Consider the following 72089-nt stretch of genomic DNA (forward strand, 5'->3'; position numbering starts at 1 on the left):
AACGTGTTCAACTACTTTGTGAACGGCAGGGCATCGGTGACGGGCACCTACCTTCCCTATAGGCGCCGAACTTACGCTCCGAGCTTCTCCGCAACTAACTTCCGAAAGATTTTAATACGCTTTCTTCAGCACGACGCGAGTCTCTGTAATGCCAAATTTTCTAATGTTTTGACTTGCTTGCTGTGTTACTCAAGGTTTTTTGTTTGTTTGGTTTTTCGAGCACCGTGTCAGCTAACATTTATACGTGCCATAATGGCCCGGTTGGCAGCCATCGTTGTACGAAGATTTTCGGTCCAGGCACCGCTCACACCGTATCCGCCGCGATCCGGCGTATCCTCGCCTAGAGAGCCTAGATTGTAGAGCGGGTCCAACTGAAAGCCTGGGAGCGTTTGCAATTTAATTACGGTCGCGGACGCCTTCGACGCTTTGTCATAAGTGCGCATGTGCTGTATTTTTGCGTCTCGAGGAGGAATCAGGCGGAAAGGCAGAAACACTCGAAGATTATCAACGAATACGTCACCTCCTTGAGGCTCGCATTGAAAACGCGGCCTATTAACCACTAGAACCAGGTGGAGCAGTTAAAAACTCTCTGTAATGTAAGCTCCCTATCCTCGCGTTTGTCCCATTGCTCCATCTGTCGGCAGCACAACGAAGTAGGCGAACACCGTCTGCTTATACTCCTTGTCACTAGTTGCGTGCAGTACAGGTGAAGGCAACACCAGGCGAAGGGAGAAAGAACAAGCATCAGGAAGGCTGGGGAGGAAGAGAGAAATCTCCTCTCCTCTCTAACGTTCCTAGTGGTCTCACTTTCTCCCCTCGCCTTCCACTGCCTTCCTCTCCCGTCCTGCCTTTCTAGTGCTTGCCCTTTCCCTCTTTGTCTGGCGTTGCCTTCGCCTTCACTGCACACAACTAGTGACATAGAGTATAGCTGCTGTCACCGAAGCTCGGCGGCGTCAGTGGCGTCCCTCGTCTCGAGATAATACACAGAACTTCATTTGTGACATTTTGTTCGTGCCGGTGCGCACCGGAAATTTAAAAGCACGAGACTGGGGCATTTCTAGAGCATGGCTCCAGCGCAATTGCTCGCTAGTGAACCAAGAGTGGTCGCGCAGCCACCCGAACACAAGGTTAACATAGAAGAACCCGAAGCATCTCTCTCCCCCTTTCATAACGGCCCGAAATGTCGCGGACACCCTGTATACAATGAATCACCAACTGGCCCCCAAGGACATTCCCTTCCACTAAGAATTAACCAATGAAGAGAATTCTGAATTTAAGCACCATTACAACAAATTAGTGCAAGGAATTCGGCTATAGTTTAACGAAAGTGACTGTAAAAACTTAAGTAACAAATTCTAGGTAGATCTTTGTCCTGTGATAAATTAAAATGCAGTACAGGAACTGAGACTTACCGGATGGAACTCAATGTGCTTGTGACGAACGACTTCTATGGGTTTAAACCGAATGGCGTTTTCTCCCCTGCGATATAGTGGAATGCTGTATACAAGTTGCCAGAGTGGTATTTGCATTTTGTTTTGTGAAGCAAGTGTTAATTACGGTGTGTGAGTTCCACATACAATTTGTATGTCTCATGCTGGAATTTTAGAGTTAGCGGTGATGTCTCAAGTAATAGTTTGTGTACGACAACTAGATACAATTGTTTTAGACCTCTGTTTCACCAAATCACAGATCAATGACATGTGGTTTATATGTCCACCACGAATGGTTTGAAAAGTCTAAAAAGTTGATGTTTAGCAAAACAAATACGATCCGATAACGGCTGAAGCAAGGCCCCCTCTCTACCCCATTTTTTAAAAAAGAAAATACGTCAAAACGAATCTTGATCAGAAAAGCAGAACCCAAAACGACTGTCCTCGAGGCAGTTTAAATCAATAAAAAATACAATAATAAGCTTGAGAGTACAGAAAGTTTTCCAATCAATTACCGCGCTACTCAAACACATCGTTAGGACCTAACGCTAAATGACTGGCTCAAGATAGCTCGCTGACTTAATCCCTCGCTAGGCGTTCTAGTTTATTTGTTTATTCTAAAAGACACATATGCTGCAAGGAGACAACTTTTTAGCGCCACGCCGTCCAGCCTAGTATAAATTCTGTCGTGTCTAGCGAAGATTCTGCGGTGGTGCACTGCCAAAGCCACTCGCATCAAAGTGTGGCTTTATTTGGCCTCTCCCTCACGTGACAGCGTGTGCGAACAGGGCGCAAGGCAAAGCCACTGGGTTCTCTCGCCGTAGTGTAAATGTGTAACTTCTTGGCAACGTAGATGAAACAATTACCGTAGAGTATAACAGCAATTTCGTATTAAAATATTAAAAGTTCACCTATGCTGGGCCGTAGGACACGGAGAAACTCCTCTACGCTCCATCTTCTGCATGGCAAATAATCGGATTGACTCATTGCGTATAAAATGAGCGAATAAACGTGAACGCAAACAAGCTACCAGCTCTTAAATACCGAACACAAAAATCGTTACTTTCCCAGCACTGATTGTACTTCAAACGCTCATTGCTAGCTTCAATGTACATGATGAAAAAGAGCTCTCATTATCATTTTCTTGTCAAATCTATCCACAAGCTCCTTCGAACAAAGGTATACTTACAAATCTTCACCAGAGCGTGAAGGTTTCTGGTGGACGACACGAATTACAGGATAGTTTTCTCGTGACGCAGACGTCTGCAGAAGTAAAATTATTTCCAAATGTGTAAACTACATTGTACTATACAGGATGTGTCTCCAGTGATTCAGAACACTTTCTTTTTGTGGTACTGGAAGTAATAAATATTTTCTTCAGGATAATGTTATCGGGCACGGCGGACGTCATCAGCTAAGGTAAAATTCAGCAAATGAATTGTCTAAAGATCACAAATTCGCTTTTAAAATGTTCGCCTTAGCTAGCACATTTCAATTAAAAATGTGTTGCTTATCGTCAAAATATCCCACAGCTGTTGTTAGAATTCCGACAGCTAAATTTTGCTCCGCACTATTCTCCGGTGAAGTCACGCTGTCCAAACTTCGCCATACCGAAACTTGGGGGAAAAAAAGAGCCAAAAGCTGCGTGCCGGAGGAGACTGCAGAAGGTGGTCCACCTTTTCTACGACCACGTGAGCATTAGGTAAGGGTTCGACTCCCGATGTACCGTTACCCGTGATAATCGCGAAGGCTGACGTGATTTCTTGATGCGACCTCAGTCGCTCTTTTCCGCGTTTGTTTCGGAACCTGCTGTCTCCTCGCGTCAAAAATTTGCCAGATCATGTCGCGGAGCAGAATAGACATATGCTTGTTAGTGAGCGCGTTGGGAATGTGTACCCATAGTCTTTATGTATAAAACTCTTTCTAAAGTTTTTGTTTGAATTCTAACAGCTGTGACATATTTTTCGTGACGGAGAGCACATCTATAACTGCGATGTGACATCTAAGGTGAATACTTCCGAAGTTAATTAGTTCAGTAATTAGTTTGCCACGGAGCACTTTACCGTCGCAACCTTCCGCCCTTGCCTTGGCAATAATGTTACCCCGAAGGCATCTTTTTTATTGTTCTTTCATGTTTTAAAAAGCTCCTAAAAATGTTTTTTTTTTTAACATTCTATTGGGACACGCGTGTCAAAAAATTAATTTTGAGAAAAAAAAAATTTCAGCAGTATGGACGGCGAGAGACGGGATTTAGTCGGCAGTCACCTCCTTTCCACTTGTTTTCTCTCTCGGCGTTTCGGGCGCGTGGAGGAGAGGTGGATCGGCTTCGCCTTCACGTTGTGGTGGAAAGAGCGAATTACCATTCCGTGACGTCACGGACTTTGCGCACAGAATTTAAAATAAATCTCGAGCCGTCAATATTGCACTAAAAAGTTTAAAGACCTTTACGATTCTCTGTAATGCCGAATTAGAGCGCAGCTCTTGAGGAGGAAGAGGGGAGGGTATGCCCCTCCTCCCCATCATCGCCTTCCCCTCCTCCTCTCCTGCTCCCCTCCCATTGAGCGGGAAATGTCCGCTATATTTCCCGCTAAAGTTAGCGGGGAAATTTTTTGGCTAAACTTAGCGGAAACGTTTTTCAGTTAAATTTCACGTGACATCCGGAGGGTAAAATGTGTGCGCTAAATTTAGCGGGAAAAGATTTCCGCCAAATTAGAGGGAACATTTTACTCTCGTGACTTTAACGTCATTATGGGAGACGTCCCATAATGCAACGCGTGGTTACACCGACGGGTAAGGCAATGGCGACGGCGACACCGCTCAACCCGAAAACAAGCACCTCAGAACTGCGCTCTTAAAAAAGAAAATTGGCGTAAAATTGCTTTTTCGACACGCAAGACCCGACCAGACTTTTAAGTTCCTTGTATTTTTCCAGAGAGTTAAACCATCCAATGGTGTAAAAGGTAATGTGCACTGGGAGACACAAGGCATAAAGAACGGTTTTTCACGGGGCTAGCCAGGCTTATTTCGATTTCGCCTTTTCGTCCTCCAGTTGTCAACCTCTCGAGGCCCCGAAGCGTACTTTAATATATTTTTAGATCTAAAGATATTCAATGAAATATTAAATAAATATCTAATCTAAAAAAGAAAGAAAGAAACGCCTTGCCCGAAATTCGAAAGTTGTATTTCTCAAAGAAATGTTGCAATGAACCCCAAAATCAAATTAAAAAAAAAAATATATATATATAAAAAAAAGTTAAGTTGATTTTTTTATTTCTGAATTTATGCTCACAACAAGCATCACGCCAGTTTCGAGAAGCTACGTGGTGACTTACGGGAGGGACCAGTGTTTTCTTACGATGAACCAATTTCAGTGGCCTGGTCCTGTGGCCTCTTCTTTTCTTGAGGTGTTTCCGTCTGCTAGACGAAATTTTCTTGCTTTTCTTTCGACGTCGACGTGTGCTGAAAAGAAGTCACGATCCTTATGCATTCTTAATTTTCTTAGAAACTGTCTTTTAACTAACGATTGAGTATGTACTTTCTGTACATGTTTAGTAGCATGAGATAATGCCATCAGCCAGTCATACATATCCCCCCAAGCACACACAATTAAGGTGATGCGGGTTTTACGCCTCTCTCGGGCAGGAGCACCGTCGGTTTAGGGACCTTCGCGGAAGCGTACCAAACGTCGGCGCGAATAACAAGGATTCCTCTATTGGTCCTCGTCCTTTCCTTACATGATGCACCATATCGTGGATTCTGTTATAAGTGCCAGCAAACCCTCCACGCACTTCGTCCGTGGCGAGGAGGTGCCACTCGGACAACTCTCTTCTTTCTCCGTGGTCGTGACTCTGTGTTTAGGAAACACTGCTATAACTCAGCCTGCATTCACCGAGGACTTAAGAAGCTCAGGGCGTGGCACGTCCCCCATCCCCTGATTACCGTTCCGTAGCCCATGAGATTGCCGCATTCCCCGATAAGAACGCGCAAGAACCAATGGGGACGCGAGAAGCGAGATTGTAAGAAGTCACGCCCTACGTTTCTTTAAAAGCTGTCATGACTGTACGTAAGCTAGTGCAAGAAATGTGTCTGGGACGGCAAAAACAAGTTTCTCTCGAGTGCAGGCCACTGAAAAATGAACGAGTGAAACGAAGGACCGACCGGTGCGTTGTCGCGGTGGCTGTCTGGACGACACAATTTTCAGCTGATCTCGGTGGTCTTCCGTGGACGCATTTGTCGCTCGTCTCTTGGATGCTTGTCTTGAGCCAAGGAACGGTGCTGACAATAGATTCCAGCATCGGGTAGACCGATCCGCAGATGCCCCGAAAGTCGTCCTTGTCGATTGACCAGGCCACAACCCCGCCTACACCTTCATTTACCAGCCATCTCGCCTGAAATTGTCCGGTACAATTCAAACGAGCCTTACGATGCCAAATAAAAACAAAAAAAAAATCTTCAGAAATAATTTTAGCGGATCAGTAATATTTTTTTAAGCGACGATTTTTTCGTGTTAAAATTTTTTTTAACGATTAAAGATATTGACATATTTTTTTAGTCAGTCATATGAAATGGTTTTGTTGACTTTCCAAATGCTGAAAACGCAAGAAACATCGACTCTAGCTTGTGACTGTTTATCTGCAAACTAGAAAACTACTAGAAAAAAAAAAAGACAATGAAGAGTCAAACCCACAACAGGAATATAAACAAAACGGACAGTTCCGTCCTCCGCCGTTCCCTTCGTTAATAATCCCTTATTATTTCTATTATTAGATAGGTACAGCTTTATAAATCAGTGGCTACCTTAAGAACATAAAATGCGAGTTTGCCAGAATTTTTTTCGTGTTCACCATTCGAGCAAATAAAGTCGGTCTGCCTTTGAGGTGCGGCGACACTGGTGCATGCATCGCGCGGTAGCGTGCAGGACCGCACTCCAGTACGATGCTTATCCGGATCAAAACGTGCAGGGGTGAGAATTGAGCCTAGGATCCTGAATTCTGCGACGGGAGCTTTCGCTCCACGTGCTCCGATTTGCGGTGCACCAACGCACTCGGCCAACGATCCTCCAACAAAACGCGCAAAGCGTTATAAACTGCGCAGTGCTGGTGATGTACAGCGGAAGGTGCATTTGAATGACTTGGATCCTGCTCACCCTTGCACTGACGCTCCGCCCATCATCATACGATATCCAGTCCTTGTCGGAGTATACGTAAGTGGAGATGAACGTTTCGTTCCAATCGTGATGCCACGTGTGATAGTCGTAGAGTCTGCAAAACTGAAACAAAAAGGGCAGGCTCTGGTCGCTCTGTCCATCTGAGAACCGAGACGGACGAGTGCTTTCGTCCATAGTCGCCGACACTTTAAGAAACGAACGGCGTGGCTTACTGTCTCTACGCTTCTTGCTTCGTGAGCCCTTAATTCTCCTTCTTGATGGCTAATTCCACAATCTTCTCGGGGAAAAAATTGTTCCACATTCTTAGAATATAACTGCTAAATAGGCTTTAAGATACGAGGTGTTTGTCGGTATGTGGCGCGCAATACTATTATAACGACCTGGGGTTAATAAAACCACCAACATTCGTAAGTAAAAAAAAAAAAAAATTGCATAACGGCGTTTATTGAGGAAGGTAGCTTTTCATAGTTGATCGATCACCTATGATTATCGTTGACATGGCTCACGAAACGCTCCGTCGTTCCTGGGCTACACAGAGACGCTGAAAGATATAGGATGGCGATATACCCTGGTTTCACTCCAAGTCCGGCCGCAACCGACGCTACGATCCAACGGAGTTAGTAGGGAGTTTTAGTGAACCTTTTCTGCATATCCAATACGGTATATATACGATGAGCCCTCCCGTACAAACTGCGCCCGTGCGAGTCTTCTGCGGCAGCGCATGCGCAGTTCATACCGGAGGGCCCATCGTAAATCGTATCGAACGTGCAAACGCGGTTCCCTAAAACTATGGTGCCTGAAACGCGTCTCCGACTGGTGTGTTTACCGCGGCCAAAAAAGTGGTATTTCGAGTTCCGCCTCGTGACGTCATAGAAATGTCATGCTGTCGCCGGTCGCGATCCTGGCGGCGTCCCAACAGTTGTGGTATAAACGGCTGACGCCTGTTCTGCTGCAGGTCACTCCACGGTGGCAGCCCACGGAAGCTAGAGCAGCCGGAAGTTGAAACACCTGGAACGCCGTGACGACAGCGACACTCGCGTTCGCTCGTGCTTTTCGCCAGCATTTCTACGGCCGACCGCCAGGATCGCGACAGTCAATAGAATGACACTCCGGCTTCTGTGACGTCATTTGTTGCCACTTCGGGACCCCTTTCGATATATGGGCGGGATAGGACGCTAAACACACCAGTCGTAGGCGCGATCCAGGCACCATACTGAAACTCTGTAATGACGAGCGCCGTGACGGTGCGCTTTTGTCGCTGCTTGATTGGCTCCATCGAATAGTAGCGTCGGCTGCGATAGGGAGGTGCCGTTGTCGCCCCACAAGCACGACGGAGTGCTCTCTGAACTAAGCTAGGCGGAGAGCGAGTCGCCTTGCTTCTTACGCAGGAGTTGCGTTGACATCAGTACGACGCCAATCTCTGATTGGCTTTGATCGAAAGGCTACTGGGTATAAAGGTACAAAATACGTGGGGAAAATAACCCCCTGCCCCCTACAAACGCCCCCAAAGCAATAAAAGCAACATCCCGAAACGTTAGAACCCTGGTTATAGGATCTTAAAACTTTTATGTAGTCATTTAGTTTGTCACGCAAGCTGTCACCGGAATCAAGAATCATTTTGAAGAACTCACCTCAAAATAGCCGATGGCTTGGGGATTTTTTGTGTACTGGCCCTTGTATACGGCAGACAACCCCGGTTGAGATGGATCGTAAAATCCGGGCTTGTCGCTTGATGCCAACCGAAACGCTGTTCCCTCGAACGCCAAGACAGCAAGCAGTTTATGCTTGGGCACAACTTTGGCGAGTGTCCGAATGTATGTCTCCTGGAAGATTTATTTTAAAATAAAAGCTTAAAATCTTTTAGCTCTTCTTGCATCTCTTCTCGAAACGTTTTAAGCCTTTGCCCGTAATAGGAATTAGAAATAGCTGTACTCATTGAGAGCCAAAATTTCGTGTTTCTTTCCATAAAAAAAAATCGTAAAGCTAAGTTTTTAGAATTTTACGCGGAAAGTATAGTTAATTGCTTATAATAAGCTAACGTTACAGGTCCGTTGTTTGAACTTGAACTATTGCTACGGTCCTTAGCGTTCAATGAATATCAAGACTAAGAATGCTTCCACCTACAATGTTGTGGGCCTTGTACTTCTCAGGATCAGACGGAAGAGGATGCAGTTGCGTATGCATTCCAGTCACACCAAAGTCGTTTTGTCTCATGCGGATTGCCAGAACGTATATGAAATCCACGTATCTGAAAGGGAGATTTAGAACTTGGTCATTATTCACACTGCACGATACCTCATTTTATCATCATTTCATCATTCCCACCACACATCATCTGATTTTCCTTCCCTTGCATATCCGAATTGCCTTAATCTCTAACACAGCCAGAGTAGCCGAGTAATAAACGAGCCTGGTGCCGCAATTAAGGGTCCTTATTTCAAAACATGGAAAACATCGGCCGGGAGCTCAACAAACCTAGCCGCTACATTTGCCAACTTGACTCAATGTAAAACACCCAAACCAAACCCCCCCCCCCCCCCCCCCCCCCCAAAAAAAAAAAATGTAAGCAAGGTTGAATCAACCGCATACAGAAAACAACACTGATAAGATTGGAGCACGTTGGCTTACGGTTCAATATTCTTCGCAAAGTCCTGCATATTTTCTGTTCCCCCGAAATGTGGCGCTGAGAAGCTTGCCCGCTGGCTTGAAGGCTGCGCTTAGTTCCTAGGAATCACCAAGCACAGCATATTGGCAGATCAGTAAACCAAGTGGTGTGCTTGCAAAGCTCCACATTCTGCTGATAAAAACCCGGCGGACGTTTTATTGATAGCCGACGATGTGCCTCAAAACCGGCTCGATAGATTAATAGACACGGTTTAAATAGTAAGCCAACAATTATGGTGTTGTTGTTGTTGTTTTTTTTTTTTTTGCGAATTATTTAGGTTTTTAATTGTGGTTCATTCCACTTTTACGCTTTATTCAACCCGAAAGTATAATTAAAAACACTAAAGAAATGACGCTGTCGGAAGTCACAGGCTACGTGTATCGACAGTAGAGCCTACATAAAAACCTATAGTGTGAAACGCACACTGCAGAAGCCCACTCCAGCGCTCACTTAGTAGTACGAAAAAAAATCGCGACATTTTACGTGTTTAACAACTGCATGCTAAAACTGTACCTGATTCTTTCCCTTTTACAGCGGAGCTGTTAAGGGCTAGTTTCCCCAGGATCGTGTCCGTCAGCAAACAAATGGTGACACAGAACTCTGGACAGCAGCTACTGCCATCTATGAGCGACGGCGGTAACCAGACAATCGGCTTACCGCTTGTCTGGTTGTCGCCGTCGCTCATAGAAGGCGGCAACCTTTCGAGCCTTTCCATTCAGGCTTGCTGACTCGCCGGCCGGCCGTTACTTCATTCCCAACATAGTACAGCTTCACTGGTCTTCCTTCTTCGCCAGAGTGGAAAGGCTAAAAGTTTTTTTTTATTTCATTTTCCTTTCTTTCAATTTTCAAGAAAGCAATTTTACTCGCCGTTCCCGAGGTACCCAAAGACGATTCACTTCCCTCGAATTTACAGCCTATTGATCCTTCTTCTTTGAGAAGAACCGCATTTCTGTGATCGAAGCGAGGACGAATTTCCAGCACGTCGCTCAACCAATCAAATGCATATATTTTTTAAACGCTCTCATGTCATGAAGGAGCTACGTTTTTGAAGACCAGGTCGGTACCAGTAAATGCGCAATTTCAACCAAACTATACCCACTAAAAAAAGCTACGCATAGAGTATAAACAAAACATTTTTCCACTATATTGTGGGCACGGCCATTTCGTTGCATAGTGCAGAGTGATTCTAATTTGTGACAGTTGAAGTAAAAAATGTAAATTTTTGAGCTTTAGATGTAGTTTCAAGAAGCCGAGAAAATATCGTTTTGCTCCGTCACGAATTGTTTTAAGACTTCTGGAGGGCGGAAAAGCACCCCCTGCAATTTCTTATAATGATTTAAATAACTGGCCACAACAAATTTCAGCGCCAAAATGGCTCAAGCCTAGTTGAGTTTAACTTATTCAAAGGCTCCAGTCGAAACCAACAAGAAATATATATATATATATATATATATATATATATATATATATATATATATATATATATATATATATATATATCTCGAAAATATGATGATGATTAAACCATACTTGATCGAATGAATTAATGTCTTACGAAACCCCCGAAAGCCAAAACATATGGCGAAGCTAGGATTTGAACTCTGGGCCCGGTCGGGAGTGTTAACCACGACACCACTCCGCCTTGGCTTTCTGATTGTATATGCATTTCGCTCATTGTGGATTAAAAAGACAGATAGGAAACGCCGGAAAACCAAGGTGGAGTGGTGAAGCGGTTAGCACACCCGACCGGACATTGGGAGGCCCAGAGTTCAAATCCTGGATCCGCCGTATATTATGGCTTCCGTAGGTTTCATAAGACATTAATTCATTCGATCGAGTACGGTTTAATCATCATCATATTTTCGATCACTTCCTCTTCGGAGACCGCCGTACGATGATGAAAAATGCCGGTAACATATATATATATATATATATATATATATATATATATTGTCAGGAAGACGACGACGGGGCAGTGGCAAGCACGACCATCTCGCGCCAGGCCCCATGGGCCGGCTCGGCCTCCATAAATCCTTTGTATGTTCTATCATCGTGTACTGTCCTGTCCTTTCTGCTGCCGACAGCATCACCCTAACAATATATATATATACCTCTAAAATATTCATATGGGCTCTTGGTACTCACCTTGAGTAAGGCTGCCAAATTTTGTTTGGTGCTCTGGCTAAGCACTTCAAAGGGTTCCTCTCCGATGAATACGCTTAGTCCATCCAGTTCAAAATTCAGGAGAAATTTAACCGCGTTCGCGGCGAAAGTGCGTCTTTTGGAAGGATCCGCTGCCATTTTTCTCAAGTGCTCTCTAACATCCCAATGGCCCAGCTCTACAAAGGTCTTGAGGTGTCGGTACCTCCGTTTGAAACACTTAAATTTTTTTAAATTTTCTGAAAAAGGCACGAAAAACGAAATAAATATTCTTTTACAAACGATGCCCATCAGTCATACAGTAATAACTGTCTTACCACGTCAGTCATTCATCTATCTTAAATTACTCTCCAAAAAAGCATATGTTATTATTGCATTTTACTGTCCCGTGAGGCACGCACAATACAATCATCGCTAATACAGAAGAACATCTAGGTACTGATGATGTTAAAATGATTTGGATCCGAAATATCGACCTCGGCAGGAGCGGGCACCCGACGATGCTTCACACCCGTGTTCACGGCGTAGTTCACATTTTCGAGCGAAATTGTTTTGGTTCAGGAAACATCAGTAATCGGTCCGCCTCATTTTCTCCAGGAGAATGAACGAGCAGACACTTTGTTTTGAACCATTTTCCACACTCCGTGTTCTTCGCCATAGTACCGCACTTTGGAGCAAAGTGCGGTACTACGGCGAACAGGGAGTTGATCATAGCAAACATAAGATCCTGTACAGAGCTCAATCTTTTAACATGTATACCGTCATATCGGAAAACAGCAATGTATTTTAGGTTCATAAAATCGACTACAAAGGACGCGTCAGGAAATAGCACATATCTTTGACCCCTTTCAAATCTGCCAAACCATAACTAATTCTCTCTCCTTCTCCCTTTCTCTCTCTAATCATGTGACGATAACGTAAGTTTGACTGCAAACTCATCCTCACCTAAAAAGGAGTCGGGACGATATTGTGGCGCACTTTATTTAGATTGATCGATATCCTAATACAACCTTATCCTCATGCGACAACCGATTAAAATGTTTTACACATCGAGCCTATAAAGACATTTGTTGCGCTGTAGCGAAATACTTCGTGCAAGTAACGGTGTTCGTTTAAGTTGAATGTCGTATTCACTAAAAATAGGCTAAATTATATTACAAACGAAGCACCCGCATATACGTTTACCACAAGGATTTTGGACAGTCGATTACCTACAGTTATGCAAAATAATCAAATAATTTTGTGGTAACACGAACATCAAGAGTGTCATCTGGTCATGTCGACACGCCTCAATGGTCAAGCGCTGGCCGGTTTTTGAACACGAACGTTATTTTCAATTCTGCATACATTACAAAAACACATTCAATGACCAATTTTCGCACAAGAAAACTCAAACAGCCAACAAAATCAACCGCGAAAGTTTAATTATGGTCGAGGACGGTAAAACATTTCCAATTGAAACTATGCAACGCGACTCTAAAACCGACGAAAGCGTGCGAAATCCCGTCCCCAGTTTCACAACGCCAACTTCACTTGCTGGTAAATTTTATTTTAGAAACGCAAGTGGCACACAAATCACGAGCATACACTGCAGTCAACGTGTGCGGGAAAGTAGACACAGAAACATGTCGCAAAAGAATGGGCCGTGAAAGGTGGTGAACGAGGCTGTACTTGTAAGGCTCTTTTCTGAGAAGCAAATTAAAGTTGACCAACTTACCCTTGCAGATGTTGCCCAGATAGCTCCAGTGAAGTTCCCCCGTGCGGAGGTTGTCTACGCTTCCAAATACTAGCTGAGTGCACATGCATGCCGGGACGTCTTCCATCCCAAATATCCACACACCTTGGCGATGAAAGGATTCGTGCACTACCCTGCACACCACCTCGAATCCTGAACAGAAGAAGAAACTTAAGCTTCGAAAACAATCGAAAGCAATTAATGCCGCACACGCTGAAACACAAGGGCCGTCCAAGGTTGACCCGGACTCTTAACCATAAGAACTCACTGAACTGCAGCATTTTGAGACTTTCGAAGGACGTTAACATAACGCTTCTTGTACTTTCCGCGCCCGAAATGAGGTATTTGACGCATGCGCAACAGCTCCCGTTATCATGGCGGCGAGCAATGTGTCTGTAGCTCTGGAGCAGCGGTTCGTAGTCAAATTTTTAGTTCAGTAAAAAAACTAAATTAGCAAAAATTTTGAGAAGATTGCAAGCACAGTAGGAGACATGAACAATGTCACGGACAAGGGTCTACAGATTTTTCCAACAGTTTGGCGAAGGATGATAGGCGGTGGCAAATTAACCGCACGAACGCTTTCGTTCGACGGCTGTCACGCAGCCCACATTTTTCTATGAAATAGGAAGCTGTCTAACCGATGTCACTAGTGTCATGGGATGCACGTGGAATACTTTGTGAAGCTGACATTCTCTGGTAGTTTTCGAATTTCCCATTTCCTCTATAGGAGTAAACGTACCGGTCAACTTTGCACCACTCTTGTATTTGGCAGCCTTAACGGTGTAAATCAGCGTGTCCTATGGCTAACAGCTTAAGACTGTCATAGAAACACCCTTAGAAGGCTGGTGAACAGCCTAAAATAGGATACTGGTGATCTTCACATTATCTTAAAAATATTGTTAAAAGTAACAAGTTTACAAGCAACAAGCACTACCTAAACGTTTTAAATGAGCGGCAACAGCATATAGAGACGCAGTGAATCACGCACGAGAGATGCATCAGGAGCCTGTTGACTGCTCCACCGCCTGATATACTCGACAATTAAAAGACACTCACTCGCTATTGGTGGATTTTGTATTTACAAAGGTTACAAGCATAAAATAGCCAAGTTCGATCAATATGTCTCGAAGTATTGAGTATTGGTACTACTCACAACAATCATTATATATAGTCCCTAAACAACATTTGATAAAGCAGTTTCAAGCGAGTGAAAGTGCGCCGAACATTCTTCAAATAGGGGGGTGTTCGCCTGCCGAACAAAATGTTGGGTCGCGAACTGGCTAGTGATGGTCGAACATACTTTAAGACGAAACTCCGAGACCGGGGAAATACGAAGGACAACAGAGCAACACAAAGTCAACTCAAACGTTGTGTCCTAGTTCTTGGCTGTGTTCTTCGTTTTTCCCCAGTCTCCAAGTTTTGTCTTCAGAAAAAGGTGTTCGCCTCACTTCACACCCATTTTCCTACACCCTCCAAAATTTAAGGGTGTTTTATAGACCCTATTTTACAATTGTGTATTACTCGAAACAAAATTACTGCCAGGACCTACACGGTATATTTTGTTTTACTCTACTGAGTTCAAATGTTTGGTTCATTTAACATTTCTCGACATAGACGTTGTAATGTCCCTAGAAATAGCCCACCTAAAAGCGAGAGAAAATTCGGTGAAACTGAGGAGAGGGCGAGCATTCGGTGTTGCGATCAAGAAACATTTTAAAAATGATATTTTTGTATTTTGTGACCTGCCAAGCATGTTTTTATACTGAGGAGCACAGACAACTGTCCTTCCCGGTCAGCTATGTGTTTCCTTATTTCCCGCAGTAGCTAACTAACGTCATTTTAGCCGAGGTCACCATCGGCCAAGGTTACCGTCGGCTCACCCTAAAACACCAGGTTTCAAAAAACAATCCCAAGGCCAAGAGTTATATCTCAAGTTGTTTACTAACTTTTATTCTTATTAGCAACCTTCTACGTGTCTAGACATGTTGCTTCAAACACAGTCGTGAATGACAAAAAAAAAAAGAAAAAAAGAAGCAGTAGCTGTGTCAATTATTTCATGGCGGCTTCTATTGCTGTCTGTTCTCGTTTATTAATTCCAAGTGCTGTATGACTTCAGAGTAATCCGACCTCACGGAATATATTTTATCACCGACTCGGGTACATATTTCTAAGTATTCTTATTTATTTAAAAATGTAAACTCGTTATTCGGGGAGTCTAAAACGATAATGATGACGTCAAAACTTCAGCCTTAAGATCAAGTTCCGATTCTAACGAATTTTATTTTTGTGCAGCTTTTACATCATGAATATTTTATTTTTATGCCAACTTTAATAACCGGGAGCGAGTAGGGGTGAGTTAAAGTTGAGAGACATAAAATCTTCAGTTTTCTATTGAAGAAGAATATGATTGAATCAAATGAAAAAAAGAAAAGGTTACGTTTTGTTTCGTTGCCGGGTGAACCATCTCCAGCGGAATATGTTATCAGCATCAAGATCAGGGTTCCAGCAAAAACGCTTGATATTTCCTGTAACAAACGAACCAAGTAAGGTTATTTTGAAAAGCACTTAAAATGTCACATAAAACTAGGCTAGTAGCTTCACTTCTCTTTTTCATAAAATGCCTACACCAATGCAGTAACATGATCTATTAACAGCAAAACGTTCTTATCTGTGTAAAAGCATTTTCTAATTAGTTGTGCTGATTATGCAAACATGTGCATGCAACTATGTCTTAAAAGGCGCGTAGCAATATCGGGAAATTCTGTTGTATAATAAAGTGTGCAAAATGCAGTACAAGCAATGAATTACCATCTATGAATGAAATTTTAATGAGAATGCAGGAATCGGAGAAAATGGGGCAGTATGCAAAATTAATTTAAACGAGTCTAGAATATGAAGATTCAAAACTTAAGTGATACTATAAGCTGCGTAGCAACACAGTTTTATTTGAGGTATATTGTAACGTACCTGCATTAGTGCTGCTCGCTTGAAGGTGCTCTGACCGTGAGCGCAGCACGCCAACAAGAACCGATCAGCGGGGGGTTTTGTGACGGCAGCGCCCTTAGAAAGATGCCTCAACCCTGCCACTGTTCCTTGCTGCCACTCTTGTATATTTGTACCTTCTGTATTTGGGCAAACCAGCTCCAAGAAAAGACTTGTCAGAGTCGTGAGTACGCGGCCGTTGTGTCGTTCGTATGTTCCGTTCCCATTGGAGGTATTTTAATCAAATCGTGTCGGAACATGTAACGAGAAGAAACATAAACATCACATGTTTATTTCAAGGCCAGCTAATAAACCAGCTCCAGCTTAACGAAACAAACGTTCCAGGGATTCCTCGCGCCAGCTGCTCAACTCGGACAGTGAAAAATGTTTCTGTAGGAGACAAACATTGATAGAAAACACGTATTTATACTTTTTGTTCACCTGTAAAGGTGCTCTGGTTGCTAAGGCACATAAATAGAGATGCACCTGTGGCCCACTTATTGTGTAATCAAGACTGAATTTGTGCTTCTGTCCAGATAACTTTTCTGACATATGCATAGTTCCCCGCCAGAAACAAAACTATTTTGTCTGAAAGAACGCATTATTTTTGGCCAGATCTTTTCTTGTATAAGTAAGAATTATCTTGTTTGTGTCAAGTCAATACATTGCGAGCTCATGTAGTAGGGAAAGGCACACAAAAAAATCCTCGCTAATTGTAATAAGGTGCGCCCCCTCATTATTTGTCACTTGTTTTCGTTGTAATATTCTGCGGAACATTAGGCTAGCGATTGATAAAAAGATTACCGGAACCGGCATAGGCCCGGTTGACAACAAAATATCAGTCGCTATATATCTCAAGAAATCACGTTATCAGATCACAAGCAGCCCTTTGGTATTGCAATTTTCTACGTGATCATGGCAATACTCTATAGCAGTGTTTCTCAAATGGGGTTTGGCGGAGCCGCTGGGGTCTGCGAAGCCATTTTAGGGGTCACCGAAGCCCTCTCCTCAACCCCCTTTTTTCCTCTCCTCCTTAAAAAAAAAATATATTTCTTAACCGTGGCTAGGTGGCGCAAGCTACCGTCCATTTCAAAGGGTACAGCCGTTACAATCTATCCATCTTAGTTCTTTAGCTTGATGTTTCTTTTTTGTTCTGTCTACAACAAAAAGGATGCTCTTCTCACACTAACCAGGTGTCTTATTTTCTATTCCCCTACCCCCACTAGCATGGGGTCCCCCATCACTTTGGCGGGTCCCCAAAGGGTCCCCGACTCCCCGACACATCCATGCTTGAGAACCACTGCTCTATAGTATAGTATTGTGGTCCACTATGCCATTTACAATAAAGTCAAAGCAGCTAATATTGGATCCGGCACTTTCATCAATCTTAGAGTACAAATTCAATGGCATTTTCAAGTGAAAAAAAAAAACTCTGTACGTTCATCCTGTTATACAGCCCAAAGTAAACAACCCGCTTAGACCCAGTAGGGTGTCATACTGGATCCGTGTTTCCTAACCGGGACCCACCTACTTTTTTTTCGTACCACATATATGTTAGTGCGCACTCAATGAGGCAAGCCGTTCTGTGTACGTAACTCAAAACAGTCGTACGCTACGGCCTTTACGCTGAAGGAAGGCGCGTTTTTGTTTTAAGGCTAAAGCCTTATACGTCCCATTACGCGAGAAGGCGGCGTCGGCGTTGTGCCCGAAAGATGGTCATAAAATTACGTCATCAAGCACGGGCCGCTCAATGTCAAAGCGGACGCGCCTCAGGAATAAAGCATCAAAGAAAGGCATAGCAACGCAGATGCTTCGTCACGGAAGTCGTGAAACCGGCGAAGGTGCCGCGCCTGCGCAATGGGGGTGCGTGCTGTCACCGGCGGAGCGCCGTTAGTAAATGGAAGACGTGGCGCGCCGCTTGTAGAAATGCGCTGCGGGTAGGAATACTTTCGCATTCCTACACGTAAGCAGTCTTAAGTGTCTTTGGCGTGTTTTTTTAATAATAATTTTATGTCAACATACCTCACACTAGTTGCATATAAAAAACATTTTCCGAATTAAATTTAAGTACCACCAAAAATACTTTATAGGCGCGACTTGTAGCACCCGGTTGCCAAGATGACATTTAAACAATTATGCTTCTGTATTCCCGCGACAATAAAAAAAAAGGAGTAACATTGAGGGATGTTTAAGGAATGTCTCGGTGAATTCTTTAAGACTGCGCTGATAAAATTACGCGTGTCAAATATGTATATATGCCGTTTAAGAAAATAAAGTCTCCATAATTCACTTGCTCGTTCTCTATTCGTGTGAAAAAGACAAAGTTTAGATTTAGTTTCGCAGTTTTTGTAATAATATTTCACTTTTGGTACCCATACTACCTTTGAAAGCTTAAAAAAATATAACATTTTAAGGTGGTTCATTATGAATCCAATTAAATGTTTTCATAAAACTGCGGATGTGTCCTTCTGCTTTATATCGTCAAGGGCCCAGTCAGTTCCCTGAAATTGTGCATACCTACAGATCTTTCTTTAAATATTTATTTCAGCTTGCAAACAAATTTTCAGGGGCCACATTAACAGGTCAAAGCATAAAAGGACTCTTTATTTGCATCTATTGTAAGTAAATATTTTTGTGAAGGTACCGGGAACCAAGGGCGGATCCAAAACTCCGTTTTTTTTGTTTTTTTTTTTTTGTTTTTTTTGGGGGGGGGGGGGGGGGTATACTATTTTCTTGTTCTATTCTCCCATTAAGTAAACTATTCTCCCATTCTTTCTTGTGCACCGGGGGGTCCACCCATTTCAAATTGCCCTCCGAGAAGTTGGAGGGGGGGAGGCGTCGACTTTGTGTTGGGGGGGAGGGGGGGCGGCCGCCTTCGTCGCCCCCCCCCCCCCCCTTTTTGGATCCGCCCCTGCCGGAAACAACCTTGCGCGCTTGTTAAACTACGGAACATCCACAAAAATAAACAAAAAGAAAACACAAAAACGCAATCATTGTAAGGAGTATTTGTGTAAAATATATACACAAAACTACTGCAGCAAAACAATCTCAAGTCCAGAAAAGATGGCTCAGTGAGTAGCATTGTATGTTCTGGATAAATAACGGTCCCAGTTAATCTCGATAGTTTTAGTCACAGTAACAACGAGAAGGACAAAAGCATGTGTCTTTGACGAGTCACTGTGTTCATTAACCAGGTGGCCATCCGGCTAAGGTAGTAGACACGTTCATTTTATACATATCGTCATTCGTTTTTAGTGAGCAAACTTAAATTTGCTACTGTATGGCGACGTATTGATTTTTTTTTCTGTTGTTAAACGGTATTGTTAACATAGACGCGAAGTGCATATTTTTACACTAGAAATATCCCCCGGCTGCGAGCCCCCCGTTGCTATGCATTGACCACTGCATGCGCCATAACTACCAGTTTTGTATAATCAATTCATTTCCGCTCAAAAGGGAGGTCTGCTCATATACACCTCCCCAAAAAACGCTCCTAGGCCGTCGCCATGTTGCTGATGCTGATGCGGCTGGTGCAACCCTCGCGCCCCCTATCAGCTAGAAATTTTCTGCCGCTCCCTTGGACTGTGGAAACCCGCTCAGCGCGATTCTCTACCTAAGCTTTGTGGTTTCGCATTCGACGGTTTCTAGCCCCTCTTGAAAGGTTCCACTTAATTTTTCTGATGCATGCTTCGTACCCTTTCTGTGTTATCTTTCACGGTGAGAAATAGGGCTAGTATAAGTTCCTGCCATTCAAGCGTTTCACGGGACACAAAGGAGGGTAGGGAGACCGAACGGCCCTCGACGCGATTTTGCGAACAATGAAAATTGTTTTACCCTTTCCCAGAGATAATCCGCGAAGCCTCCTTTTTAGTCCTTCCCAAAAATAGTTGTTCGGGATCGAGTCAGTCACCCCCGTTCCTTTGCCTTGGTGCTGTTGTGAAAAAAGGAAGCTCTCCCCAAAACTTCCCCAAAAGGAAGTCATCTTGGATTCCGTCCGATCGTCAAGATGTGACTGTCGTCGACTGTGACTGTGTTATTTGAGATCTTTCTCAAATAAATTATTTTTAGATAACGCTACATCATGTAGCACGTACAATATATTGTTCGAATGTTAACACGTGCTAAATTGTATGTCCCTGTCCTGTCCATCGGTAAACCCATTATTTGTGCGCGTCGAAAATGCATGCCTTTCGCATATCTTATGTTGCAAATTATTTTCGACAGCTAAGCGCTTTGTGGTTTGACACGCGGCTAATCGAGCGGTGCCGTCAAAACTTATCGTAAAAAAAAAACGACAACTAACATTTCAATTGTATTCGTTCTGTCGCGCGCGTTCCCACAAAAAAAAAGTTTGCAGTTCTTTTTTTTTTTTTTTTTTTGGAAATGTGGTAAAATGCTTTGTCAATGTCCTCGGGAAAATACATACGCCATGAAGCACAAAATACAGTGGTAAAAGAAGAGATTTTTTCCGCTGTCAGGTGTTTGAATCTGCGCCTACGCAGGCTGAGCCTGTCAAAATCACAGTACACTCGGTTAGGGTTAGCAGGGACGCCGGTGACAGTCTAGCCTCAAACTCGGTGACTGGGCTCGAAAACGGTTTGTTGCCCCTGGCGCCGAGTGTTTCTTGTAAAGGTGTATAGCGTTTTTGGAATGGAGAGCGTGCTGGTAGGGGTAAAATATCAATAAGAGATGAACATAATAGGCGAGGACGGACAAAACAAACGTCTTTTCCGTCCCCGTCTTTTATGTACTTTTCTTATATATATTTTAAGCGTAGCGTGTTCACACATTTTGCACTATTCTGTTTTTTTCTGGACTGAGTACTGCTTCGTCTAAATATTTGCTTCTGAGCACTTTCTCGTGTAAATCAATCGGAACGTGCCACTACTTTGGTTACAAGCGTAAGCCCTTTGCTAAAAATGACATCCCGGCTGCACGAGCTCTTGCTCAGCACGAGCAACTGGCAAAGATAAATATATGAGCTCGGGCAACTAGCTGTCACACAATACCTTTAAATACGAGTGTTTTCTTATAATGCTGCAATGAGAACCGTCAGGAAAAGAAAAACTGCTGTATGAAGAGATATTGATTTATGTCTGTTGAGCCCACATTGTGCGACAGGGTAAGGACGGTATGCTCGCTATCGTTCTATTGAAAACTGCCATTACGTTGGTGTTTTAAATCTTATAACATCAGGTGTGGGCCCGAGTAGTCGTATAGACCTTTTCTTTAACGGCGCCGCCATCTTGAGAATTGCGGCGCCGACGACGCCATCTAGCGGCTTAGAAAAAGAAATACCGGCTAGTTCTGGCAGCACAGCTATCTAGGTAGGCAACGGTGTGGGTATGGGGGGAACTTGGCTAGACTTGGCTATGGTGGGCTGCAATAACTTGGTTCGAGCTTGTCCGGTTGAATCCAGCTGGCTGCTCCCAGGCCATCACCTTGCCTCCTCGAGAGAACGAGGACAAAGACGGTGGGGTGTTCTGATTGAGTTTCCACAGCGAAATATAAATGAGCAGTTGAATGTAGTCTATGCAGGTAAGCTCAAGATATTTGATAGCTCCATCTCGAGTGGTGGCATGTAGACTTTTACATACCTTTCACATACCATGGGGCTTGCAGTGATAACCTAATTGAACCACCTGCACCGGGAATTAAAATCGGTCCTCTTGTCGTAGACGAAGTGGTCGTGAGCTTAAACGTGACGTTGATTCTGATACGAATTTCTCGCGATTCAAGCTCGCAATCGACTGACTTCATAAATAAGGATTCTTGGGGAAAATGCGAAGCTCGATAACATTGCAGCCACACTCGTGCTGCAGCTTATTGTGCTCACGGCACACTTGCTGCTATTGTTCTTATGCTTTTTAAAATTATTTATCCATCCACCACGCAGTGGTAGCCAGACAACCATAGATTTTCGGAAATTGCAGCACGGTAAAAAGGAGCACTCGGAACTAACTCATGCACGACGTCCGTTTTTAAGCCTTTTCGCCTATACCCTTGGCGGTTGCATACCCTGTGTCAGCGGGCAATCCAAAAATGTACCAGGTCGAGGGTACGTCAGTTACTGGCTGGTTTGAGGTTATGCGAAAAAGGTCTATATGCAAATGAGATCTAAAGATGGCAATGCGGTGAGCTTACGGAAAGCACAAGGTTCATTCTCTATGGATCGTATAGGGAGTATTCACTGGACGCCATATTTGTGGGTGCTGTTTAGAGCGCATGCTCAGAACGAGCTCACATCAATAGGCTGCTAAGACCGGCATTCTTGATGGTGCGGAATGCACGTTGCAAAAGAACTGTGGAAACTCGCCGTCAGCACGCGCTCTGCATTCGCGCACACAGATATGGCCCGCCAGTGAATACTCCTTATATAATATATTCGATCTGTACGACGGAGGCGCCTCTATGCATTAAACGGGTGCCCACACCTTCCGTCCTACGGGTCGCCCGGAAGGGAATAAGAAAACATTCATCATTTCCTCGACCTATGCCACCAGTCAGATCATTTCTTCCTGGTTATCTCCACCTTCTCCATGTATGGTTTTCCCTCACTATCCCTAAATTCCAGTGCGTTTGTTAAGTGAGCCGCCTCTTCTGCTACTGCAGGGTGAAACCCCTTACAATAAAGTATCATGTGCTCAGCAATCTCCTCTTCCTCCCCACAAGCTAGGCGCACCATATCTACTTCCTGATATTTAGCTTTATATGTCTTAGTCCGCAACAGTCCCGTCCTCGCTTCGAACAACAAGAAGCTCCCCTCGGAATTGTCGAAGATTGGTTCCTTAGTAATGTCCTTCTTAATTGGCCTGTACATTTCTAAGCCCGATTTAGTCTGCATGCCTGCTTCCCATATTTCTCTCTCAGCTTCTTTAACTCTCTTCTTAACTGTTTTTTCTTTCATCCGCTTATATTTAGACCTAAGTTTTCTAGTCCGCTTTTTTCATTTTGTATAGACGTTTCTCATGTGTAAATAGCCAAGAACTCTTCGTGCCCATCGTTCTGCATCTATTTCTCTTACCCTATTCTCAAATTCTACCAACTACTAGCTTCCATACCCTCAAATGAGGACCACCCCCATATCGCCCTGGTACATCTTGGTTCGGTGTTTTACCATGTGCTCCCAGAACCAATCTACCTACTCCACGTTGTTTCTTTTTTTTTTTTTATATCTAGATTTATGCACAAAACTGCATTTGCAAAAGTCAGGCTCGAAACCATAACTCCTTTTTAGGTCTTTCTCACTATACCTCATACCTGTTATAGTTACACAGTGCGTTATTTTTCATTACAGCTGCATTTCTGTTGCCCTTAACAGATACACATTTTGCATGTTAACTGAGGTATTCTATACCCTCGTTAATCTATACTCCTAGATACTCGTATTTATCGACTCGCTCAACCTCTCATCCTTGAATATTTAGCTTGAATTTTTATCTTTATCACGTCCTGAGTTCCGACAACCATGGATGGATGGATGGATGAATGCGGCTGAGCCCTTTGGATCGGGCGGTAGCTTATGCCACCTATAGTCGGATGCAACCTGAGAACAATCTTTTAGCTCCACCCACAAGCGCATTGCGCCCATCTGAAGTGCCTCCGCCGTCGAGAAAGTAGTTCGCTAGCAACGTTGCTTTTTCTTCCTCCAGGAAACGTGTCTTAAACTACTACAATATTTATTTAATTCATTCAGGACATTTAAATAAGTTAGAATACGTTTTTGTCAACGAAATAGCTGTTTAGTAAAGAAAGAAAGTCATGTCCAATGTACCGTCTTCCCAATTCATTTTCTGTCCAAGATACTGTCTGACATACCGTCTAACATACCTCTCAGCAGTGCTAAGCCTCGCGCCCGCTTCGAAATTTTCGTTGGCGATAGCGTCGCTGGATTCTCACGTTGTCGCGTAAAAACTGCTGCAAACGCAGGCCGATACCATTAAGATTTCGTGGCGTAACCTCGGGCACGTAAAACACTGTGCAAAAAAGCAGAATAATTGTCACGAGAAACTAGCGTCGCGTTGCTAAGGCCAACAGCCATGTTGAGCTTTTTTTTTTTTTTCAAAAGGATCGCGATTGGTCCACGGAATCGTAACGTCATGAAAACGATTGGCTAGCGTTTCTCGGCGTAGGATTACATTTTCCTCTGAGAGGCATTTCCGGTTTTTTCTTAGCTTGCAACCGACTAGCCATTTTGCATGATGATGATGATGATGCTGCGGCTATTTCCCTTTGAATCGGGAGGACTCAAACAAGGTTTGTGCCCAAGCCTGGGAGCGTAGGTGTCTTAATGCTCCCTGAGGTGGATCTTCTGCCACCAGTCCTCCAGTCTCCTTTTTGTGTCTGCAACAAGCCTTTTTGTGTCGTTGGAGGCTACCTTCAGCCCCGTAGCTGGGCAGACTTCTGTGGATTGTCCGATTTCTATGTCAGTGAAGCCCAACGCTTCAGCGAGCGCTAAGGGTCTCGGACGCCTTGGGCCATTGTCCTGCGACCGGGACGGCTTGAGTCTCGCGCAGTCTAGCACAATATGCTCCACCGTTTCGTCATTTACCCCACACACCCTACATATTGTTGACGTGACAGTGGTGTCGAAACGACGCCTATAACACAGCGTCCGCAGTGCCCCGGCACGTGCCTCGAACAAGAAGCGGCTACCCAGGCTGTTGTCATACAGCCGGACTTCCGAGGCGATGGTTATTTTGTTGGCGAGGTACACCTCCAGCGTCGATTTCGTTTGGGCTTCTTGGAGCCATTGTTGGGTCTCGCAGTCTCGAACTCTCTTCCTAACTTCCGACGTCCACTCAGTCTCTGTCGACGCATCAACAGGCTCCGAGAAGAAGCCGTACTTGTGTTGAAGCTGATAGAGGCGCTTCTGCCAGCGGGTCCGCAGCCCAGTCAAGTTGGTGTATATAAACAGTCTCTTCGCCCAACGGCATCTATCCATAAGTCGAAGGCGTCCGTCATACGCAATCTTGCTTGAAGCCTCCCGAGCCTCAAAGGAGGACCAGCCCAGGTCACCCTGCACTGCCTCGTTGGCGACCGCTCCATGGCAGCCCAGTGCCTGGCGTCCTACGTCTCTCTGCCTACGCTCCATATTGGCGCGGACATCTCCTGGGACACATACCACTGCATTTGCAAATGTTAGTCCGGGTACCATTACTGCTTTCCACAATTCCCGCGAAACGATGAACCTGTTGCAACTCCAGAGGCTTCGCTTACGGAGAATGCTGGCTCCTCGTAGGGCTGCTTGGCGGAGATGGGTGTGATGGCCTTGAAGGTAGTCTGTGTCGTTCGACATTGTGATGCCCAAGTACTTGTAAGAATTAAGAATTGGTACATCGGACCCTCCGAGACGAAGGCTATCGAGAGTTGTCTCGAGGGAGCCCGAAAACACTACCGCCGCTGACTTGCTAGGGTGCTATGTTGCGCTTTTTGGACTCCCAGGAGACTAGGGAGAGGGAAGTGACGTCAACGACACAGCAAGCGCAGATTGGGTGTTGATTTCGTTTTCTTCTGTCAACATCCAATCTGCGTTTGTTCTAGTCGTTGACGTCACTTCCCTCTTCCAAGTCTCCTGGGAGTCCAAAAAGCGCAACATAGCACCCCTGGTATTAAAATTTAAACGAAGTCCCATAGCCTCCTTTGAGCATATGTCAAGAAGTTTTTGCATTTCCAACACTGATTCTGCGGTCAGTACCACATCGTCCGCGTACGTCAATCCCGGTAGAACCCAGTCAACTCGATCACCATGCTCCAAATGTGCTAGTGAAAAGCCCAGTCCTGATTGTATAAGTTACTTCTCTAGGGTGGATACATATAACATACACAATAGGGGAGAAAGTGGGCACCCTTGGCGTAAGCCCCTCGTCACCAGCACCTCATCAGAGTGAGCATCATCAAGGTGGGTCATAACCGTGTTGCCATGGTATAAGCGGGAGATGAGTGTTGTCCACTCCGGCGGCATGTCAAGCTGTTTTAGGCTAACAATAAGCTGGGCATGGGAAACACTATCATAGGCGTTTGCGATGTCAAGAAAACAACGTATTAGGCTCCTCTCCTCTTTCCGTGCAACCTCAATACATTGTGTTAAGGTAAAAAGATGGTCCTCTAATCGGCGTCCCCGTCGGAAGCCTGCTTGGATTTCTGTCAGTATACCCTCCTCTTCTGCCCATGCGGTCATGCGCTTTTTCATGATGTGGGCGAATACCCTATACACCGCACTTGTCACGGTCAGGGGTCTGTACTGTCGAAGGTACTGACGGTCACATCCTTTTTTAGGAATCAGGACAGCCCTGCCGCATCTCCAGTCTCGAGGAATCTCTTCTTTCCCAGCTGCAATATCATTAAAAAGTGCTGCGAGTTGGTCCCTGGAATCCTTGCACAGTGCTTTGAGTACCCTTGCCGGAATGTTATCTAATCCCTGGGCGGTGTTGTTCTTAATATGCGCTAGTGCGCGTATAACTGACACCCTACCAATTGTTACATTAGAGAGTTTTAGAATAGGGGCCCCCAAAGCTTGGGGGCCCCAAAGAAATAGGGCTCACCACTGCGCATGCGCAGAACCCAAAATCTGTTTGGGGCTTTGGGTTGGCGCTTGGGGTCGGTTTGCGTCGGCAAACATGGCGGCGCCCTTTCTGCTCGCTTCGGAGCAAATTCGTCATGGTCGCTGCAGTATTAGCCCATTTAAATGCCAGTGAATAGTGCTACCGGCTTTCGCTTTGCTTGATCTGCCTCAAATCACAAAGAATGAGTGGTGGGCTCACCCCATTTTAAAGATCGTCCCCGATTATGGCCGTTTCTAAGCCTAAACATACGCGGTAACCGTTGACATGGCAACGTATTGCTACTCGGCACGATACCTGCATCTTGAAAACAAGTATTTCAAGGCTTCAAAGTCGCTCCAGCTCAGATCTAAATAGTGCAACTGCCCGCAGAGTATGCGCGCTCGCGTTCGTCTCAGTCTCGGCATAGTTGAAGGCCAAAATCTTCGGCTGCATATGGTCAAAGCGCACACCCAAAAATATCGAGAACGAGCCATACCTAAAACAGCGCGCAAGCAAAGAAGGAAGAAAATAGAACACAGGAAAGAGCGCTGACTCCCAACTTATATATTATGAAAGAAAGAGAAAGAGGAAGCTTTAGACATGAAGCCCACGCGGACAAACAAGGTATAAAGAAGAAAGAATAAAAACATATAAACTACTAAGTTGCAGTAGAAAAGGAGAAAACTGACATTATAAGGTCACGAAGAAAAAAAAGATGAGAAAAAAGAAGAAAGAAAAACAACAACGTGGGCTTCATATCTGAAGCTTCCTCTTTCTCTTTCTTTCACAATACATAAGTTGGGAGTCAGCGCCCCTTCCTGTGTTTTGTTATCTTCCTCCTGTACTTGTGCGCTGTTTTAGGAATGTCTTCTATGTTCAAGCAAGCTCAACTCTCTATGTTACTACGAGAACAAGCGCCAACCTAGAGCGCTACGGATTGGATTGTTTCGGCTACACCCGAAATGGGATGGCCGAACGAGTCGAGGCCGATCCAAGACCATAAGAAAATGGAGGAAGAGAAGGCTACAAAGATGAAAGAGCGTGTTGGTGAAAATACGGGAGTCAAAGAAAGAATAAAAACACTTAAGGACAAGGACAGACAGCACAGTTCTTTCAACTAGCAACACACATTTACTGGTGTCTCCTTCAATAGTGCTATCTTCTTCCTAACGTTTGAGACTAAAGAGGAAGATGCGGAATTAATATATTTATATACACCCGGAAAAAAAACACAAATTTACACCCAATACACTAAAGATAAAGAATTCAGAAAGAAAGAAAAAAGAAAAAGAAAAACACTATTGACACATTGAGATAGAGCGCCCTTTGGCTAATCCAGCTCTGGTTTCAGGTAGTTGATCTCATTTGTGGACAAGGCGAGAGAAGGGGCAGCGATGTTGTGATCGTCATGGGCTATCTTGTATGCCTCAATGATCTCTCTCCCGAGCTTGTTCTTATGTCTCCCAATCGTGCAGGTGTCCTGGAACCGGGCTTCACAGTTCGTACAGAGGCGTTGATGAACCACTATTGGGTGAAAAGTGTCGTCCGAAGCACGAGAGACCTCGAGGACGTGCTCTCGTAGGCGCGTGTTAAGGCAACGACCTGTCTGTCCAATGTATCGGTCGCCACAGGAGAGAGGGATGGAGTATACCACCCCCTCTTCACAGGGAATGGTCTGATAAGCGTGTTTGATGGAACATCTTTTGATGGATTCGTTATTGTTCACGCGCCTGCACAGTTGTTTCAGGCGCAACTTGCACGAGAAGACAACCGAAACGTTGAAGCGCGCTGCAATTGCCTTCAGTCTGTGCGCCGAGTTGTGCACATAGGAAATGCAGATAACGCGTGAAGGCTTACTACGTGGAGCACGGGGCCTTTGGGTGGTTAGAATTAACTGAACAAGAATGGTGCTCAGTAGACCTTGCGGATAACCTGCTCTGAGGAGACGTTCTTGTTGTTTTGCAATGCTGAAGCTTGCAAAGTGAGAACATGATTTGGTGCGAGAAAATGAGAGGAGAGACCGGATGATTCCATGTTTTACCAGTTTAGAATGGGAACTGCAGAATGGAAGAATAGGTTTCCGAGACCGTTGTTGGAAGGCCCAACAAATGCCGGTCGGAAGAAGATGCAGACGAAGATCGAGATACTGGAGACCATCGCCTGAGCTGTTTTCCCTTGTGAAATTCAGGCCTGAGGATGAAGAAGTGAAGGCTTGAACTACAGAATCAGAAGAAACTGAGATCGGGTGAATGACTAAATAATCATCCACGTAACGAAAAACATGGAAGACAAGTGACAACTCTTCAAGGCGTGCTTCAATCTCCCTATCCACATACGTTAGAAATATTTCGCTGAGGACTGGGGCAAGGCAGGAGCCTATGCAGACACCTTTCTTTTGCCTGAGAATTTCCTTTCCATGTTCGACGAGTATTGATTGTAGATATAGGGCCAAAAGGTCTAGGAAACCCCGTTCAGATACCCCAGATGAGTTCTGAAAGTCGCATGGGCCATGTTCGTGGATGGCACTTGACACAGAATCCATAAGAAATGCGGGATCTAATCGGTAATATAGTTCCTCAATGTCTAACGAAAACATGGTAAAGGCCTCGGGAGTAGAATGGAGGTCATGAAGTCGAGATACAAGTTCTGTGGAGTTGGCAATTCTGAAAGGGTGGTTGAGACTGATCGATGACAGATGCTTTTGCAGAAAAAGACCAAGAGGCTTCTGCCAACATCCCTTTTCTGAAATGATGCTTCTTGAGGGAACTCCTTCTTTATGGGTTTTTGCCGTGAAAAACACAGTTAGGTATTGCTTGGAAGGAGCCCCAATGGCAGCTTTAAGAGCCGAGAGATTAAGGGAGCAGCAAAGTTGCTTTGCCTTTGAACGGAGAGACCCTGAAGGCCTGGTCTTCAGAGTATCAAAATTCTTTTTCAATGCCTGGCTCACCTTCTGCCCATACGAACCTTCATCTAAGATGACAAAAACACCTGTTTTATCTGATTCCAGTAGTTTCAGGTGACTTCTTTGCAATTCTTCGACTGTAGCCCGGATCGGAACTTTGCCCGTAGGTGGAGGAGCATGGGCGCAGGCGGATCGGACTCCAGCATCAAGAAAAGCTTGCCGGTCTTGTTCTAGAATGTGAGTCGCAACAGAATGGACTGAAGTTAGTTGGTCGACCCTTGTAGTCGGAAGGTTCGGGGAAAACTTGGGACCCTTGGAAAGGAGATCCAAGGTGCCAGAACTTAGTTGATGATCACATAGAACGACCGGAGGCTCCAATTTCGTTTGGGGGGTGTTATGGTGAAAAGTGGTCACACCGGTGACAACCTTCTTCCATGAAGATTCGAGAAGATTGGACGCAGCCTTTTGGAGGAACCGGAAAGATGGGTGGGTTCCATAACCTGGGCCAAAGATGATGGTCATCTGTTGTGGGAGGATCGTTTCCATAAGGCGTAACTGTCGTGACACCTCCTTCCTTGAAATTTGCATGAGTCTGTAGTTTGAAGCCCAGTTGTGGCAACAGAACTATACTTCCATTCTGCAGTTCCCATTCTAAACTGGTAAAACATGGAATCATCCGGTCTCTCCTCTTATCTTCTCGCACCAAATCATGTTCTCACTTTGCAAGCTTCAGCATTGCAAAACAACAAGAACGTCTCCTCAGAGCAGGTTATCCGCAAGGTCTACTGAGCACCATTCTTGTTCAGTTAATTCTAACCACCCAAAGGCCCCGTGCTCCACGTAGTAAGCCTTCACGCGTTATCTGCATTCCCTATGTGCACAACTCGGCGCACAGACTGAAGGCAATTGCAGCGCGCTTCAACGTTTCGGTTGTCTTCTCGTGCAAGTTGCGCCTGAAACAACTGTGCAGGCGCGTGAACAATAACGAATCCATCAAAAGATGTTCCATCAAACACGCTCATCAGACCGTTCCCTGTGAAGAGGGGGTGGTATACTCCATCCCTCTCTCCTGTGGCGACCGATACATTGGACAGACAGGTCGTTGCCTTAACACGCGCCTACGAGAGCACGTCCTCGAGGTCTCTCGTGCTTCGGACGACACTTTTCACCCAATAGTGGTTCATCAACGCCTCTGTACGAACTGTGAAGCCCGGTTCCAGGACACCTGCACGATTGGGAGACATAAGAACAAGCTCGGGAGAGAGATCATTGAGGCATACAAGATAGCCCATGACGATCACAACATCGCTGCCCCTTCTCTCGCCTTGTCCACAAATGAGATCAACTACCTGAAACCAGAGCTGGATTAGCCAAAGGGCGCTCTATCTCAATGTGTCAATAGTGTTTTTCTTTTTCTGTTTTCTTTCTTTCTGAATTCTTTATCTTTAGTGTATTGGGTGTAAATTTGTGTTTTTTTTCCGGGTGTATATAAATATATTAATTCCGCATCTTCCTCTTTAGTCTCAAACGTTAGGAAGAAGATAGCACTATTGAAGGAGACACCAGTAAATGTGTGTTGCTAGTTGAAAGAACTGTGCTGTCTGTCCTTGTCCTTAAGTGTTTTTATTCTTTCTTTGACTCCCGGAAGAGAAGGCTCCCGCGCGCGTTCGCTTCTCGATCGACGATGACATTTATGTGCTACGCGAAGTGTATGCCACAAACTCATTCCATTCCAGGAGATGGACTTGAATGGCCGAAAGGGTCCCCGAAGCAATCGGAAGAAATGTCCCCACGCGGGCCATCCGCGACCGGGTCGACCTGCTGCTGGCACAGTTTAACACGAAGGACAGATTTCCCGGTTACGTTTCGTAACTTAACGTGAAAAAAAAAATAAAAAGAAAGAAGCGGGTCTGTGTGAACGAGCCTTTAGCCGCGGAGTAGCAATACGTCACCATGTCAACAGTTACGACGTATGTTTAGGCTTAGGAACGGCCAGAATCAGGTACGATCTTTAAAATGGGGCGAGCCCACCGCTCATTCTTTGTGACTTGAGCGAGATTAAGTAAAGCGAAAGCCGGTTGCACTATTCATTGGCAATGAAATTGGCTAATACTGCAGCGACCATGACGAATTTGCACCGAAGCGAGCGAAAAGGGCGCCGCCATGTTTGCCGATATACAACCCGGCCCGAAGCAATAGACCCTTTCCGAAATTCAGTCTGGCCACTTTGATCTCTATCATCATCATCTGAAAAATGGCATATGTGCCATAACAATGGCGGCTTTCTATTTACTGATGAAGGAACATGTTGAAGATACTCCTAAGCTGAGGATTCGAGGCACGTAGTGAAGCCGGAATTGAATGCAAGCGCTGCGTAAGCGTTCATTTCTTTAATTCGGGCCCAGTGGACCTGTTAGTGGCACAAAATCGACTTCGAAACCCCTTGACTTATAGAGCTTTATCAAGGCGTCTGTCTGGGCTGGCGCTTCGTTCTCACTGGTTGCATCTTTGTGGGAATCGACACTGGAAGAGATGATCCAGAAAAACCTGTATAGTGAAGAGTTTATTCTCGTCTGCCGTTGGCATGCAAAAGTGACGGTGCCCGATAAAATACTGCAGGCTACGGGTTCATTGCCGCCATTCGTATGGCAAAAGTTAAACCGCCATTTCAGCCACCAGATGGCACTGAATTTCGGAAAGGGTCTATTGGGGGCCCCACGTTATTTCTCGAATTTCACGTTGGGGGCGCGAGCCAACCCAAAACCCCAAACGGAGTTTGGGTTCTACGCATGCGCAGTGCTGAGCCCCTATTTCTTTGGGGCCCCAAAGCTTTGGGACCCCCGATTGTAAAACTCTCTATAACTGTCATGCTGCTTCAGCTATAGGATGAGCTAATAGCAAGCTACACCTACCAGCGTCGTGCCTGTGACCGGGGAATGGCCCGTCCAGTTCTCAGATAGTTCCATTGGCTCACATGATAGCCTGGTATTTGAGGGCGTGCACTCTCTTGTTGACCAGAGAAGTAAGTCTTCTGATTCAGAGACGGTCGGCAGATGGGCCTTGCTGTGCCGTTCAAACTGGTGTTACCCTCCCTATTATTTGAACCGCAAGCCACAATAAAGTGTCGTTTCGGCGGAAATGTTTTGCGTTTTAATAATTTTTCACTGTTAAGAAGTTTGTTCGTTGTCCACAATGGCGCTGCATGCGAAAAAGGCGAGCGTGCCGCGTTGCGTCGTCACAAACCCTATTCTATAAGCACGCTGCGTGAGGTGTCGTTGCGTTGGGTACCCCAAAGCTTTGGGTTACCCAAAGCGTTGGGGCCCCCTATTCTAAAACTCTCTATTATTGCAATCCGGTGCACAGTCTGCGCCTTGCTTGGGGCAGATATTTTGTAGTGGTGTCTCTCCTGGAGGCGAGAAAATTTCAACGAGATGGTCTGTAAGGCATTGCCCAAGTCTCTCTGTGGGCAGCCCTGTGTCTTCGTCCAGGATTGCTGGGCACTGGTCTCTTCCATTGAGAGTTCCCATATATCGCCAGAACTTTCTGGGTGCGTCTCGACCACTTGAACTGATGTCTCTCATTGTAGCTACATCAGCCTGGGCCATTTTGTCCTGCACAAGCTGTTTTATGGCCTGCTTCAGCAACCTGTACTTTTGCCACCTTATTGCAACAGCGTCTGCCGGGCCGCCATGGAGAACCATGCGATGCTCCCTGTTTAGCTCCTGTCTTAATCTGATGGCGGCTTGAACTTCCGCGTCCCACCAACGCTTTCTTAGTCGTCGCCCACCTCGTTCCTTTGTAGAATGTTGTCGGATGAGGCGCTTTAATTCTGTCACATATTCTGCGTATCCATCCGCGCTCTTTCTCTTGGTGCTGTTTTCAAACTCCTCCACCACCTTCTCCATTGCCGATGGAGATAGCCGGGAACGACCTGTCGGAGAGTGCTTTTCTCTTATTATTTTTGGTTTGAAAGTAAACATCTTCGACAGAAATCTGTCTGGTTTGGGGAACAATTCGAAAAAAAGAAAACTCAAACCAAAAGTTTAGAAACAACAGTTCCCAACGTTTCGGGGTCGACTTGACTCCTTCTTCAGGGGTGACTAAAAATGGAATGGGACAGCGCGAGCTTCGACCTCTCCTTCTTCTTCTACCGAGGTGATGTTTTCTGAACGTGACGCAGGCCATGGACGTAAATAGATGGTAAGGCCCCGAGGGACCTGTTAATGTTCCCCGGTGTATTCTGGATGTGCCACGACTCCAAGAACAGGCGTCTTCGAATATGTGGCTCCGTGTCTATCACGTGTGCTTTTCCGAAGTCGATCCGATGATCAAACACCTCGCAATGTTCCGCGACGGCGCTACGCTCGCGATCGAAATTGCGCACATCGTTCTGGTGCTGGCGCCAGTCAGCCCTGAAGAAGGAGTCAAGTCGACCCCGAAACGTTGGGAACTGTTGTTTCTAAACTTTTGGTTTGAGTTTTCTTTTTTTCGTATTATTTTTGGTGCACGCATATGCGAAATGCTCAGCGCCATCTAGTGGGACGCCGAAGAACATGCTCCGTCTCACCATTCGACTTCGGTGCTAGCAAAGTCCAGGACGCGACAGCGTAGTACTGAAGAATCCTTCGCTGGCACAAGTACTCGCGCAGAGCTTTCGAAAACCAGGCTCCCGCACCCGTGCCTTCGCCGGCACTTAGTCAAATTGCGACCATGTCGGTTACACCGATAAACACCAGCGACCGGTGGGGCGACGAACACGTACATGCGCAAGGAAGAGCGTAAAACAATACTAACCCTTAGCTCGCAGGTCTGATGGAGGATCGATGACGGTTAGGAGCAGGCCTCGATTGTTACCGACAACGCTACGAAATTGACAAACAGTAGAGGAATCTCGACCTAACAAAGATGGCAGCGCACAGAGTGTTGCCAGACGTTCGAACAATTTCGCATGTCGTCTGCTCAGTGGCCATGGCTGCCACTAGAAAGAAAGCGAAATAGATTAATTAGTTAACTAATTTAATGAAACACTTTAATCCGCTTTTTTTTTGTTGTTGTTTTTTAGGACACAATGAATTGATGCTCGACTTTAAAGGGGCGATGCAACGACGTTTTTAGTTGGCCCTAATACCGCTTAGAACGAATCCCTGACGTTAATGACCTATGAAACACGTATTCGTTTTTCACCACCCGAAATAAACTTAAAAAAAAAATGACTCCTGATCGGTTCTTTCAGTACTCGTGCTTATGGCGCGTGATTTGCTCGCTTTGCGAAGCGACGAACAGGCGCGTGCTGGGTTAAGCAGCTCGCACGCAGGGCTGAACACTAGTAAATATTGGAATGGTGTGTAGATGTTGCAGACAAAATTAATGAAAAACGAGCAGCGTTCACCCCTTCAACTCGCAGCCAGAACAAGCGGCCACGGGACCTGGCGCCGATTACATGCCAGTAATTTTGATCATAGCCACGCGCCGGGGTTGGCAAAGCAGATGACATGTCCTGAGTTCCAGATATTGCTATGGTTCGGCTATTGCCATCATTGCAGCGATTGGACAGAGGTGGCTTTGTCCGATCTCACCAATCTCACCGATCTCACCAAGCGTTCCAGGCATGCGTGACGCCGCCATAACTGTAGTTCCTAGGAGGCAGACGCCAGTTCACGCGACAGCTCATGGTGCCTCGTGGTCTGCTCGAGCAGACCTCCAGCAGGGTTGTCGCGCGTGCAGAAAGACTACAACTCCCACGATGCATATCGGCAGCGGTAGCGTACTCAAACTAGCTGGTGAGATCGGTCTATTGATTATCTCGAGCCAAAATCTAGTGCTCACGCAATGCTCGGGTCCAGTTCATGAGCCGCATTCAAATATTGTCACTGGGGGGTACTGGTGTACTGAGACCCCCCCCCCTCCCCCTTCCCCCAATCTACATAATCAAGTTGTCCCAACGAAAGATTGAAAGAAAACACTCGCAGTGCCAAAGCACGAGAGCACAATATAGCTGTTCTTCCACAAAGCGGGCACTCGCGCTAGAAATACTCGTCTGAAAGCTAGGAGCACGGGTTAGCTTACACTTGTAGCTTTGGCTGTAGTTTCAGAGAAAAAAAGATTGGGCTGTGTGTATGTTTCTACAGCCTAGAACTCAGTCTGCCTCAACGGGCGACTTGTCTCCCAGCTGTAGATGAGCAATTTAGCCAGTGCAGTACAACCGCTAGCCTGGGGTCTCTAACGTGGATTACGCAGTAGTGATACACGACCGCACGCCGGTACGATGCTCATCCAGCCTTAAAACGGGCAGGGATCGAACCCTGGATCTCTGGGTTCTGCAGCGCGAGCTTTGGCTCCACATGCTCCGAGCTGGTGTGCGCTAAAGTCAATGGATACTGGGAAAGTCGCACCAAGCTCCCCGAATGGTCGCCATTTTGGTCCGTGAAATGAGCAATTTCTCCTTGACCCCTCCGTCCTTGGTGAGCCGATATAAATTGGCTGGTGTCGGGTAGCTTTACGGAGACGTTTCTTGTATACCGAGATTTTGCTATCTACACACCGACGAAACATCCGCACATCTTCGTACCACCACATGCTGTGTCGGTGCTTGAAGGCACTGAAAAATAAGTTTACTGTTTTAAAATACGCAAGAAGAAAAACATAGCTGTAAAAGATCCGTGGAGACGGGCATGATTGATAAGTTGATCGCATACACAGTGCCAAAAAAAGCTTATATTGGCGAGGAACGCCTCCAATACGATGGTACTCCATGGTGATTTTGGCACGACTGTTAGAAGGACCCTCAGGAAGCTTCAAAGATTTGAATGGACCGAGAGGGCGATTTTTATGGCAACGTTGACAGATTAGCCAATTTGTGTCCGGCTAGCAGGTAGGGAAGGCAATGGCGCTACTTTCCCCCGATCCAGTGACCTTAGTGTGCGCTAGACCACTCGACCACCGATCCCCCCTGTAGTTTCCCATTAGGGGTGAACGCCGCTAGCGGAGGAGCTGGCGTTCGACAGTGCGGCGCGTCCAGCAGCCTGCGGCGCCTTTTCGCATGCCAATATTTGGTGGCGCAAGCGAGCACGGACCCCCGGGTCGGGGGGTGGTGCCCGTGGTATCTCTTGGGCGCCGACAGACAGTGTTTGCCCTGCCCAGTGGCGGCTGTTCCAGGGTGGGTTGGGGGGGGGGGGGGGAGGGGGCAAAACACATTGCTCGCCCCCCCCCCCCCACTCTGAGGACTGGGGGGAGGGGGGCAAGCGCCCCCCTTGCCCCTCCCCCCCCCCCCCCCCCCCCCCCCCCCGGGTTGGTACGCCCATGGCTACAAGTCAGCCCAGGCAATCCAGCACCCACGCACGGCGCGTTGCTGCGCCCCATGGTCACGCGACCCTCAGAGGGCACTGGATTGGTTTCGATGGCTCTCGTGCTGTCTGTTGGGGTCCATCGTAAGGTGAAGTCGACTATCGTCACCGCTCTCATTGCGTCACCGAACTGACTAGACCTGCAGAAAGACAGTCCTGCGCCAGACGACGCGCGACCGTTGCTGTGAAGGCCACTGAGAAAGAGAGCTGGGTGCTAGTTGCTACTGAGGCTGCTGTTTTGGCACTAGTTTTAATATTTCACCACCTCTGAGTTGAGCTCTCAAAAAAAAAAAAAAAAGAAGAAGAAAGAGACATAAATTATTTTGTGAAACTGCGTTCGCGTGCCCGGTTTGAGGTATACGTTCGATTGAAATTTGAATTTTGCAAGGCTTACCAAATGTGTTGGTCCTTACGGCATTACCCGGTACATACAATCTCATTCGCGTTAAAGCCAGGCACTTCGGTCACCGCGAAACGTCGGCAAGTAAATACCTCGGACGCGCACGCGGTAAGGAGTGTTGGCTCATGCCCGAATAATGAGCAAGATGATCAACAAATGACAGGTAATAAACTGATATCGTCCGTATAATGAACTAACCGCAATGAACAAACGTATATTTGAGCCCAGCAGAGGTTTTGCTGATCACCTGGAAACCGCATAAAGACTCGAATTGAATATAAGAAATATCGAGATTTGTAAAGCAAGCGTGAACTTATGCGTTTGAAAACAGGTATCGTGACATGCATGGTCTAGACGGTCCCTCGTGCTGCGCCGTAGAGGTTGCACTTTGTCAGAGAATATGTTCTTGACGCTGCGCATGGAGTCGCTTCCAGCAGCCTACTAGCCGTGCTGCTATATTTGAAGAATATAATAATATAGCTTATTTCTGCGCCACGCACGAAGTGGATATTTTTGTAGCCTTAGCTAAAAACACGCTGGCAGCGATGGTCCCAAAAGTAAAATGCAAAAGTTCGCAAAAAAAAATTGAGTGGATTTAAGTTTTGCTGCTTGTTGCGAGACACGTGGTCGCGAGACCAATGCCTTAAACAAGGGGCTTTTCGGTGCTTGCAGTACAATGTAAACAAACACCTTGTGCCAGCAGCGCTCCGCTTAGTAAATTCAGTGCAATTTTTTTAAGCGTTTAGCTTTCTTATTTTTTTTTTTTTTTTAATTGTCTATGGCTCTATGCGTTTGATAATATCAGCTTTATGCTGCTCATGACGGCAGCACAATGTAGCTGTCAAGCGCCAATTTTTACGTTTAGGAATTAGAGGAATGGAGTGGAGCGATTCAGCCATTCCAAAAGTGGGACTGGGCCCAGTGTCCCCATTCCTAGGAGTTGAAAGGAATTCAATTATCGAAACCACTAATTCCCCGAATCGAATTGGAATGGAATGGGGGTGCCCATTCCGCAACACTGGTTCCAGTCTCGCATTTTGGAGTGGCGGAGGACTGCACAGTTGCCCTTGCAGTCCAAGGTACGTTCCGCCATGATCCATGAACTCGAGAAGACGAGGATTTCGACTACCAAAGGGACTTGTAAGATGTAAGCGAGGAAGAGAAGTCAATCTGGCACATGGTGACGGACAGGCGATTCTGGCTAGAACCGTGCGAACCATCCGACAGACCAACCGTCCGCCCGACAAAATCTGAAGGGGGTCGAAGTCATCAAGAAATGCGTCGCATTCAATCCTGATTGGCCAATTTGGAGGCTTGCGCTGTTAGGTGTTTTATTAACAGCGTTCTCAGTTATCAATTTGCATCGCGAATCACGCAGTTCGCTAAGCTCTTCTGCTTCTTTTTTGTAGAAACAAATAGCTGGCACAATTCCTGGTAGCAACCGAATATTCTTGGTAGGAAGACACAGAATCCTGAGGACAGCGGGTCGACTTTCATAGCCCTCATTGCCAAAAAGGTCACCGTACAGGCGATCGGTTTTTACCGGCGCCCAAGAGACGACGGACGGGCGAGATGGATCCACACGCTTCGGAATTTCTCATCGTTCTGAAACCCGTGGGTCGGCGTCTCGCGGTTCAGCACGCCGTTGCCGCAGCCCTCTTTCGCGCAATAGCGTGGCATCCTGCGCGTAAACGTGAGGAGTCAACGCAGAAACCACTATGTGCTATCTAAGCAATCACGCGCCGCGAGAAGCAGCGCTCTTGCGTCATTTCGTTCATAGGACTACGGTGCACTGCCAAGGGTGGCGCCACTGCGGGTGGAGCAACACGTCACGATCCCCCAACAAAACTTACTTCGGCCCCCATTTACCAGGTGCGAGTGGGAAACCGTTTTATTCGTTTTAAAATTACTTTTCTCGCTTTTACAAACAAAAGACTGATGTTTCTCAGCTGCTGATGCCTAAGAAATAAAATGAACCTTCGCCATCAGCGCGAGCTCGCTGGTTTCCGCAGTGCTTTGGTTGCGCGTGCCTGCGCGTTCACACTCGTGTTATACTTCGTTTCACTCGATGTTGTACCGCAGCGAAGGCTAGAAGCGCGAGCTCATAGCGTTGGTAGCCGCTCTTAAGTCACGAGAGCTTGTGCCGGCGAGATGTGCCCCAGAACAAGGAGCTCGCGCTTGTAGCCTTTCCTGCGGTACATCATAAAGTGAAACAGAGTATAGCAAGGACAGAAATCTCGCTATGAAGGCGGAGCTCCTATTAGCGGCGAGATGTTTCGGTAGCGCCCTCGTTCGGTTACCTTGCGTGACGTCACTACCTTGTGAACAACGAGTTCGATGGTGTTTGTAATGGGTATGGTGGAAGCCTGAAATTATAGCGCTCTCAAAGCAACACTGTCAACACCGTCAAAGTTGAAGTTCTTACATTCCTCTTATTTCCGTAGATGGGATATCCTTTATTGACGTCATAGTCAGCGTTCGGCCAATTGTGGTGGGCCGACCACAGCGACGCTTTCAATCGCTCACGTCGCCAATACTCCGTTTCGCCTCATGTTATACCCACGGTGTAAGATAATACTCTTCAGGTGAGGACAGCGCGCTCTTCGTGACGTGCCCGATAAAGTTCGCTCTTCACTCTCTTTGACTATGGTTTCAAGCGGCGCCGGCAGGTGACTCGTCGACCCGTGGGCACGGCAAAGACGGCTCGTGCCGCCTCATGCTCCACACGCGCAGAGCTCCAGCGAGGTTGTCGCACGTGTAGAAAGACCACAGTGTGCCGGTGTGTCATGGCAACAAGATAATTTTTTAGATCCGGGGGATCTCTTGCCGCTCATTCACACTGGAAGCGGATCCGCGTTCGCAAAGCGGTTGCGAACGCGGTTGTATAAAGATTCAGTACAATTGCACGCGCACTCGGTGACATCAAGTGCGCGTGCAATTGTACTGGATCTTTATACAACCGCGTTCGCAACCGCTTTGCGAACGCGGATCCGCTTCCAGTGTGAATGAGCGGTTGCTCGGGTCTATGTCCCGCGGCGTCGTAGTCCGCACTCACACTACGCATGCGCAATCATCCTCCTTCCCTCTCTCCAACAGCTGCGCGTTACTCTCTCCGCTCTCTCTCTCTACCAGCTGCGGGCACTTCGCGTGCGTTCGCTTCTACTCACACCGCGCGCGCATGCGTAACTCTCCTCCTCTAGTCTCCTCTCCTTCAAGTGTGAATATAAGCAGCGGTAGCGCGCGTTTAGTTCAGCGCTGTTGACTCCACTCCGTTATTCCGATGAAGTGTGATGGAAGCAACAGTCCCGTCAGTTAGTGGGTTGGCGCAAGCAAGCGTCAGCACCACCCCACAAACTAACAGCAACGCTACGTCCACTGAAGACAAAGCTGCGCAGCGAAGGGCAAGCGACGCTGAGCGCAAACGCTTGAAGCGAGCGGCAGACCCTGAACTACGGCAACGAGAAGCGGCGTCCATTCGTCAACGTCGAGCGGCGGATGCTGAACTACGACAACGTGAAGCAGCGGCGGTTCGAGAACGTCAAGCAGCAGAACCTGAGGTTCGGGACCGTGAAGTTCAACGTAAACGTACGAAGCGAGCGGCGGAACCCGACCTTCGAGAACGGGAAGCCGCGTGTAAACGTCAACAACGAGAGGCTGCTAATAACGATCCGCGATGCTCCGCATCACCCCATGGTTCCCCTCGGGAAGATGGTGCAATTTTTTCGCTCTCACACAGTTTCGCAGTTTGGTCGCCGGCGACACTGTCAGCCGCGGGCACGGTGGCCGCGGAATAATGCAGGCTTTCGGATGCCCGTCGAACGAACACTATCTGATTCCTTGCGCCGCGCGTTCAGCCCCGCCGTGTCCTCACCTAAAGAGTGTATTTTGGTTATACCCCAGCGCTGGCAAGAAACGCGAGCTCAGAGTAGGGTGCCTACATGTTTCCGCCGCTCCGCGGAAACATGTAGGCTCCCCAGCTCAGAGCGTTGGCAGCTGCCCTTCATGCACAAGAGCATGTGACGCCGAGATCTGCCTAGAGCTACGAACCCTCGCTTGTAACCGTTTCTGCGGTACATCATAAGGTGAAACAGAGTATTGGTGACGTGAGCGATCGAAATGCTGACAATGACGTCAGCAAAAGATTTCTCATTGACGGAAATAAGAGGAATGTAAGAACTTCAATTTTGACGGTGTTGGCGGTGTTGCTTTGAGAGCGCTATGATTTCAGGCTTCCACCATGCCCATTACAAACACGATCGAACTTGTTCACAAGGTAATGACGTCACAAAAGGTAACCGAACTAGGGCGCCACCGAAACATCTCGCCGCTAATAGTGGGAGCTTAAGGGTGAACGGAGTATAACCAAGAAATGGAGTCTAGTAACTGTTCGAAAGTAAAATAAAATAAAAAAAAAACAAATGGCTATTTGCATGCGCGTTCCCCTTCGCCTTATAGGGAGTATTCACTGGCGGCCGTATCTGTGTGCGTGGTTGCTGAGCGCGTGCTGATGGCGGGCTTCCACAGTTAATTTGCAACGTGCATTCCGCACCATCGAAAATGCCGGTCCTAGCAGCGTATTGGTGTGAGCTCGTTCTGAGCATGCGCTTTGAACAGCACCCTCAAATATGGCGTCCAGTGAATACTTCCTATAGACGATTGCAAGTACGGCGCCCCGACTGGTGCCCCATGCGTGAAAGCGCGTGGAGCGCGCGCGTGGAGCGCGCGCGTGATCATAGCTTTTCCAAGCTTGAAATTGCCCGTTCTTTTTGGCACGAGCCAAGACATGGCGGCTTCCAGCTGCCTTGCTTGCAATCGTCTATATAGACTTTTTTACTTCGAACCGTCATTCAGGGCGAGTGCATGCAGCCCATGTACTTACGTTCCCGGGCAATCTTTCAGGCGCGAAGCTCCTTAGAGGCTATAGCCATGTCCGTATGTCCGTCTGTTGTCGGGTGCACGTGCTCCTGCTCGTGAGCTCCCGCGTTCACGTGCTCCCGATCACGTGAGCACGTGCTCCCGTGCTCGTGTAAAGCAAAAAAAGAAAAAAACGCATCTCCACGTAGTGAATGATGTTGATTGAGGCGAAGCTCATGGTGGCGCTTCTCTGCGCAGACGGTTAGAGTGCCTTCATACACACGCGCGCTTTAGCTTGAGTGGTGACATCTCAGCCATTTTTCCGCCCAATATTTTTTTTATGCATTTTGAAGTGCGCGCAATCCGGTGTCACTCAGCTCGAGCGCGTAGCTTCAGCTAATGCATAGACGCCATTTTACCGCCCAAGTCACGCACCGAGCGCTCGAGAGCGTCACGAGCTGGCACATTCAGGGCAACAATGGATGTCTTCACCCTGAGACAGACAGACATGTAGGCACCCTACAGACGGTGAGTCGCAGCATGCCGAGCCTTTCGTTCGTTTTCATCCATGTCAGAAAGAAAATGTGTGGTATGGAACGTGGTTATATACGCATTTGAGCATTTGACCGCAGCGTGACATGGATGAAAAAGAACGAAAGGCTCGGCATGCTGTGGCTCAGCGTCTACGCAGACAAGCGCCACCAGAGCTTCGCCCCAATCAACATCATTCACCACGTGGAAATGCTGTTTTTTTTTTTTTTTTTTTTTTTTAATGCTTGAGTAATTTTAGAATTATGTTGCACCCTTCGGCCGGCTCCATTTTCTGTGTTCGTGCGTATGGCGCGTGATTTGATTACTTGGCGAAGCGACGAACATGCACATACTGGACTGAGGAGATGCACGCTGGGCTGAGAACTTGTAAATTTTGAAATGGTGAATACGGCACAAGATATAATATCTAGGAACGGAACACGAAGTTCCTGTTGGTTTATCATTTTGTGATTTTAGAATGCAAAGGCAGAAGGAAAGCAAAACAAAGTACGCGATGATCTTGCTTGTGTTTGTTTTTGTTTTCATGTCCTCTCAACTCACAATGCTAAAAGAAAATGAATCGCTCCCCTTGCAGGACAAAAGCGTCGGAGTTAAGGCCCTGATAAAATTCACAAGCGCAAATACATCAAGGGGTCGGCCCCCACGTTGAAATCTCAGTCCGAGCGTACGTCGGAACCAGTCGTGGTCAGAACAGCCCCACGATTCCCCGCGCCGCGATGCCCTCTGGGATTTTTCGGAAAAGTTTGGTCGTCTTTAAGGAGGTTTTGCACAAAAAAGCAGACGACGAAGCGAATGAGGCTCGTAACGCGAGCAGTGCGAGAATGAGACGAACGTGACGCACGGAGCATTCGAAACACGACTGCGGTCCAAGAGCCTTCGAAGTCCTCTACTTCATCCAATCGAGCCTTCCCCGGAATGAACGAAGACACAGAACATCCCGAAGACGACTCTGGTTACCGGTCCTTGATGCGGTACGGCCTGTTCGTCGGCGCCGGGCTCTTGGTAATGTCGGTCACCCTAGTCATCCCGTCGGTGGCCATCTTCACAACCCTCGGTGCCTGCGAACAGGACTCGGACTGCACGTCGCTCGAGAACGACCTCCAATCCTCCCGGGACCACAGCGTCCACCCCTGCGAGGATTTTTACGAGCACGTCTGCAGTGGATGGGACCGACAGCCAAACAAAAAGTACATAGTGCCTTACATCAAGTACGAAGGGCCATTCAACAAGCGACGCATCCAAAGCCTTTTCCAGGTAAGGATCCCGGAGCAGCCTCGAACGAGCGAGCACAAGGCTGCACTGCTGCTACTGCGCTGTCTAAGCCAGCAGTCCAATACTCGGACAGTGGATCTGCTCACGTCGTACCTGCGGAGGCTAAACCTGCCCTGGCCTCACAAGTCTCCCGCGTCGAGGCAACAGCTCCTGGAAATTATGGTGCAGGCGTCCCTGGAGTTTGGACTGCCGGCAGTCTGGGCCTTCTACGTGGGACGTAACCCGCAATTTCCAGCAGAAAATACTCTGTTCTTGGACCTTGCGGAACGCTTGGGCCCTTTCTTTGGAACTACGGAGGCACTTGTGGCAATTGGCACCGCGGAGAACTTCTTGCGTCTCTGTGCCGAAATGGTCGGTGGCACGGGACAATCTTACAGCAGCATGATCGACGATGTGCTGGCCGTTCATCAGACATTTATCCAGCTCACACCGAAATTTTATAATGTGTTAGGGATACCCACGTACATGAGCATGAACGACGAGCAACTGCGGCGCGCTGTCAACGGTCAGCTGCCCGACAACTCCCAACTTTGGCGCGACGACAAGATCGTGAACTTACAACTTGCGTTGTTCGAACAGTTCGACAAGGAATTCCTCCAAACGCCGCAGGAGCGCGAGCGCTTCAAGCTGTACCTAGGGGCCTACATAGTCTGGGACCTGTCTCCTCTGGTGTCTCGTCACCTGACGTCCCAATTAATGGAGGCTTTGAAAAACCCACGGTTTACGTACGACTATGTTGTGGATCGGTGTCTCTGGGCTGTGAACTTGGTAATGCCTATGGCATCATGGAAGGCGCAGGACGACCTGGTACACGACAAGGTCCCCGCATTTCGTGCAACGAAGCTCGCCAAACAAGGCCTTGAGAGGTACGGCCTAAAATTTAGCGAGACGGCGAAATCGCTAATCTCGAACGAAATAGAACATGTATACATGAACTCCCTCAACTCGACCCTTACGTGGGCTCTCGTGGATGAGGCGTACAGCTTCATGACCGTCAGCCGGTCGGGCCACTTTATCAACACATTCCTAGAAGTAAGTAGCTCCAGCATGTCCTTCTTCAAGGCGTCCCTGCGCAAGCCCCAGCACGGAATTATCTACATAATGGGGATGTCGCAGAATGAAATGTACCGCATGCTGGTTGCGAGGGAAGCCACTGTTCCATCCTTCCTCCAAGTCCCGCCGTTGCTTCCGGAAGACACTCCGTCGCAGGTTATCGCTGCCGTGGTAGGCACCCGGGTGAGCTTGGCCGTCCTGATGCTCATAGACTTAGTCTTTTTCCACGACAAAAGTTTCAGGGAACTGCCGTTGGCAGAACTAACCTCATCTCCCCTTGGACCGTTCATGGAAGAGATCCTCGAGATGAAGAGCCGCCTGACATCGCACGCTACCTTTCTGCTCCCCATCGAGCAGCGACAAGTCACCTTTCGCAGCCTCTCCGCAGCGCTGACTTATGCGGCTTATAGAGCCGACTTCACCAATAGGAATACATCCGGGATGACACGGAAACTGAGCTTCGAAGGTGTGCCTCCGGAACAGCTGTTTTTTCTCGTCAAGTGCTTCACTACTTGTGGCGAGGAAGCGCGGCAACGCTTGCAGTCCATTGCTCTGTGCAACTCGGCCCTGCCGGCGGTTAGCGGCTTCAAAGAGGCGTTCAAGTGTTCACCATTCCAACCGCTCGCCTTCAATTTCTCTTGGGCTGTGAATTACTCGTAATCGGCGGAGCTCGTCAGGCTGGATTATATTATGCGAGAGGCATATGACATTCCTTAAGGACACATAGATGAAGTTGTAAAATATTCCATTTGAATATTTAGCATTCCGATCTTTTACGTGTCTCACGCGATGAGCATTACGCTTACTAATCTTAGAATAAGACGATGGATATGTAAGCTAAGAAATAGAGTTATCAAACTTAGGTTCCCAAAAATGTAACTTTTTTTTCTTAAGTTGCAGAGCTTATCATTGCAAATAGGTAATTTTGAGACCGACAAAAATGTTTTAAAGTGATGACCTCACAAACCTTTTTAGGCTAATATTTCTTAGGAATCGAAAAAGTAGAAAGGGAAGTCGGAAATGCAGTATGGACGTGGTAAAAATCCTCTAAAATTGACTTGTTTGTTTTATACTTCTGACCTTTTCACCGTGGAAAACGATAATTCAAACCTACAAACTTGCTTGCAAATCATGGCCCTTTGGGTTATCATATTTCGATGTTAAATATTTTCCAAATATACATGTGAATAGAAATATAAGGTATCACCCACTGTAAATAGTATTTCCGTGATTGACCGGAATGAACAAACTTGAAGCTCACTCCGTACGTCTGCAGTAGGCTCAATCGATTTAACAGCACCTCCTAGAGCGGTGCAGAAAAGTGTAGGAAAGTGTACTTGAGGCATGCGCTTCAAGTACACAAGTTTTTGACTCTGCCGCCCACATCACTATCTGATGATGATGTAAATAAAATTGATTGATTGATTGAGATACGACCGGATGTTCACCGGTCTACACTTTTCTGCACTAGTGCAGGAGGTGCAGAGAAATAAGCCCATACTAGTTCTACATCATAAAAACACCACCATACAAAAGACAGTTTTCATACAGATTTGAAATCGAGTCACCACGAGATCCGTGCTTCAAATGCCGCATGGCAATGAGTTCAAGGAGAAACTTTGCACGCGGCATTCGAACCCGAGATATTGCGGTGAAAAATAAAAATCGGGGTGTGTGTACGTTCATACAGCCTAGAACTTCGTCGGCCTCAACGGATGACTTGTCTCCCAGCTGTAGATGAGAAATTTAGCCAGAGCGTACAACCGCTAGCCTGGATGGGGTCCTTAACGTGCACCACGCAGACGCCGGTACGACCCGTACAAACCTGTCAGATCGGAGCGGTTCCAGTTCGGATCCGCGGGCTTCTAAACTTGTGGACAGTTCCGATCCGCGCGATTCTGGGTGTAACTAGTGCCACTAAATAAGCTACGCTTCAGAGTAACGACACTTGGCCATATTGTGGCTTAAAATCATGGTTGCCATTTATCTGGAGCTCTATCTGAAATCACAGGAAACGCTTTTCCGTCCTCCACAAATGTTTAAACAGTTCGCGACAGAGCAAATCAATATTACAAGAGCTTCCTAACACCGAATATAATGCTGAGGAAGTCGCACTTCTGAATTAAGACGATCGGCAGTTGCGTCTGCTCTGCACAAGCCCCAAAATGGCGGCGCCCACAACAATATCGGGGAACGGAGTGCCGATACTCTAAGCGCAGCTCATTTAGTGGCTCTAGGTGTAACCATTCGGATCCAGTGAGACGCAACGCACTGGAATCGCACGGTGGTCGGTGGAGCCGATGCGCTCCCCTTGTTCAAGTAGGGTCTGCTCCCAGCCAGCGGGCGCGCTCATGCGTGACTGGAGGAGGGGAGGGAGGGGGGGGGGGGGGGGTGTTGACGGAGAACTTCCGCGGTCTCTCGCAGGTCACGTGTCAGTGACAGGCGCATCCGCTGCGCAGGTTCTGCGAGCGGGCGTTCTCTGCGCGCGCGCCTGGCTTTGTCTGTTGTCTGCAGTGTTGCCAGGTCTACTGATTTATCAGTAGATCTACTGATTTCGTTCCGGGTCTACTGATTCACTGAAAAAAAAGAAAATCTACTGACTTTTTTTGTAAACATATTGAAATTTATTGTTTCGCCCCTTCAGTTCCTAGGGTCGCCCGGCCATCAAAGGAAACTCATATTCTCCCAGAATTAAAAACGAAGCACTGGCTAGATGGCCCAGAAGCCCGTCCTTTTCGAGTGACAGCCGTATATTCATCTATTCATTCACCCTAAGCAGGTTCGACGGTTCAACTTTACGTTGGACCCGTTGGACGGTTCGACGGCGACATCCGGGCCAGAGCCATATATGGTGAGAGTTTGGCCAGTCTATGATCTCGCCGCTGTAACGCCCTCCTCCCAAGTGAGCCAATCAGCCCGCGGCGCAGAGCGAGAGGCGTGAGCGCATGCGCGTGAACTCTCGGCTGTTTCCCAGCCATATGCTCCCAGCTGAGCGGAGAGGGCCGCCATTTTCATTAATTCGCCCGGCGGAATGCATGGGATCGACATCCAAATCTTGGTTCTTTACTTTTATTTGGCAGGCTCTGGCAAGAAAATGATATAATTAATGTTAATCCTCGGTGGCTTAAGAAGCTAACGAATTAAGTTCCTCCACGTTTGAACGCAAACTTTGAGTCAGGCGAAAAAGAAATAAGCCCGTAGCAGACGACGCGTAGCCTCAACAGTGCTCCGCGCCGACAGAGTTGCGTCAGAAACCTTCCACAGCCCAGTAAGGTAAGGTGGCAGCTTGCAGAGGACTTCCATTATCCATACTGGTCTTGTTTTCTTTTAATTTTTATTTGTGTTTTTTACAATTTTATTTGTTACTCGATACTATTTCTTCGAAGTGTGGTTTTATGGAAATAGGAACACATGGCAAAACACCGATTTCGTAGAATCTACTGATTTTTGAGCAAATCCACTGACTTTTTGGGGATGAATCTGCTGACTTTTTTCTTCTCCGTCTGGCAACACTGGTTGTCTGTTGCAGTCGGCGGCAGCGCAGCGCCGAGAGTTTAGTCAGTTCAGTTTCTTCTTCGTTCCCATCTGACTGTCAGTCGGCGCTCGCCCGGCGGCGACGTTCGCGCTGCGGGCGCACGGATACTGACGCGCCCATCGTTTCCCTGGATGGATACCCACTGACCTCGGCTTTCAATCTTTATATAGTGTGAAGCTGCCGACCCATTGCACTTTGGCTCGGCATCTGGATGCGCTTGGCGCTGGTGTGCTTGGTGACAATACTTGGACAACTCGGATACCGCTTGCCCGCCGGAACTTCCTGATGCACTCTCCAACACTGGATACTGTGCTTGTGCGTGCTGCGTGTGTGTTCCTTGCACCGTGTTTAACGAGGACGCGACGACGCCTGGACGACCGTGTGCGCCGCCGGAATTACCACTGAGCTCACCACTGGGCTCTACAGAAGTCTTTCGTGCGATGCCCTTAGCCGATACAACCGAGAGATCGTCGCGATTTCAGACCTAGTCCGCCTGAGTCTAAAATCACGACGTTCTCTCGGTTGTAACGGCTAAGGGCATAACAAGAAATCCTTTTGTAGAGTCCAGTGATGAGCGCAGCGGGTATTCTGGCGGTGCACCACCTGGGTTTAAAATTGGGTTATGGAAGTGCGCGGTTCCAGGCTTGATACAAACTGGTGCCCCAATTTCGGGTCTAGGCGGAACCGGAATTTTTCATTGCGGCCTGAATCTGACGTTTTCGTACGGCGACGCTCATCCAGATCGAAACGCGGGCAGGGGAGGGGATAGGAATTTTGTGGTGACTCGTGTTTGGAGACTGTATTTTGCATCATGTGTGATCAGTGTGACCTAGCTTTGAAACGTTCTTCCGCAGAACGAGCTCTTGCGCGAGAAATGCACGTCTCAAAGCTTGGAGCGCTGGCCAGCACGCGATTGTAGCTTTGGCTGCGGTTTCAGCTTAAAGGAGTACGGAATCGAAATGACGTGGTCCGGGAGCTCTCTACCTCTCGCTTCAAAATCGACCAGTGATAAAAGCAATGCGTATCGCGCTCGTGACGTCATGGGCTCCTGCACGGCCAAGGGTACTACAGTTGCGAGCGTGGCCGCTTGGTGTCGTCAACGCGTGATAATTTTTAAAGGAGCTGTGCAACGATATTCAATTGGAATGTTTTTCTCTCTACACGAGCTTACTGGCACACCTGGGACTCAAGGATACTCACACGCAACGCCACTGGCCAAGAAACGCCTTTGTTGCGGTGTAATTTCAAGGACAAAAGCGATCATTTTCATTCAATCTCTCCTTTGCAAAATTTGATGACGTAACTCGGGGATCGCAGTACACCCAAGTGACGATATTTGAATGCGGCTCATAGATTGGACCCAAGCATTGCGTGGGCACTCGACTTGGGCTCGTGACAATTGCTATCTCGAGAAGCATTCGGGTTGTAACCCGTGTCCAATCGCTGCAACGACGACAATAGCCGAGCCATAACAATGTCTGGAACTCAGCGCGTGTCCTGCGCTTTGCCAACCCCAGCGCGTGGCTATGATCAACATTGGCGGCATATAATCGGCTCCAGATCACGTGGCCGCTTGTTCTGGCTGCGAGTTGAGGGGGTGAATGCTGCTCGTTTTTCTTAAATTTTTTTCTGGGACTTCTACTGCGTGAGGTGAAAAACGAACGCGTGTTTCATAGGTCATTAACGTCAGGGATCCGTTTTACGCGGTATTTGTGCAAAGTACAAAAATTGTTGCATTGCTCCTTTAAAGCCACTTCATGTTTTAAAAGTAGCGCAAGGTGCGTCGATGCAAGAAGCACGTGCAACGTGCCGCCCTTGGAAGATCATGGCAGCACAGCTCAGCACTGAGCTAGAGTTCAGACGTCATGTTCTTCCTAGAAGTGGCGCGAGGCACGTGTCTCGAGCATTTCCACAACAATGAATGGCGCCACTTTTCCCAAGATAAAGGAGCTTTAAAGTGGAACCCTACCTGTAGTTAGTGTGATTCTGATCCAACAGATGGCGGTGGGGTCGCCTTCCAGGCCTGTACATCAATGCGAGAAATCGTGTGTGGTATCGCTCGTGTTCGCAGGTATTCGTACCGAAAAGCTGGCTTTTGACTTTCTACCCTTTTTCTTTTGGCCAACTAAACGATATGTGATTAGTAAAGTCTCAATTTAAAATCATTTATCCCAGCACAAAATTCGTTTCATGGCCCCTTTAAAGAGGTACGGAATCGAAATGACGTGGACGGGAGCTTTCTACCTCTCGCGGTTACGCCGACGGCGACGCCTACGCCGATGCCGACGCCGATGCTGACGCCGATGCCGACGCCGACGCCGCTCAAGCCGGAAACGGGCGCCTAAGAGCTGCGCTCCAAAAACATGGACGAAGAAGACCGACCCAAATTACAAGCCGAATTTTAACAACATTTGGCAGAGAGGAGTACTACCCGATGCCTGGTTGCAATCGATCGTGATAGCTGTCAAGAAAGGAGGAAAGTGTGCGAATGACTTGTCAAATACTTTACTAGGGGGAATACATTGCACTCTGCTCATTTGCATTAGACAGAACGCCTACAGCGCCGAATACAGCACTGACGGAGTGGAGGTCCGCCTCAGTCCACGCGCAAGCGCACGTGGATGTTCTCGGCGGCCGCGGCGGTGTCGACTTCGGTTCCACCTAAAGCCCCTTCATGTTTCAAAAGTAGCGCAAGATGCGTCGATGCACGAGGCACGTGGAACGTGCGGCCCTTGGGAACATCATGGCGGCACAGCGCAGCAAAGTATTTAGCGCACCACTGAGCTAGAGTTTAGACGCCACGTTATTCTTAGAAGTGGAGCGGCACGTGTCTCGCGCATTTCCACAACAATGAATTTGGTATGTAGAACATCAATATCATCGATAGCCGAGACCTCCGCGACGATAGATGGCTCTCGCCAAGCCCAGAATACCTGTCCGCGTCGAGGCTATAAACGCTTTCAAGCAGCGGTGCATGGGCGCCGCCATAACCGACCTTCAGTTTTTGTTCCCTCTTATTCCGTTCGCTCTACTTCATCATCGCCACGGCAGGACAGATTATTGCCATTTTAGATTCTACCGCGTCCTTCTCGCCACCATAGGCCCTTGTGGAGGCTCGTCAACGCCCGCTTTAGTGGCTCGGCATCTCGGTAAGACAAGAGAAGGTCGGCTATGGCGGCTCAATCTGGCGCGCGCTGAAAGCGTCTATTGTATTAGAGAGGAGTGGAATGTACCGCATTTTCCGGGCTATAGTCCGCGGACTATACATGTTTAAAAGTTGAAATTTCTGGCTGTGCGGACTATCTACGCGTGCGGACTACAGGAATTATGTTTTTCAATATCGTTGATTATGACGAGACGGGACGGATTTTGTGAATAAAAGAGTATCTTATTGATAATTTATGTATAATAGGCTTTTTTGTGAGCTAAGAAAACATACATATGTCAAGGTGTGCAGCGTATGAGAAGAATTTCGTGTCAACTAAGCACCAGGTGCGGACTATGCACTGGGTGCGGACTATGCAGCGGGTGCGGACTATCTGAGCAAAAACTTTCATTTTTGAAACCAAATTTGCCTCTGCGGACTATACACCGGGTGCGGACTATAGTCCGGAAAATACGGCATTCCCCCTAGTAAAGTATTTGGACTTGTCCTCAAGTCGCCTAATATCGCTGACATCCTGCACCTGCAAGCTAGTGGAAAGGATGATCCACCGCCGTCTCACTTGGCAACTCGAACATACAAACGCGGTGCCACACGAACTTTCGGGCTTCAGAAGAGGTCGATCCACAGCAGATGCCATCGGAGATCTTGCCTCGTCTCTTGAAGAGGCCAAAGCACAGAAACATGATCTACATGCCGTGTTCTTGAACATACATCGTGCTTTCCACGCTCTTCCTCGCGACATAAAAATAGAGAGATTCCAGTTAACCGGGGTAGGAGATCGGGCACTGGCCTTTGTACGCTCTTTTCTAAACAAACGAACGCTACAATGATAATGTAGTGATTGCGCTGGCGAGCTGGTGGATGTTAACCATTTTGTTCTTAGCCCGAGACTGAGGCAGGAAAAGAGGAAAGTTTCAAAGTAGAAGAAAAATAAACAGTCGAGGACACGTCTCTATTTAGAGACGTGTCCTCGACTGTTCATTTTTCTTCTACTTTGAAACTTTCCTCTTTTCCTGCCTCAGTCTCGGGCTAAGAAGAAAATGGGGAACGCTACAAGTTAGACTGGCCAGGCATTTCAGTACGCCACGCGAGTGCACAGAAGGAGTGCCACAGGGAAGTGTCCTCAGCCCGCTACTCTTTATCGTTGTCATGGCAGCACTCCACCGTGCTTTACCAAAGGAAATTATATTTCCAGTCAAATGTGCAATATACGCTGACGACGTCGTTCTGTGGTGTGCTGGTCCAACGCTCCTCAACGCAACAACAGTTGAAGCACAACTCCAAAAGGCCCTCAACACCACCTCGGCATTCCTCTTTCACGCTGGCCTCACATTGTCTACTGCCTAAGACCTCCGCACTCACCTACAGACCACGAGGACGACTACGTTCCGAATTCTCAAGACCACGTGGAAGGAGAACGGATTCAAGGGCGTACACAAGTTAAATACCTTGGAGTCACTGTAGACGACAGAGTGAGCTGGCGCCCTGCTGTTAAGCACGTTATGAAAGAATCTCGTAAAATATGTGGTGCTCGCCGCATCGCGAGTCAAAACTGGGGTCCGTTCCAGTCGTCACTGTTGACGCTCTATAGGGATCTCATTGTAAGCAGAGTGGTCTACGCACTTCCCCTGCTCGACATAGCAAGAGCACAATGGACGACTCTTGAAACTTTCCACCGAACGGCTCTAAGGTTCTGCCTCCGCCTGCCCTGCTCATCACAAAATGTGCCCACACACGTAGAAGCCGGCGACTCCCCACTACGACATCAAGCAGAAGAACGAGTGCTTCGACATTTTACTAGGCTCAACAGTGCACATAATACAACCCAACTCATCGAAGGCATGATAGCGAGGCATGATTCTTTTTTAGGAAGGATGGGTGAAGCATTTGGTTCAACAATCGGCTATCCTTCTAACGTTCCCGAAACACTTCCGCCTCACAGTGACGAAGAGAATCTGCAAATACTGGCAAGTATTCCTGATCTGACTCGGCGAGGTAGGGTCGCAGATTGCGTAGCACGGTCTATTACTGAAGAGTTGATAACTACAAACTACGCAGGAAAGACGCATATATATACAGATTGTAGAATACGTGGAAATTACGCAACAGCTGCCTACTGCATTCCCCAACTCAGAATTGGCACGAAAGGTCTCTTGGACATCTGCCTGAACACCGCAAGTGCCGAGCTTGCTGCCATCTGGCTCGCCGTACAAGAAACTCTCAAGCACGCGAAACTACACCACTTTATCATCTTCTCCGATTCCCAAGCAGCTCTGAGGCAACTCGCGAACCTGGAAGGAGCATCTCCGCTAGCTCGCACTATAGCCGACCTAGTGCAGAAGGCAGCAGCGGAAGGTGCATCCATCCAGTGTCAATGGATTCCTTCCCACGTTGGCATTCAAGGAAATGAGACTGCGGATGCTCTCGCACGTGCTACTCATGCGGATGTCACACCAACAATCTCCGTACATCCCTATAATTCGTCAAACAACCTTATTCAAAACGCCATTCAGAAACTTCACCCTGACCTTGAAACTGCGGCTGGAACACCGCCGTTCACAATCCTCAAGAAAAGCTTCAGCAGGCTCGAACAAGCTCGACTTCATCGGATAAGGGTAGGTTGCGCCCGAACCGCATCTCGACTGCATCTCATCAAACGCCTGACAACCCCAGCCTGCAGTGCCTGTGTTGCCACGGAGGACATCGAACACATTCTCTGGCATTGCAAAACAGTGAGCAACCACCGAGAAACACTTGTGACCACCCTCAAACAGCTTAATATTCCAGCTGATAACACAAAAAAAAACAACGGGAAAGAAAAAGGGACAGACAACTTTTCAAACTCAGCTAAAAACTTTATTGCCTCTACGTCTTATATACACCTCCCCTGGACGCCGAACGTCGCCACCACCCCAACGGTTGATCACTGAACTACAAACAATACACCTGAATGGCAATACAACAAACCGTAACCAATACATAACAAAACCTTTGTCTTTCGACTTCACGATTTTCTGTTTGTCAAACCACAGTCTCAGGTTTTCAATCATCACGGTAACACCAAGTCACTCCTGTTCCCGGCGGGTTCTCGGCATTCGAGAACAAAAGCATTAAGAGCACTACTTGACTATCTAAAATCCACAGGCTATAGCAGCCTATAATACGTGAGGAAAGGACCAAGATCAAAATTAGCCACGCAATTTGTTTAATATTGTATCACACTGTAAATAGAGTTTCATAGTGTATTATAGTGTATCATAGTGTATCTTAGTGTGTGTTGTGCCATCTCTCCCACAACAACTCCTGGTTCCCTCTACCCCCCTAGCAAGGCGAGAAAGCTGACCTCACCATTGGGAGACTAACCTTTCGCCTTGCTTCCACACCCTTTTCATATTACAATAAACTACTACTATACTCCGTTTCACCTTATGTTGTACCGCAACGAAGGCACTCGTAACGAGCTCACAGCGTGGCAGCTGCCCTTATTGCACGAGAGCTTGTGCCGCCGAGATGTGCCCTAAGGCAAGGAGTCGCGCTTGTAGCCTTTCCTGCGGTACGTCATAAGGTGTACCGCTATCATATCATATCATAAGGTGTATCATAAGGCGTACTACCACGCCGCGATGCCCTCTGAAATTTTTCGGAAAGGTCTGTTCGTCATTAAGGAGGTTTTGCACAGAAAAGAAGACGACGAAGCGAATGAGGCTCGTAACGCGAGCAGTGCGAGAATCAGACGAACGTGGCGCACGGAGCATTCGAAACACGACTGCGGTCCAAAAGCCTTCGGTGTCCTCTATTTCTTCCAATCGAGCCTTCCCCGGAATGAACCAAGACACAGAACATCCCGAAGACGACTCTGGTTACCGGTCCTTGATGCGGTACGGCCTGTTCGTCGGTGCCGGGCTCTTGGTAATGTCGGTCACCCTAGTCATCCCGCCGGTGGCCATCTTCACAACCCTCGGTGCCTGCGAACAGGACTCGGACTGCACGTCGCTCGAGAACGACCTCCAATCCTCCCGGGACCACAGCGTCCACCCCTGCGAGGATTTCTACGAGCACGTCTGCAGTGGATGGGACCGACAGCCAAACAAAAAGTACATAGTGCCTTACATCAAGTACGAAGGGCCATTCAACAAGCGACGCATCCAAAGCCTCTTCCAGGTAAGGATCCCGGAGCAGCCTCGAACGAGCGAGCACAAGGCTGCACTGCTGCTACTGCGCTGTCTGAGCCAGCAGTCCAATACTCGGACAGTGGATCTGCTCACGTCGTACCTGCAGAAGCTAAACCTGCCCTGGCCTCACAAGTCTCCCGCGTCGAGGCAACAGCTCCTGGAAATCATGGTGCAGGCGTCCCTGGAGTTCGGACTGCCAGCTGTCTGGGCCTTCTACGTGGGACGTAACCCGGTATTTCCAGCAGAAAATACTCTGTTCTTGGACCTTGCGGAACGCTTGGGCCCTTTCTTCGGAACTACGGAGGCACTTGTGGCAATTGGCACCGCGGAGAACTTCTTGAGGCTCTGTGCCGAAATGGTCGGCGGCACGGGACAATCTTACAGCAGCATGATCGACGATGTGCTGGCCGTTCATCAGAAATTTATCAAGCTCACACCGAAATTTTATAACGTGTTGGGGATGCCCACGTACATGAGCATGAACGACGAGCAACTGCGGCGCGCTGTCAATGGTCAGCTGCCCGACAACTCCCAGCTTTGGCGCGACGACAGGATCGTGAACTTACAACTTGCGTTGTTCGAACAGTTCGACAAGGAATTCCTCCAAACGCCGCAGGAGCGCGAGCGCTTCAAGCTGTACCTAGGGGCCTACATAGTCTGGGACCTGTCTCCTCTGGTGTCTCGTCACCTGACGGCCCAATTAATGGAGGCTTTGAAAAACCCACGGTTTACGTACGACTATGTTGTGGATCGCTGTCTCTGGGCTGTGAACTTGGTCATGCCTATGGCATCATGGAAGGCGCAGGACGACCTGGTACACGACAAGGTCCCCGCATTTCGTGCAACGAAGCTCGCCAAACAAGGCCTTGAGAGGTACGGCCTAAAATTTACCGAGACGGCGAAATCGCTAATCTCGAACGAAATAGAACATCTATACATGAACTCCCTCAACTCGACCCTTACGTGGGCTCTCGTGGACGAGGCGTACAGCTTCATGACCGTCAGCCGGTCGGGCCACTTTTTCAACACATTCCTAGAAGTGAGTAGCTCCAGCATGTCCTTCTTCAAGGCGTCCCTGCGCAAGCCCCAGCACGGAATCATGTACATAATGGGGATCGCGCAGAATGAAATCTACCGCATGCTGGTTGCGAGGGAAGGAACTGTGCCATCCTTCTTCCTAGCCCCGCCGTTGCTTCTGGAAAACACTCCGTCGCAGGTTATCGCTGCCGTGGTAGGCACCCGGGTGAGCTTGGCCGTCCTGATGCTCATAGACTTAGTCTTTTTTCATGACACAAGTTTCAGGGAACTGCAGTTGGAAGAACTAACCTCATCTCCCCTTGGACCGTTCATGGAAGAGATCCTCGAGATGAAGAGCCGCCTGACATCGCACGCTACCTTTCTGCTCCCCATCGAGCAGCGACAAGTCACCTTTCGCAGCCTCTCCGCAGCGCTGACTTATGCGGCTTATAGAGCCGACTTCTCTAATAGGAATACATCCGGGATGACACGGAAACTGAGCTTCGAAGGTGTGCCTCCGGAACAGCTGTTTTTTCTCGTCAAGTGCTTCACTACTTGTGGCGAGGAAGCGCGGCAACGCATGCAGTCCATTGCTCTGTGCAACTCGGCCCTGCCGGCGGTTAGCGGCTTCAAGGAGGCGTTCAAGTGTTCACCATTCCAACCGCTCGCCTTCAATTTCTCTTGGGCTATGAATTACTCGTAAATGGCGGAGCTCGTCAGGCTGGATTATGTTATGCGAGAGGCATATGACATTCTTTAAGGACACATAGATGAAGTTGTAAAATATTCCATTTGAATATTTAGCATTCCGATCTTTTACGTGTCTCACGCGATGAGCATTACGCTTACTAATCTTAGAATAAGACGATGGATATGTAAGCTAAGAAATAGAGTTATCAAACTTAGGTTCCCAAAAATGTAACTTTTTTTTCTGAAGTTGCAGAGCTTATCATTGCAAATAGGTAATTTTGAGACCGACAAAAATGTTTTAAAGTGATGACCTCACAAACCTTTTTAGGCTAATATTTCTTAGGAATCGAAAAAGTAGAAAGGGAAGTCGGAAATGCAGTATGGACGTGGTAAAAATCCTCTAAAATTGACTTGTTTGTTTTATACTTCTGACCTTTTCACCGTGGAAAACGATAAGTCAAACCTACAAACTTGCTTGCAAATCATGGCCCTTTGGGTTATCATATTTCGATGTTAAATATTTTCCAAATATACATGTGAATAGAAATATAAGGTATCACCCACTGTAAATAGTATTTCCGTGATTGACCGGAATGAACAAACTTGAAGCTCACTCCGTACGTCTGCAGTAAGGGCCGCCCACACTAGCGAGAAAACGCGCGTGGCACGCCGATCGCGGCAAGTAACAAAATGTCGCCGAAGCACAGTCAGCGCCACGAGCGCGTGCAGAGACACGCCCTTTATCTTGCCGCTTAACCGATTTATCGGCGCGCCGGGCGCGTTTTCTCGCTAGTGTGGGTGGCCCTCTAGGCTCAATCGATTTAACTGCACCTCCTAGAGCGGTGCAGAAAAGTGTAGGACAGTGTACTTGAGGCATGCGCTTCAAGTACACAAGTTTTTGACTCTGCCGCCCACTACTCTATCTGATGATGACGTAAATAAAATTGATTGATTGATTGATTGATTGAGGTACGACCGGATGTTCACCGGTCTAATCTTTTCTGCACCACTGCAGGAGGTGCAGAGAAATAAGCCCCATACTAATTCTACATCATACAAACACCACCATACAAAAGACAGTTTTCATACAGATTTGAAATTGAGTCACCACGAGATCCGTGCTTCGAATGACGCGTGGCAATCAATTCAAGGAGAAACTTTGCATGCAGCATTCGAACACGAGATATTGCGGTGAAAAATAAAAATCGGGGTGTGTGTACGTTCATACAGCCTAGAAATTCGTCTGCCTCAACGGATGACTTGTCTCCCAGCTGTAGATGAGAAATTTAGCCAGAGCGTACAACCGCTAGCCTGGATGGGGTCCTTAACGTGCACCACGCAGACGCCGGTACGACCCGTACAAAGATGTCAGATCGGAGCGGTTCCAGTTCAGATTCGCGGGCTTCTAAACTTGTGGACAGTTCCGATCCGCGCGATTCTGGGCGTAACCAGTCGGATCCAGTGAGACGCAACGCACTGGAATGGTACGGTGGTCGGTGGAGCCGATGCGCTCCCCTTGTTCAAGTAGGGTCTGCTTCCAGCCAGCGGACGCGCACATGCGTGTCTGGAGGAGCGGAGGGAGGGGTGGAGGGTTGATGGAGAACTTCAACGGTCTCTCGCAGGTCACGTGTCAGTGACAGGCGCATCCGCTGCGCAGGTTCTGCGAGCGGGCGTTCTCTGCGCGCGCGCCTGGCTTTGTCTGTTGTCTGTTGCAGTCGGCGGCAGCGCAGCGCGGAGAGTTTAGTTAGTTCAGTTTCTTCTTCGTTCTCATCTGACTGTCAGTCGGCGCTCGCCCGGCGGCGACGTTCGCGCTGCGGGCGCACGGATACTGACGCGCCCATCGTTTCCCTGGATGGATACCCACTGACCTCGGCTTTGAATCTTTATATAGTGTGAAGCTGCCGACCCATTGCACTTTGGCTCGGCATCTGGATGCGCTTGGCGCTGGTGTGCTTGGTGACAATACTTGGACAAATCGGATACCGCTTGCCCGCCGGAACTTCCTGATGCACTCCAACCAGGTTTGGGCAGTAATACTCATAAGTGTATTTGGAAATACAAATACTGGGATACATTAAAATAGTAGCTAAAATACTGATACTGAAATACATCTGTAAAGGTGTATCGTGATACGTATCGGAAATACATTTTAAATAGAGGCAAAAAGTATTTGGAAATACAAATACAGGAATACATTTTAGGGAGGGCAGAAATACAAATACCGAAATACTGATACTGCAATACATTTTTTCAAATTTGTTTGAGACGCCAAATTAGATGAAGCTTGAAGTTGGAAGTGGAAATTTTCGATTCTGAAATTGCTTTCCCGCAGGCTTGGTACTTTGCCTTGAAGCTAGTGATTTCGGACGACGAGTTGTCTTCAGTGAGCTCAAAAAGAAAACGTTCTATCAAAGACTGACCGCGGTCTCTTCCCTGACATCCTGTCTGTCTGACGAGGGATGCGAAAAGACTTCGACCTCTATATAAATTTTATGTCATCCTAAATTCCATCAAAATGTCATCATGCCCCTGTCCAATAAAGATGTCCCTGTCAACATTTATCACATGACGTCACGGTGGAATGAACTAGTATTCTTTGCCTGTAGGCGTGGCTTTGAACATGAAACTTTACCATGCTGTTGTATGAAAGAACAATACGTACTTTCGTTGTAGGTTACCTCGTTGAAGATCATGCAGGCAGTGTCATTTGGACTTTTTGAGTATAGTGGATCACATGAAGCATCCTGGAACACATGTCTTCTGTTACGGTTGATAAAACGACACGGTGGCATCCCTGTTGTGAAGGTCCTTCCTACCGAACCTCCGCCACCGACGCATGGATTGCAATCCTCAAGTTTCGTCTTGCATACTCCAGATAGAGACCTCGTGGATTGCGACATGATATTGCCGGCATAGGTACGAACGAGCTCTCCGACAAACAGCGCGCTCGAGACGAGTCGCAGGTGTACGAAGTCTGGGTCGGCACAGCGAGGCCACGTCTGACCTCAGTCCTGGGCTTCGGATCACCAGAACAGCGGGTCACTTTCACGTCGGCTGATGACGTACGATTGAGCCGTGCAATATTACAGGCGCAGCTGCAGACGCATTCGAATATGGGTTGAACTTCACTGCGTGAGTCATCCTACTATTTCAAGTCAACCACCGCCAGGCTCATGCTGCAATGGACTGTGAATCAGCTTTGCCGGCTGGGTGTACTGTGTCAAACTGTGTACGCTAAGGCAAAAAAGACGGTTAGCAGTGGGCTTTGAATGCCAGCAAACAATGACTCAAGACGTCTAAGGACCTCCGGCACAAGATGAAAACGAACGAAAGGCTCGGCATGCTGCGGCTCAGCGTCTACGCAGACAGGCGCCACCAGAGCTTCGCCCCAATTAACATCAATCACCACGTGGAGATGCGTTTCTTTTTTTTTTATGCTTGAGTAATTCCAGATTTATGTTGCCCCCTTCTAGCCGGTTCCATTTTCTGTGTTCGTGCATAAGGCGCGTGATTTGATCGCTTTGCGAAGTGACGAACATGCACATACTGGACTGAGGAGATGCACGCTGGGCTGAGAACTTGTAAATTTTGAGATGGTGAATACGGCACAAGATATATCTAGGAACGGAACACGAAGTTCCTGTTGGTTTATCATTCTGTGATTTTAGAATGCAAAGGCAGAAGGAAAGCAAAGTACGCGATGATCTTGCTCGTGTTTGTTTTTGCTTTTATGTCTTCTCAACTCACAATGCTAAAAGAAAATGAATCGCTCCGCTTGCAGGACAAAAGCGTCGGAGTTAAGGCCTTGATAAAATTCACAAGCGCAAATACATCAAGGGTCGGCCGCCCACGTTGAAATCTCAGTCCGAGCGTACGTCGGAACCAGTCGTGGTCAGAACAGCCCCACGATTCCCCGCGCCGCGATGCCCTCTGGGATTTTTCGGAAAGGTATGTTCATCATTAAAGAGGTTTTGCACAAAAAAGACGACGAAGCGAAGGAGGCTCGTAACGCGAGCAGTGCGAGAATGAGACGAACGTGGCGCACGGAGCATTCGAAACACGATTGCGGTCCAAGAGCCTTCGAAGTCCTCTATTTCTTCCAATCGAGCCTTCCCCGAAATGAACGAAGACACAGAACATCCCGAAGACGACTCTGGTTACCGGTCCTTGATGCGGTACGGCCTGTTCGTCGGCGCCGGGCTCTTGGTAATGTCGGTCACCCTAGTCATCCCGTCGGTGGCCATCTTCGCAACCCTCGGTGCCTGCGAACAGGACTCGGACTGCACGTCGCTCGAGAACGACCTCCAATCCTCCCGGGACCACAGCGTCCACCCCTGCGAGGATTTCTACGAGCACGTCTGCAGTGGATGGGACCGACAGCCAAACAAAAAGTACATAGTGCCTTACATCAAGTACGAAGGGCCATTCAACAAGCGACGCATCCAAAACCTCTTCCACGTAAGGATCCCGGAGCAGCCTCGAACGAGCGAGCACAAGGCTGCACTGCTGCTTCTGCGCTGTCTGAGCCAGCAGTCCAATACTCGGACAGTGGATCTGCTCACGTCGTACCTGCGGAGGCTAAACCTGCCCTGGCCTCACAAGTCTCCCGCGTCGAGGCAACAGCTCCTGGAAATCATGGTGCAGGCGTCCCTGGAGTTTGGACTGCCGGCAGTCTGGGCCCTCTACGTGGGACGTAACCCGGAATTTCCAGCAGAAAATACTCTGTTCTTGGACCTTGCGGAACGCTTGGGCCCTTTCTTCGGAACTACGGAGGCACTTGTGGCAATTGGCACCGCGGAGAACTTCTTGAGGCTCTGTGCCGAAATGGTCGGCGGCACGGGACAGTCTTACAGCAGCATGATCGACGATGTGCTGGCCGTTCATCAGAAATTTATCAAGCTCACACCGAAATTTTATAACGTGTTGGGGATGCCCACGTACATGAGCATGAACGACGAGCAACTGCGGCGCGCTGTCAATGGTCAGCTGCCCGACAACTCCCAGCTTTGGCGCGACGACAGGATCGTGAACTTACAACTTGCGTTGTTCGAACAGTTCGACAAGGAATTCCTCCAAATGCCGCAGGAGCGCGAGCGCTTCAAGCTGTACCTAGGGGCCTACATAGTCTGGGACCTGTCTCCTCTGGTGTCTCGTCACCTGACGTCCCAGTTAATGGAGGCTTTGAAAAACCCACGGTTTACGTACGACTATGTTGTGGATCGCTGTCTCTGGGCTGTGAACTTGGTCATGCCTATGGCATCATGGAAGGCGCAGGACGACCTGGTACACGACAAGGTCCCCGCATTTCGTGCAACGAAGCTCGCCAAACAAGGCCTTGAGAGGTACGGCCTGAAATTTAGCGAGACGGCGAAATCGCTAATCTCGAACGAAATAGAACATGTATACATGAACTCCCTCAACTCGACCCTTACGTGGGCTCTCGTGGACGAGGCGTACAGCTTCATGACCGTCAGCCGGTCGGGCCACTTTTTCAACACATTCCTAGAAGTGAGTAGCTCCAGCATGTCCTTCTTCAAGGCGTCCCTGCGCAAGCCCCAGCACGGAATCATCTACATAATGGGGATGTCGCAGAATGAAATGTACCGCATGCTGGTTGCGAGGGAAGCCACTGTTCCATCCTTCCTCCAAGTCCCGCCGTTGCTTCCGGAAGACACTCCGTCGCAGGTTATCGCTGCCGTGGTAGGCACCCGGGTTATCTCGGCCGTCCTGATGCTCATAGACTTAGTCTTTTTCCACGACAAAAGTTTCAGGGAACTGCCGTTGGCAGAACTAACCTCATCTCCCCTTGGACCGTTCATGGAAGAGATCCTCGAGATGAAGAGCCGCCTGACATCGCACGCTACCTTTCTGCTCCCCATCGAGCAGCGACAAGTCACCTTTCGCAGCCTCTCCGCAGCGCTGACTTATGCGGCTTATAGAGCCGACTTCACCAATAGGAATACATCCGGGATGACACGGAAACTGAGCTTCGAAGGTGTGCCTCCGGAACAGCTGTTTTTTCTCGTCAAGTGCTTCATTACTTGTGGCGAGGAAGCACGGCAACGCTTGCAGTCCATTGCTCTGTGCAACTCGGCCCTGCCGGCGGTTAGCGGCTTCAAGGAGGCGTTCAAGTGTTCACCATTCCAACCGCTCGCCTTCAATTTCTCTTGGGCTGTGAATTACTCGTAAATGGCGGAGCTCGTAAGGCGGGATTATATTATGTGAGACAAAACGATACGAGTTGCAAAGACATACGAAATTCCACAAGGACACATAGATGCAGTTGTAAAACATTCCATTTGATTATTTAGCATTCCGATCTTTTATGTGTCTCACGCGATGAGCATTACGCTTACTAATCTTACAATAAGACGATGGGTATGGAAGCTAAAAAATAGAGTTATCAAACTTAGGTTCCCAAAATTGTAACTTTTTTTTTCTTACGTTGCAGAGCTTATCATTGCAAATAGGTCCTTTTGAGACCAACATAAATATTTTAAAGTGATGACCTCACATCCCTTTTTAGGCTAATATTTCTTAGGAATCGAAAAAGTAGAGAGGGAAGTTTGGAATGCAGTATGGACATGGTAAAAATGCTGTAAAATTGACTTGTTTTGCTTTTACTTCTGACCTGTTTACCGTGCAAAAGGATAGTTAAAACCTACAAACTTGCTTGCAAATTATGGCACTTTGTTTTATCATATTTCAATGTGAAATATTTTTTAAATAGACATGTGAACAGAAATATGCTATTACCCACAACAAATATTTCCGTGGTTGACCGGAATAAACAAACTTGAAGCTCGCGCCGCACGTCTGCAGTAGACTCGATCGATTTAACTGCACCTCCTACACCGACGCAGAAAAGTGTAGGGCTGTGTACTCTAGTTGAGGTACGTGGCATTGAGATACGACCGGACGTTCACCGGTATACACTTTTCTGCACCAGTGCAAGAGGCGTAGAGAAATAAGCCCATACTACGTTTACCCTTAAAGGGGCACTCAAGTGCTTTTTGGAGAAGCTTGTTTTTGGAAGCATATTGTTTGTTGGGCTTCAGTCAATAAAAATCACCAGTTCTAAATGGCAAGGCGCCCTGGTAAACTCACAGCAATAGAAATACACAGGCACTATATCCTCTTGCGGGGTCCATCCCGTGTCTCCACCACCTCCATAGAATTCGACCAATAGAAATAGCGAACTGCGAAAAGATTGCTAAAGTTATTATTATTGCTCTTTTTAGGCACATGCACATTATATTTTGACAACAACGTCAAATCTTTGGCTGTAGGTGACGTAATACAGCTATTATTGTTTGAAAAAGAGCGAACTACGTTTTCTCCTCGCCTTGTTACGCGGGAGTGATGTGCCCACGCACATCACTCCCGGGTGTGCTACAGGCCAGCTGTAGCGCACCCGGATCGAGGCACAGCCCCTCGAAATCCGGGTGGCTTGTCACGCAGCTCTGCCGGCCCTGCTGCTTGCGAACGGCGGCCGGGTAGTCACGGCAGCAGACACACTCTGCGACGCTTTCCATCGGCACGCAGCAACTGCATTGGCACCTTAAAACAGAAAACCAGCATCAGCTATACATATGAGAGGTATAATAAACAGCTCATCACCTACCAGTTGGTGTTCCCAAGCCGCTGGGTTGCGTCGTCGGTTTCGTCGTCTTCCTCCGGTGTCGACATTGAGCATCGCGAACTGTCGTCCGAGTCCGTCGCGTTCGAGGCATCGGCGTCGCGCGTAGGAGTGGCGTCGTAGGAGATTCAGCTGATATCTGCCGTCCGCCGAAGAATTTCCACCTCCAACGGTGTTAGATTTGGCAGGTCCATCTCAGCACGACGCAAGACCCGAAGTAAACAAAATGAGTCCCAACGAGAATCCATCAAATACGCGCACATTCGGAAGATCACTCCGCCGGTTCGAAGGATCAATCCGCCGGGAAGCCGTCACTCGTGATTGGATGGCGCACGCCCTTCCCTGTTGCCTTCCCGTCCGACAGCGCCCCTGACGGCGTGCGCCTAGGCGCAGAACACCGATCTTTGATTGGATTTTTAATAGGGAAATCGGCCGCCCTTGAATGTAATTTTGAGATTTCTAGGATGCTTAGAGCCCGCAGATTGAGTTATGACAATAAATAGACGATCTCAGAATCCACTTGAGTGCCCCTTTAAGGTGCAACCCCACCGTGCATGACGCTTTCATGCTTTTTTGATGGCTTATAACTTTCTATCTATGTGTCTTACATTTATAAAATTTATGTCAAATTAAAGAGCTGTTTGTCAACAATATTTTAATGTCTCGATATTACGATTATTTTTAGTGGTTAGTTATTTATTTAGCTTTTAATAGACCACAGTCTTTAATATTGAAAATTTTATTTCTCGAGTTATAACGTCCCATTGTCCACGATATTTTACGTGAGCGTTCGGTTGAATGTAATAAAGTAAAAAAGTAAGCAACGAACGGTACAGATAATGTATATTTTAAAATAAAAAATAAAGTTTAAAATGATATTATTTTATGGCGCTATAAAAACGGAACCACGTGAACTGATCAAAATAACGAGACATTAAATTATGAAGCATCCTTCGATATTACAATTTCCAGAACTTCCATACTGATATATTACACGTTAATAATGTTATAAGACCTCAAACTTTTCCCATTCAGTTACGGAAAATTGTGGTTTCTTATTATAAAATATAGATGGCGACACGTGTTCAAGGAGAGCTTGATGTGCATTTTCCGTCGTGTGCCGCTTGGAACGCCACGTGAAAGACAGAAAAAGCGCCAGATGTCAGGGTGTCAGATGCCTGGATGCTCGCAGTGAGCGAGCCAGAGATGTCAGAACAACAAGCGCGAGGCTGCGGGTGCACCACAGCTACTTTTGCGCGCGTTCTACGGTGCGTCGGTTCACATGCTGGACGCGATCCAAATGAAATGGGCGCCATGTAATGCATTCTGCCATCTCAGATTCCGCCACGCATGCGAAAACATTTTAATGTTTTTATCACTTGCAAAAATCATTTTCGCAATCAAACTATGCTTGTCGGAATGGTTCGACTATATTATGTTTCAAAAACCACCTTGGTGGCTCTTAAGTAGCAAAGATATTAAAACAAAACACAAAACATTAAATCGTCTCGGTGTCTCTGAGCCAACGTGCTGGCCCATGAATTCATATTTGTCGGATTTAAATATCGGCCGACGTGCCCGCAATCCGACGGAGGCCAATCTGAGATTTCGGTTGCACGTCAAAAGACCTCCAGTTAGTCAAAAAAACAAGCTTTTTTTTTTTATTAGGGCGTGTTAAGTGATTTTTGTTGGTTTGGCTTGGGAAAAACTAAGATCTGAAAATCTGCTTTGCTTTACCTTAGTTCCAAGCGCAGCCAACGCTATGGTCTGATGAAGCCACTGAAGCATCACCAAGAGCGCGACCCCTACAAAAATATGTATGTACGTCCTATGTCCATACTTTTGCCGTTCTATTACCTCTTTGCCCACCCTATGGATTCCTGTAGACAGTTCTTAGACCGTCTATGTACCACTGGTTTGCCACAGAAGGGACACAACAACGATATAGAGATATTCGCGAAAGAAAAAGTTTTTCATTCCGTCCTATTTCCGTTCTATTGTCCCGGTGAGTCTATGGTCATCCTATTGCCTCTCTATGGTGTGTGCTATATATTGGTGCATTAATAAAGTGATGCCGGGTAGACGTTTTCTTTAGGTGTAGCGAGGTGTCCGAGTTAAGGAGTTGTTAATTAAGTTCCAGGTATCAAAATGTTACATTGATGTCTGGAGGCATATCCAACCTCAAGGTATACTCATTGTGGAGATGGAAGTGTGTAGTATGTGCCGGAATAATGTTTTTACTTTCTCAGTGGGAGGTAGGTATATGTGGGTCGCTGCGGCCCCCGTAGGTATTCGCAACTTTCACAACCCAGAGGGGGCGCACTGGTGCCTATCAAAAGTGCGGTCACCTGGATGATCGTCGTTAAAAATCGGTATACTAGGCTGGGCCTGCGCGCGACGCGTAAGTAATTGTAGTTTTGCTCAATACGCGCAGTGTCAGAGACTTGCTTTATGTTGTTGTTGTTTGTTTTTTTTCACGTCAGGAAAGTGTAGGCAAGACATTTTATTATGAGGCCAATCATCCAGGAGCTAGGGAGTGCGATTCTCACACCGCGGTACCACCATCGCTTAAAGTGGCTTCTCTATGGACCCCGTAGGGACTCCGTGCAGACCCTGTATGGCTTCTCTGCAGACTCCATAAGGAGCCCGTGTAGACTCTGTATGGCTTCCCTGTGGACCCTGTAGGGCTTCCCTGTGAACCCCTTACGTACTCCCTATAAACCTTGTATGGCTTCTTTGCAGACCCCTAAGGACCCTACACTCTTTAAAATGACTTCTACAGAGCACGTTTTTGCGTAAAAACAAATGGGACAAAGCTCTTTTTGTAGAATCCTTTATTGGAGATCAGTCCAAAATGACAAGAGCGTGATGTTTGCATACACGTTTAGCTTACAGGGTTTTGCGGCACAATTAATATCTTTTTTTTTTTTTACAGCCATGCCTCACCGGCGACTTCAGGTAGCGCGTCCCGACTTGGGTGCGTCCTAACTTCGGTGGCAATTCGCGGCGCGTCCGCCTGGGAGACGGGGGTTGGCATCCCTGAAACCCCTTCTACCGTGTTTCGGGGCCAAAGTGGCCGATTAAAGCCAAAGCAGAACAGTCACATGCTGTCGAATATCGATAGTCCCAAACCAGCACACGCAGTCGTGCAGTTATCCGAGTGGCCGCTGCGGGTGGAATGGTGGCGTTGCGATCGCGATTAGTTTGGTTTTCGAGTACAGATCGGTGCCGCTTTTTCAGAGCAAGCTCATTAGCAGTTTCCCAACTGACTTGCTCTAGAAACGTTGGTCGGTGCGGACCCCGTAGCAGACCCCCTGCAGACTCAGTGGCTTCTCTGCGGACCCTGTAGGGACTCCCTGTAGACCCTGTATGACTTTTCTGCAGACCCCATGAGGACCCTGTGTAGACCTTGTATGGCTTTCCTGTGGACTCCCTAGGGACTCCTTGTAGACTTCGTATGGGTTTTCTGCAGGCACCCTATAGACACCGTAAAGACCCTGTGTAGACACCCTATAGAGTCCCTATGGACTCCATATGGCGTCTTGCCATAGAGAGGGTATAGGACGACCACACATCATCCATAGAATAGGACGTCCATAGAACGTCCGATGGCCAATATTCTATAGGGCAGCCATAGGACGACTTCACGGAGGCAACAGAGGTCGTGGTCTGCCTATAGATGCCTTTTGTTCTGCCTATGGACTCTGGTCTATAGAACGTCCTAGAAGTGTCCATACATATTTTTGTAAGGGGAGGTTAAACTGTTCGTTCTCTTTCTGTGCCTAGGCGGTCGGGCTAAACTAGAGCCACTAAATAAGCTACGCTTCATACACATCTTGGTGGTTAAAAAGATGGTTGTCAGTTATCTGAAGCTTTGTCTGAAATCACAGGAAACGCTTTTACGTCCTCCACAAATGTTTAAACAGTTAGAGAAAAAGCAAAGCAATATTACGTGAGTTACCTGACACCGAATGCTGAGGAAGTCGCACTTTTGAATCATGACGATCGGCAGTTGCGTCAAGATGGCGGCGCCCACAACAATATCGGGGGAAAAGTGCCGATACTCTAAGCGTAGCTCATTTGGTTTACCTCACATGCTAAACCTAAAGCCCCTCTATCCTGGGAAAAGTGGCGCCATTCATTGTTGTAGAAATACTCGAGGCCTGCTCGAGGCACGTGCCGCGCGCCACTTCTGGGAAATTCATGGCGTCTGAAATCTAGCTCTGTGTTGCGCTGTGCCGCCATGATCTTCCCGAGAGCTGCACGTTGCACGTGTTTCGTGCATCGACGAAGCTTGCGCTACTTTTGAAACATGAAGGGGCTTTAGCTAAACCAAGTGCGGTGGGGGATCGTTAACCGAGTGTGTTGTGGCACCGCAGACCAGAGCACGTGGAGAAATGCTCGAGCGCGAGCTCCGGCCGTTCAGGGCACGGAGCTCACGCTACAGAACCTGTAGGGACTAGATCCCCTCGATGCCGTTTGCGCTGGTCTTTCACGTAACCTCAAATGTGCCAGTACACGAGGCCCGTCTCTCGAGCAGCCCTTGGAGGCAAATGGCGGCGCAGCACTAAAATGACTGGCCCCTGAAAGAGATTGGCGGTGGAGCACCCACTCGTGGCACGTGTCTTGCGCGTTTCCACAACAATGGTTGGCGGTACTTGTAAAAAAACGCTTTTATCAAGGGGCTTTAGCAGGGACCCTGGGTTCAGTCGCCTATCTGCATCCTACCGTCGTGCGATCGTGTACCACATATACTGCGTAATGCACGTTAAAGACACCGAGCTAACAGTTGTATACAGCACTTTTTAAAATCTTCAACGGGTAGCAATGTCGCCCTACGAAACTCCTGCTCTCTAAAAAACTAACAACTAATTCTGAATGCTCCGTTACATTGCACTTTAATGTGTGTTCGCGTGTTCGCGTTCTTTCTTTTCTATATCTTTGATTATGCGGTTCTTATGAAACAGACTGTAGTTGTCGGACATCTGGAAAATATTATATAACTAAGAAAATGGCACGTGAACGCAAAAGAAAAAAAAACATACACATAGGCGCACTTAATAAAAATAATTGAAATAATAGAATTGATTATAATTGTGTTTTCAGAGGTTTGAGCGCACCAAAGGCTATAAAAGCAAGCTCGATGCTTTGGATGGTGCGCTTGTTCACTGGAAGTGTAGTTCAGGGTAGTATGCTCGCACCTGTATGTTCCGCTTCGCTCGCACGATAAAATCAAATACTCTACTGGTAATGTATTTAGTGAAACAAAGCTACCTTCTGCATATGTGCAGTGCCCTCAGTTTTCGCGTGATTACACGGACGCTTGTTTATCATTGTTTTTGTTTCCCACTGCGATTGATTTCGTGCTTTTTTGTGTAATACATGCCTTAGATACCAAGGAAACCCAGGAGCATTCTATTTCGCGGATTGTAAGAAAAACCTATGCAACTAGACACGCGTGCCACAATCAATACAAAATATTCTATAAGCTTCACATGGTGACCGCTGGCCTGAGTAAACATTGTTGTTTGTCAAGAACAATTGCGATTGAATGAAATCACGTGGGAAAAATTCGTTCTAAGCACACGACTGTTAGTATGCAGTGAATACTCATAAATTAGCGCCGAGATGATTGGTAGCTGTCAGCGGGTGGAGTTTTTCTATCAATCCAGAGTTAGAATGTTTCCTTCTTTTTGTTGTAAGCAAACAGGAGACAATTTACACCAAATCTTAGGGTAATAAAGTACTATGAACATTCAAACATTACTGCCTGAGCATTATATGCGTGGAAGCTTTAGCTTTTGATGCACGCTTAACTTTCGATACGCTCAACACTAGTGTAAATTGTAGCGCTGTTTCAGTCTTAATCAGCGTATCATGTGCGTGCTTACACTGCATTTTATGCAACGTTAAACTCTACCCGTTTGAATCTTTTTCATTTAAGCACATCACTACTTGCGCGCATAAATCCCCAAATTAAGACTGGTGCAGGATGTCACAAAAACATTTACAGTTTTGTTTTTACCGCAAAATAAACTACGCATTGCCTAACGCTCATTCTCCGCCCAAAGGTAGTGCTACGTCGCAACCAGATGCCAAAGTTTTATTCCGAACGGACACCTAGTTTAAAAGTTATAAGTGATTTTCTGAAAATTTTCAATGGGAAAATGGAGCCCGTTTTCGCCCGTTTTCGGTTTCTGGTGCCATAGAGCCTCATGTATTCGAAAACTACGTCGGCCGCCATTTTTCCATTGAACTCTTCAGAAAATCACTTATTTTTTTTAATAAGGTATCGAATCGTGCTCAAACTTTGACATCTGGTTGTGGCCTCTAGCGCTACCTCTGGGCGGAAAATGAGCATCTGGCGATGCCTAATTTATTCTTGCGGTAAAAAAAAAATATCCTGTAATTTTTTTTTTGTGACTCACTGTACATTGCTTAAACTCTGTGCAAACGCTATCCACAGACCCAGAATCTTTGCCTGGCCAGTCCTGCATTTATCACTGGATTCGTATTAAAATTAATTCTTATAATTTATTGCTTTGAATGAATTGTTAACCTCGGAATTGTTTTTATTATGACTCCCGCACCAGTCCTACTTTGGGTTTACCAAACTCAACATCTAAACCTGAGTATCATTTCTTGTGTTTTCCAGCCTCGTGGTTTTGGTCAAACTAAACACCCAGCTACCTAAATGAGACACCTGACCGATAGTTCATTGGTTTTGATATTTTAGGTAGTTAATTCCTCAAGCTAGAATTTTGGAAACTCATGTCTATCACGTCATCACGTTTTCCTGGAAAACCACAAA

General features: G+C 47.3%; 2 protein-coding genes across 2 annotated transcripts; both read right to left on the reverse strand.

Moving 5' to 3' along the window:
• Positions 1-4847: 4847 nt before the first annotated feature.
• On the reverse strand, positions 4848-8897 carry LOC121838236 (oviduct-specific glycoprotein-like). Its single transcript, XM_042294340.1, has 5 exons — positions 8893-8897; positions 8722-8845; positions 8229-8420; positions 6577-6699; positions 4848-4889 (listed from the first exon to the last, which is right to left on the reverse strand). Exons 1-5 carry the CDS (start codon positions 8895-8897, stop codon positions 4848-4850), a joined length of 486 nt encoding a protein of 161 aa, XP_042150274.1.
• A 19116-nt stretch (positions 8898-28013) lies between these two features.
• LOC115310329 lies at positions 28014-30173 on the reverse strand. The gene has a single exon (XM_029968678.2). It carries the CDS (start codon positions 30171-30173, stop codon positions 28014-28016), a length of 2160 nt encoding a protein of 719 aa, XP_029824538.2.
• Positions 30174-72089: the final 41916 nt, after the last annotated feature.

This window comes from Ixodes scapularis, unplaced genomic scaffold (assembly GCF_016920785.2).
Source record: "Ixodes scapularis isolate PalLabHiFi unplaced genomic scaffold, ASM1692078v2 PGA_scaffold5__190_contigs__length_132052651, whole genome shotgun sequence".
Taxonomy (NCBI): domain Eukaryota; kingdom Metazoa; phylum Arthropoda; class Arachnida; order Ixodida; family Ixodidae; genus Ixodes; species Ixodes scapularis.

What these genes read in the sequence shown, in the direction of transcription:
- LOC121838236 (XM_042294340.1), bottom strand. An exon ending in AGTACAAGGCCCACAACATT is followed by an intron (nt 8,421 to 8,721) that starts GTAGGTGGAAGC and finishes TAAATCTTCCAG; the next exon opens with GAGACATACATTCGGACACT. An exon ending in AAGCCATCGGCTATTTTGAG is followed by an intron (nt 6,700 to 8,228) that starts GTGAGTTCTTCA and finishes TTTTTGTTTCAG; the next exon opens with TTTTGCAGACTCTACGACTA.
- LOC115310329 (XM_029968678.2), bottom strand. Translation starts at nt 30,173, where the DNA reads ATGCAAATTTCAAGGAAGGAGGTGTCACGACAGTTACGCCTTATGGAA.